This window comes from Chondrus crispus, genomic scaffold (genome assembly GCF_000350225.1).
Source record: "Chondrus crispus Stackhouse genomic scaffold, scaffold_31, whole genome shotgun sequence".
NCBI lineage: Eukaryota > Rhodophyta > Florideophyceae > Gigartinales > Gigartinaceae > Chondrus > Chondrus crispus.
In genome coordinates this window covers 410,002-482,090 of record NW_005179222.1, presented here as the reverse complement: position 1 = coordinate 482,090, position 72,089 = coordinate 410,002, and the positions used below count along the sequence as shown (strand labels likewise).

Sequence of the window (72,089 nt, the reverse complement as noted above, 5' to 3'; positions counted from 1 at the left end):
CGTATGAGCCACTTGAATCCGCCTCTGTTCAGATGGGAACCAAGGCTAGTGCAAAGGTTGCCGGCCGTGGTGACGTTCACTTGAAGTTAAATGTGAATGGCCGCATCGAACCGTGCAAGTTGACGGATGTACTGCACGTTCCGGACTTTGCGTTCTCTCTGCTCTCTGTCAGTCGAATGACTGAACTTGGATTAAAAGTTGGGTTCGAAAATGGAAAATGCATGATCAGACGAGGCTCAACTGTAGTGGCGACTGCGACATTGGTTGGAGAACTTTACGTTCTCGACATCGTCAGTGACATCGGATCTGCACATGCTGCCACCCTGCAAACGTGGCATGAGCGCTTTGCACATGTGCATTCTCAAGGTATTGCTTCGATGATTCGTGACAATGTGGTAAGTGGAGTCAAACTACTTGGTAATGAGGCTAACAAAATCAACAATACTGACAATGATTGCATCTCTGAAAAATGTTCTGCGTGCGTCTACGGCAAACCCACTCGATCTGTGATCCCAAAAGAGCGGTCCTCGAGGCGGGCATACTTCTGCCTAGACTTAGTTCCCTCTGATGTTTGTGGCCCCTTAGAGGTGCAGTCCATTGGTGGTGCCAAGTACTTCATTACCTTCATAGATGATCACTCAAACTGGTCAGTAGTGTACCCTATGCACCATAAATCAGAAGCATTTGAACGATACAAAATGTTTGCACAACTTGCTCAGACTCACACTGGTCGCAAGATCAAAGTGCTTCGCACCGATCGAGGTGGTGAGTATCTGTCCACGGAGTTTAAGTCTTTTCTGATTGCAAATGGTACTCAGCATCCAATGACGACCGCGTACACACCGGAGCAAAATGGCGTCGCCGAACGACTGAACAGAACTTTGGTAAACTTGGTGCGCTCCATGCTAGCGCACAAGAAAGTTACGAAGGGGTTCTGGGCAGAAGCACTTGCCAATGCAGTGTACGTTCGAAATCGAGTCACGTCACGTGCCATTCCCCCCAAGATGACCCCCCACCACTTATGGATGAAATCTGTGCCAAATGTTGGTCATTTGCGTGTTTTCGGTTCAAAGTGTTGGTATACATTACCAAAACACAACATCCAGAAACTTGACGCCCGTGCAAAGGAGGCAATGTTTCTGGGGTATGCTGAAAATACGAAAGCTTACAAGTTGTGGGATGGTGATTTGCACAAAGTGATCGTATCCAGAGATGTTACTTTTGACGAGTCCACGGGAGGCAAATCTGGTGAACCGATGGATACAAACGAGGAGGCTACAACTGATGATGACACAATCAACTTGAACATCGATGAGGAAGTTGCAGAAAATGATGCAGTGGCATCAGAAGCATCATCGCCGGATGAACAACAAGACTCTGATGAATCCTCCAACTCTTCCCCAACTGCAGGGGAGGACGAAACCACCGAAACAGTTGACCAACACGTAGTTGAGGAAGAAACTATTGATCCGCCAACTAATCTCCGTCGGTCCACTCGCGTTCGCAAAACGCCTGGGGCGTGGTAGGCAGCAGCTTGGTGACTGCTGGACTCCTTAGCCACGCCCATGTGATAACGAAAATCCCAAACTCGTACAACCAAGCCATGGATTCTCCAAAAGCTCGCTTCTGGCAGAAGGGCATCGACAAAGAACTTGCTTCACAACACAAAAACAAAACATGGACACTTGTTCCAAGATCTCAAGCATCAAACGTCCTGACGTCCAGGTGGGTTTCCGGAGTGAAGCAACTTCCTGACGAGTGCGGAAAATTGGTCGAAACTGCAAAGGGACGTCTTGTGGCACGAGGCTTTCAACAAGTAGAAGGCATCGATTACACTGAAACTTTCGCCCCTGTCATCAAGTTCACAACTATCCGTCTGCTGCTGGCACTGGTTGCGCACTTTGACCTTGAGCTGCATCAGATGGACGTGGTGACTGCCTTCCTCAACGGTGACCTTCACGAAGAAATCTACATGGAGCAACCTGAAGGATGCATCGACAAAGTCAAACCTGATTCGGTGTGTAAACTTTTGAAAGCAATCTATGGTCTTAAGCAAGCCCATGGCCAATGGCATAGTAAGATCGATGAGTTTCTGATCACTGAACTTGGTTTCAACACTACACGCAGCGACCCATGTCTTTACATTCGACGTCAAGGCAATGTCATCATGATTATCGCGTTGTACGTGGACGATCTGCTGCTAGCTGGAAGTGACTTGGAGGCCATATTATGGATGAAAAATGAACTCAACAAACGATTCGATATGAAAGACCTTGGTGAAGCGAAGACTTGTATTGGTCTAGAGATCGACCGTATACGTTCTAAACACGTCCTGACCGTCACGCAGTCGAAGTATGCCCAAGCAGTACTGAAACGGTTCAAAATGTCGGCATGCAATCCTGGCGTTACTCCGATGGAACAGTCTCGACATGTCACAATGCAAGTGGCCGAAACTGGCACTGATGACAACCCATGCTTTGAACCATATCGTCAGGCCATTGGATGTCTAATGTTCCTAATGGTCGGGACCCGCCCCGATATTGCGTTTGCCATTGGAAAGTTATCCCAACACTGTGCCGACCCTCACGAGTCGCACTGGTCAGGTGTGAAACGTGTTTTGAGATACTTGCGTGGGTCCCAGCATCTTGGAATAGTGTTTGGTAAAGATGATCTTGGTACGGAACTTCATGGGTATAGCGACGCAGATTGGGGTGGATGCCTTGAATCACGGAAATCAACAAGTGGGTACGTGTTCAAGCTTTGTGATGGGCCTATCAGTTGGGCTTCCCGGAAACAAACAGTAGTTGCAAAGTCTACTTGTGAGGCAGAATACATCGCACTCAGTGAAGCATGCAAAGAGGCCGCGTGGCTTCGACGCTTCCATGCCGATGTACTTGGTGCGAATTCGGATCCAACAATTGGCGTTGGATGTGACAACGCTGGTACGATTGCGTTTGCTCAGAACGAATCTACAAATCGTCGGAACAAGCACATTGATATTACGTATCATTTTGTTCGAGATGCGGTGCAGCGAAAACTGGTCACATTGTACCATTGTCCGACAACAGAAATGCCAGCCGATATGCTGACCAAACCACTTGGTCGCGTGCTGTTTGAAAAGTTCGTGGGCATGGTTGAGCTTTCCGAGTGCAAAGCTGCCCAAAGCATGTGATCGAGGGGAGGTATTGAAAATGTGCGACCACATGCTGTTATCTGAAAAGGTCAAAATCGAGTGACACGTGTACATGACTGCACGGTCCGGGCGCTCTTACCCATATCACGACATGACAGGTGTAAAATCCCAGATTTTGGGGTTCCGGGGACGAAAGTGGCCTCTCGGAGGGTCATGCAAATTTGCATAGTTTTGCCAAGTGGAACCTTGGCCCGTAGCACTATAGACTACACAGAAAATACTGCAATTCTATTGGCCCTCAGGTCTAATGCTGCAAATCTATTGGTCGAGCGTTGTCCACGTGTGCGTCATTGGCCTTATGATGTACTTTAAATGGCCTGTATATGCCATAATTACGTTGTTTTGGGGGTTTCAAGTGGTTTGCCATGGTTGTAATGGGTAATTGCATGGGGCCCCCGGGCGGGACACATGTATGCCGTGTACACATGTACACGTCGCCAGGTGGATTCGTGTACGTACACATGTATACGCATCCAGGTGTATGCACATGAGGGTTTACAGTTTTACAGTGTCAGACTGTTTGCGATCCTGCGCGTGTCGGAGTACAGTACATGTGAATCAAAAGTACAACAAGTACTTCTGGCGAGAGGAATACAGTTGTGCGATTATTCTGTGTACGCGTCACGCTGTATGCGAGTCTTGCGTGAGCACGCGCCGTTGCACTGTGCTCTCGTCATGGTGCGCCGTTGGATGCAAGTTCATGACAGTACTCGTGTGATTTACATGTATTCTCATGTGAGTTGTGTAGAAAGTCTGGATGCACATTGTTATAACTTGCCATAATTATCTGACAGTGCTTGGCGAAATTAGTAAGGTGAGAAACAAGGATACGTATGGCGATTGTGATATGAGAGACGTTTGCGTTGTTGGAAATAGACAAGTGCCAAGTTGTTCGTTGCACAACAATGAAGTCTGGCATGACTGGATGCAGATTAGTAAGGTGTGAAACAGTTGCATGCATAGGGCCATGGTTTACAGTCATTTGGAATGTGTAGAAATAGTTGTCAGCTAATAGTTACGAATCGATTTGTAAGGTGGAAATCGAACAGTATGGTCGGGCCACAAGAGGACCGCGCTTGGTCGCGCATAGTAGAGTATGGTTTACTGGGAGTCGGAGTAGAGCGATAGTGTAGCACTCGAAGTGTATAAGTATCGCAGGAAAACGGCTTCAAAGTAAACCTCGGCACCAACTCCTTCACTCACACACATCAACCTGCCTTCCTTCTTTCCCTTGCCCCTCCGAACCTCCCATTAGTTCAAAGCATGGGTTGTCATCAGTGCCAGTTTCGGCCACTTGCATTGTGACATGTCGAGACTGTTTCATCGGAGTAACGCAAGGGTTGCATGCCGACATTTTGAACCGTTTCAGTACTGCTTGGGCATACTTCGACTGCGTGACGGTCAGGACGTGTTTAGAACGTATACGGTCGATCTCTAGACCAATACAAGTCTTCGCTTCACCAAGGTCTTTCATATCGAATCGTTTGTTGAGTTCATTTTTCATCCATAATATGGCCTCCAAGTCACTTCCAGCTAGCAGCAGATCGTCCACGTACAACGCGATAATCATGATGACATTGCCTTGACGTCGAATGTAAAGACATGGGTCGCTGCGTGTAGTGTTGAAACCAAGTTCGGTGATCAGAAACTCATCGATCTTACTATGCCATTGGCCATGGGCTTGCTTAAGACCATAGATTGCTTTCAAAAGTTTACACACCGAATCAGATTTGACTTTGTCGATGCATCCTTCAGGTTGCTCCATGTAGATTTCTTCGTGAAGGTCACCGTTGAGGAAGGCAGTCACCACGTCCATCTGATGCAGCTCAAGGTCAAAGTGCGCAACCAGTGCCAGCAGCAGACGGATAGTTGTGAACTTGATGACAGGGGCAAAAGTTTCAGTGTAATCGATGCCTTCTACTTGTTGAAAGCCTCGTGCCACAAGACGTCCCTTTGCAGTTTCGACCAATTTTCCGCACTCGTCAGGAAGTTGCTTCACTCCGAAAACCCACCTGGACGTCAGGACGTTTGATGCTTGAGATCTAGGAACAAGCGTCCATGTTTTGTTTTTGTGTTGTGAAGCAAGTTCTTTGTCGATGCCCTTCTGCCAGAAGCGAGCTTTTGGAGAATCCATAGCTTGCTTGTACGAGTGTGGGATTTTCGTTATCACATGGGCGTGGCTAAGGAGTCCAGCAGTCACCAAAGCTGCTGCCCACCACGCCCCAGGCGTTTTGCGAATGCGCGTGGACCGACGGAGATTAGTTGGCGGATCAATCGTTTCTTCCTCAAGTACGTGTTGGTCAACTGTTTCGGTAGTTTCGTCCTCCTCTGCAGTTGGGGAAGAGTTGGAGGATTCATCAGAGTCTTGTTGTTCATCCGGCGATGATGCTTCTGATGCCACTGCATCATTTTCTGCAACTTCCTCATCGATGTTCAAGTTGATTGTGTCATCATCAGTTGTAGCCTCCTCGTTTGTATCCATCGGTTCACCAGATTTGCCTCCCGTGGACTCGTCAAAAGTAACATCTCTGGATACGATCACTTTGTGCAAATCACCATCCCACAACTTGTAAGCTTTCGTATTTTCAGCATACCCCAGAAACATTGCCTCCTTTGCACGGGCGTCAAGTTTCTGGATGTTGTGTTTTGGTAATGTATACCAACACTTTGAACCGAAAACACGCAAATGACCAACATTTGGCACAGATTTCATCCATAAGTGGTGGGGGGTCATCTTGGGGGGAATGGCACGTGACGTGACTCGATTTCGAACGTACACTGCATTGGCAAGTGCTTCTGCCCAGAACCCCTTCGTAACTTTCTTGTGCGCTAGCATGGAGCGCACCAAGTTTACCAAAGTTCTGTTCAGTCGCTCGGCGACGCCATTTTGCTCCGGTGTGTACGCGGTCGTCATTTGATGCTGAGTACCATTTGCAATCAGAAAAGACTTAAACTCCGTGGACAGATACTCACCACCTCGATCGGTGCGAAGCACTTTGATCTTGCGACCAGTGTGAGTCTGAGCAAGTTGTGCAAACATTTTGTATCGTTCAAATGCTTCTGATTTATGGTGCATAGGGTACACTACTGACCAGTTTGAGTGATCATCTATGAAGGTAATGAAGTACTTGGCACCACCAATGGACTGCACCTCTAAGGGGCCACAAACATCAGAGGGAACTAAGTCTAGGCAGAAGTATGCCCGCCTCGAGGACCGCTCTTTTGGGATCACAGATCGAGTGGGTTTGCCGTAGACGCACGCAGAACATTTTTCAGAGATGCAATCATTGTCAGTATTATTGATTTTGTTAGCCTCATTACCAAGTAGTTTGACTCCACTTACCACATTGTCACGAATCATCGAAGCAATACCTTGAGAATGCACATGTGCAAAGCGCTCATGCCACGTTTGCAGGGTGGCAGCATGTGCAGATCCGATGTCACTGACGATGTCGAGAACGTAAAGTTCTCCAACCAATGTCGCAGTCGCCACTACAGTTGAGCCTCGTCTGATCATGCATTTTCCATTTTCGAACCCAACTTTTAGTCCAAGTTCAGTCATTCGACTGACAGAGAGCAGAGAGAACGCAAAGTCCGGAACGTGCAATACATCCGTCAACTTGCACGGTTCGATGCGGCCATTCACATTTAACTTCAAGTGAACGTCACCACGGCCGGCAACCTTTGCACTAGCCTTGGTTCCCATCTGAACAGAGGCGGATTCAAGTGGCTCATACGTTGCAAACAGAGATCGGTCATATGTAATATGAGCTGTACAAGCTGAATCTACGAGCCACGAAGGCAACATCTCCATATCGTTCGTGTGCAAAGCTTTGGACATCAGACATGTGAAGTCGACGCTGTTTACAACCATGTCGGGATCAGGTTTCTCTGTGACAAATGCAGATTGTTTCCGCTGAGACATACGCGGTTTATATCCGCTAGGAGGAGCCGGGCGACGCCCATTCAAATCCTTTCCCCAGCAGCGGGTTGCCGTATGGCCTGTATGACCGCAGTTCGTGCATTTGTAATCGTTTATGTCCCGATTGTTCGGGGCACGATTAACCAGAGCCGATGTCTGTGAGGAGCTAGACTTCATGTTTGCTCGTTGCTCTTCCTGCAGCAGACGACTTTTCACAAAATCCAAACTGAATATCTTTTCCTCATTACCGAGAGCATCAAGTGCAACGATGAGAGCCTCGAAACGGGCAGGCAGACCGTTGAGCACTGCCATGGCCATCTCCTTGTCATCGATGTTTACGCTCATTGACTTGAGGATGGCTGCCAGCTGCTTGACACGATTGATGTATGCAAGCACCTTTTCACCGGAAAGCATCTTCACAGTGTAGAACTCACGACGTGCAGCTAGTTTGTTCAGCAAAGTGTGCCTCTCAAACACGTTGACAATAGCTTCCCACATCTCATGAGCAGTATCAACATCACGTACATGCTCAAGATGCTCATCTGATAGGGAGAGACCAATCAGTGCTTTAGCTTTACTGTCACCTCTGATCCACTTCTTACGCTCTTCCGCACGTTCCTCACTCGGAACTCTTCCCTCAACGATGTATTGGTCAACATCACGTAGAGCAAGCAGAAGTTGTATTTTCTGCTTCCACACGTAGAAGTTGGAGTCCGTCAGTTTGTCGATTCTGATGGATCCTCCTCCTCCTTGATCTTCTATTTTAGTGCAAATAAACTTCAAGTACTCGAAGATCCGTTCGGGGATCCCAAGCCGTTAACCGATAGTCAACACAATGGCAAGCCCACCCGTCTAAGAAATTCGATATGATTACTATGAAGTTGCACTAGGAGAAATTTGCGAACAGATATGTGAATTTATTTGGATGGAATCCCTAACTATTCTGTTCACAAACTACCTTTAAGTGTGCCGCACCGTTCTCGTGGCACTTCAGGTGCCCGTGAGACTCAAAGACGCGATTGCAAGGGATACAACGCGGAGTCTCCTTAGCGTTGGCAACTTGAATGCGATGATACGTAGACTGAATGTGGTCGTAAAAGGCCTTCGCACTATTGCCACTAACGCCGCACACTTTACAATACCGCTTATACCGCGGGCACACCTTACGATTCCTCTTGCGCTCACGCTTGAACTGCTTATCGGCGAGAACAGACGCTTTTCGAGCAGAAAGTCGATGCGTAGTTCTCTTTATTGGTGCGGGAACAGAGCGCGGAATACGAGGAATCCTATAAGGTGCGCAACTCGAGGACGGACCCGGAAGCGCGAGCCGAGGTGAAGGTTGATCCTCAGGCTCAAGCACCTCAACGGATACGACCTCCGATGTCCGAACCGTTCGACCGGTGACCAGCTTCCCAGGCGCAGAGCGCACCGGTACTAATTCCAGATCTAACACAACCCCGTAAGAACAGGTATTCACAATAAGGAATATGAAGATAATCGTCAGTAACAGATTTTGGAATTATTGCTCTTAAGAACCACCAAAACGTGCAAAGACAATCACTTAGATGTGTAGGAAATGGAAAGAAACTCAAAACTTACTTTGCATGAGAGAACGAAGAAAAACCAAATGCGAGATTGACGACGACGGCGGTAGCGGGAGCGGAAACGAAGACGAAGACCAAAGACAGAGACAGCAGCAAGAACCACAGCAAGAACAAAAGCCAAACCAAGAACGAAGACAACGAAGACAGCGGGGGCGATGGCCAAAACCAATTCGCACAAGAGAGCAAGAACGACAGCAGCAGCGAAAACCAAAACCAAGAACGACTGCAAGAACGAGAGCGACAACGACAGCGAGAAGACCAGCGGAAAGAACGACGAGAAACGGCAGCGAAAACGACAGCGACAACGACGCCAGAAACAACGGAACGAGAACGACAGACTCATGCAGTGAAACGACAGCGAGGGACTGGGCCCATAACCTAATGGTAGGTTCGGAGGGGCAAGGGAAAGAAGGAAGGCAGGTTGATGTGTGTGAGTGAAGGAGTTGGTGCCGAGGTTTACTTTGAAGCCGTTTTCCTGCGATACTTATACACTTCGAGTGCTACACTATCGCTCTACTCCGACTCCCAGTAAACCATACTCTACTATGCGCGACCAAGCGCAGTCCTCTTGTGGCCCGACCATACTGTTTGATTTCCACCTTACGAATCGATTCGTAACTATTAGCTGACAACTATTTCTACACATTCCAAATGACTGTAAACCATGGCCCTATGCATGCAACTGTTTCACACCTTACTAATCTGCATCCAGTCATGCCAGACTTCATTGTTGTGCAACGAACAACTTGGCACTTGTCTATTTCCAACAACGCAAACGTCTTTCATATCACAATCGCCATACGTATCCTTGTTTCTCACCTTACTAATTTCGCCAAGCACTGTCAGACAGTTATGGCAAGTTATAACAATGTGCATCCAGACTTTCTACACAACTCACATGAGAATACATGTAAATCACACGAGTACTGTCATGAACTTGCATCCAACGGCGCACCATGACGAGAGCACAGTGCAACGGCGCGTGCTCACGCAGACTCGCATACAGCGTGACGCGTACACAGAATAATCGCACAACTGTATTCCTCTCGCGAGAAGTACTTGTTGTACTTTTGATTCACATGTACTGTACTCGGACACGCGCAGGATCGCAAACAGTCTGACACTGTAAAACTGTAAACCCTCATGTGCATACACCTGGATGCGTGTATATGTGTACGTACACGAATTCACCTGGCGACGTGTACATGTGTACACGGCATACATGTGTCCCGCCCGCGGACCCCATGCAATTACCCATTACAACCATGGCAAACCACTTGAAACCCCCAAAACAACGTAATTATGGCATATACAGGCCATTTAAAGTACATCACAAGGCCAATGACACACACGTGGACACCGCTCGACCAATAGATTTGCAGCATTAGATCTGAGGGCCAATAGAATTGCAGTATTTCTTGTGTAGTCTATAGTGCTACGGGCCAAGGTTCCACTTGGCAAAACTATGCAAATTTGCATGACCCTCCGAGAGGCCACTTTCGTCCCCAGAACCCCAAAATCTGGGATTTTACACCTGTCATGTCGTGATATGGGTAAGAGCGCCCGGACCGTGCAGTCATGTACACGTGTCACTCGATTTTGACCTTTTCAGATAACAGCATGTGGTCGCACATTTTCAATAGGATGAAGTCAACCCCAAATGTTGGCCATTTGCGAGTATTTGGGTCAAAGTGTTGGTATACATTACCGAAATTAGAGCTCCGTAAGCTTGACTTGCGAGCGTGTGAAGCGATGTTTCTCGGTTATTCGCAATGCAGTAAAGCATACAAACTTTGGGACGGAGAGTTGAGTAAAGTTGTTGTTTCACGAGATGCCAAGTTTGATGAATCGACATGTGGGATGCATGACATTCCTGCACATGAAAAAGATTCAATCAGCTCTGACGTTGGCGTTGTATTGCTCGGTGGCGACAATGAGAATGAAGCCGATACCCCAAATACTAATGAGGTTGGGTCGGAAGAGGATGAAATTTCAGGGGAGGTTATTGAAAACGAGGACACTCACTCTGTAGGTGAGAATGATGAAGATGATGTATCACCTCCCGTCGAAACTCCGAATGTCACCCCTCCAACTCCGACTCCAGCTGTACGAAGATCGTCTCGAATCAGTAGACCTCCCGGATCATGGTGGAGGAGCAACTTTGCAGCTGCTCTTCTTTCACATGCGCATGTCGCTATTGAAGGTCCCAAGACTTTCAAACAAGCAACCCACGGTCCTAGAGCTGCATTCTGGCAAACCGGCATTGACAAAGAACTTGCATCACAGACTAAGAATCAGACCTGGAAACTTGTTCCTCGATCTGAGGCGTCAAACATCTTGACATCTCGATGGGTTTTCAATGTCAAGCAGCTGCCTGATGCAAATGGCAATATAGTTGAAAGTGCAAAAGCCAGACTTGTTGCCCGTGGATTCCAGCAAGTGCAGGGTCTTGACTATACTGAGACATATGCCCCTGTCATAAAGTTTACGACTATTCGTCTACTTCTTGCCTTAGTTGCTCATTACGACCTCGAACTTCATCAGATGGATGTCGTGACTGCGTTTTTGAACGGCGACTTGGATGAAGACATCTACATGGAGCAACCCGAAGGCTGCGTTGACAAAAGCAAAAGTGATCACGTGTGTAAACTTTTGAAAGCACTTTACGGTCTTAAACAAGCACCTCGTCAATGGCATACCAAAGTGGATGATTTCTTACTTTGTGAATTGGGATTTGAGACTTCACGTAGTGATCCGTGCCTCTACATTAAACGCATTGGTAACACTATCATGCTAATTGCACTTTATGTCGATGACTTGTTGCTCGCTGGTAGTGATATCCATGCCATCAAATGGATGAAGGGGGAGCTTAACAAACGGTTTGAGATGAAAGACCTTAGTGAGGCAAAAGTCTGCATTGGTCTTGAGATTCAAAGAGATCGCACTATCAAGACATTGAGTCTCACTCAAACTAAGTATGCATTAAATGTGCTTGACCGTTTTAAAATGTCGACTTGTAACCCTTCTCTGACTCCAATGTAACAAGGTCGCAAAACCACGAATTCTATCGAAAACGACTCCGAAACAAAGGCACCGTATCGTGAGGCAGTCGGTTGCCTTATGTACTTGATGGTTGGCACTCGTCCAGACTTGGCATACGCCATTGGAAAGCTTTCCCAACATTCTGCCAACCCATGTGAGTCACACTGGGCAGGTGTAAAACGAGTAATGCGATACGTGCAAGGGACTCGAAACTTAGGAATCGTGTTTGACAATAAATCCAAATCGCCGGAGTTGCTCCGTTTCAGTGATGCTGACTGAGCCGGTTGTTCAGACTCTCGCAAGTCGACCAGCGGATATGTTTTCAAGTTCTGTGGTGGAGCTATCAGTTGGAGTTCCCGGAAACAGACTGTGGTTGCGACTTCGACGTGTGAAGCTGAGTACATTGCACTATGTGAAGCGTGTAAGGAGGCGACCTGGTTGCGTCAAGTTGTTGCTGATGTCCTCGGACTTGATTCTGATCCCACGATCATGATGGGGTGTGACAATGCAGGGACGATTTCGTTTGCACAGAATGAATCGATCAACCGTCGCAACAAACATGTTGATGTAAAATACCACTACGTACGAGATGCTATTAAGAGAAACATTGTGTATTTGTCGCATTGTCCGACCACTTCGATGCCTGCCGATATCTTAACCAAAGCACTTGGGCGAATTCTATTCCAGAAGTTTGTAGAACTTCTGGAGCTTGCAGTGTCCAGTAAAAGCATGTGATCGACGGGGAGTGTTGAAAATCTTCAACCACATGCTAAGCTCCGAGCCTGACAGATATTACACGTTTACGTCGACGAAACCTAAAATGCTTGCAAGAGCATTCTCAGGATGTTTGGTCTTCAAAGTGGACACGTGTCATATTTGTACACGGTTGCACTTTCCTATTATTTCCGAGCATGTTTCCATTTTGGTGTTGACATGTGTAAGTTATGTACCTCGTGGCACTCTACAGTACATTCTGAACATGTTTCATTTTTCTCGATTTGACACGTGTGTGACACGTATGACATTTGTCCTACACGTGTGTGACACGTATGACGTATGTGCCACAGTGGTTATTAATCGTAGTGTAAAATCTGTAATCTACAGTACAGTACATTCAGATATTATTGACTCTCAAACGGTCCCAAATTATTAGCAAGAGAGAGTGCAAGAAGGAGAGTCATTTGATTATCAACGGAGAGTGGAAGTAGGAGAGTCACTTGATTATCAACCGAGAGTGCAACAGTAAGAGTCACTTGATTATCAACGAGTGCAAGAAGGAGAGTCACGTGACCAGCCCTAATGGCTCGTAGTGTATGTAGTTCGAAGAGTATAAGTAGCGCCAATAGTTGGCGACCAAGAGTAAAATGGCATCAACTTCTTTTCCCGTCAACCACCAGCAACCTTCAACCATCTTTCTTCAGTCTGCCCCGCTGACCTTTCTATAAGATTTGCCTCCCGTGGACTCGTCAAAAGTAACATCTCTGGATACGATCACTTTGTGCAAATCACCATCCCACAACTTGTAAGCTTTCGTATTTTCAGCATACCCCAGAAACATTGCCTCCTTTGCACGGGCGTCAAGTTTCTGGATGTTGTGTTTTGGTAATGTATACCAACACTTTGAACCGAAAACACGCAAATGACCAACATTTGGCACAGATTTCATCCATAAGTGGTGGGGGGTCATCTTGGGGGGAATGGCACGTGACGTGACTCGATTTCGAACGTACACTGCATTGGCAAGTGCTTCTGCCCAGAACCCCTTCGTAACTTTCTTGTGCGCTAGCATGGAGCGCACCAAGTTTACCAAAGTTCTGTTCAGTCGCTCGGCGACGCCATTTTGCTCCGGTGTGTATGCGGTCTTCATTTGATGCTGAGTACCATTTGCAATCAGAAAAGACTTAGACTCCGTGGACAGATACTCACCACCTCGATCGGTGCGAAGCACTTTGATCTTGCGACCAGTGTGAGTCTGAGCAAGTTGTGCAAACATTTTGTATCGTTCAAATGCTTCTGATTTATGGTGCATAGGGTACACTACTGACCAGTTTGAGTGATCATCTATGAAGGTAATGAAGTACTTGGCACCACCAATGGACTGCACCTCTAAGGGGCCACAAACATCAGAGTGAACTAAGTCTAGACAGAAGTATGCCCGCCTCGAGGACCGCTCTTTTGGGATCACAGATCGAGTGGCTTTGCCGTAGACGCACGCAGAACATTTTTCAGAGATGCAATCATTGTCAGTATTGTTGATTTTGTTAGCCTCATTACCAAGTAGTTTGACTCCACTTACCACATTGTCACGAATCATCGAAGCAATACCTTGAGAATGCACATGTGCAAAGCGCTCATGCCACGTTTGCAGGGTGGCAGCATGTGCAGATCCGATGTCACTGACGATGTCGAGAACGTAAAGTTCTCCAACCAATGTCGCAGTCGCCACTACAGTTGAGCCTCGTCTGATCATGCATTTTCCATTTTCGAACCCAACTTTTAGTCCAAGTTCAGTCATTCGACTGACAGAGAGCAGAGAGAACGCAAAGTCCGGAACGTGCAATACATCCGTCAACTTGCACGGTTCGATGCGGCCATTCACATTTAACTTCAAGTGAACGTCACCACGGCCGGCAACCTTTGCACTAGCCTTGGTTCCCATCTGAACAGAGGCGGATTCAAGTGGCTCATACGTTGCAAACAGAGATCGGTCATATGTAATATGAGCTGTACAAGCTGAATCTACGAGCCACGAAGGCGACATCTCCAGATCGTTCGTGTGCGAAGCTTTGGACATCAGACATGTGAAGTCGAAGCTGTTTACAACCATGTCCGGATCAGGTTTCTGTGTGACAAATGCAGATTGTTTCCGCTGAGACATACGCGGTTTATATAATGGTAGGTCAGCGGGGCGAAGGGGATTCGAAGGACGGTTGATGAGGTGAAGTTGAAGGATTGGGTACCGATTTACTTTGAGTCGCCAACTTCTGGCACTACTTATACACTTCTGCAATCTTCTAGAACTCTACTACCAAACACTACGACACACATACTACAAATGTATTGGCTCTAACACATGTGCCCGTCTTGCTACTCAGCCAAACTGGCGATGGCCCAACAAACAGAACAGAAAACGGCCTTACGAATTAGCACTGTCATGACGGAGAAATTAGTAAGGCAGTACAACAAAGCACAGCAAATCACAAATTCCCTTACTATTCCAAATCCAGCGTGGCACAAATTCGTAAGGCACGTTTACAGCTCACACGTTGCCTTACGAATTCAAATCAATCCTGCGAGGACTGTTTACAGCGCACACGTTGCCTTATGAATCTGAATCTCTCGTGAGGTCCTGTCCACTGTCAATTACAACAGTGCACATTTTGCCTTACGAATTCAAAACTCGCGCAACCATATCTTTGTGTCCTGCTGTACCCGTGCTGCACTCCATGGACGCCGTAAACCTTTGGCACGTGCCAGGCACCCGCCACCAAGGTTCTACACTTTGTCTGTAAGACTGCAGGCGTACTGTACGCGTCCGACAGTGTAATGAGGACATGTGTCCAGGTCATACACGTGTCGGGCGAAGAAAATGAAACATGCTCAGATTGTACTGTACACCGCAACCGTGTACATATTTCACACGTGTACAGGTTGAAAACCAAACTTGCTCCTGAAGTACTGTAGAGTGCAACCGTGTACAGAAATCACACGTGTACACGTTGAAAATCAAACTTGCTGAGTTCGTCACGCAGAGTTTTTGCTTTTACACGTGTCATACCTGTCGTCGTGTGTCATGCATATCAGCATGTGGTCGTAGAATTACAACACTCCCCCTCGATCACATGCTTTTACCAGATGTAGCTACTGCAAGCCCTAGAAGTTCTACAAACTTCTGGAGCAGAACTCGCCCAAGTGCTTTCGTCAGGATATCTGCAGGCATGGAAGTGGTCGGGCAATGCCACAAAGACACAATGTTTCTCGTAATAGCATCTCGTACATAGTGGTATTTCACATCAACATGTTTATTACGACGATTGATCGATTCATTCTGTGCGTACGAAATAGTCCCTGCATTGTCACACCCCATCATGATCGTGGGATCAGAATCAAGTCCAAGAACATCAGCAACCACTTGACGCAACCAAGTCGCCTCCTTACACGCTTCACATAGTGCAATGTACTCAGCTTCACACGTCGAAGTTGCAACCACAGTCTGTTTCCGGGAACTCCAACTGATCGCTCCACCGCAGAACTTGAAAACATATCCGCTGGTCGACTTGCGAGAGTCTGAACAACCGGCCCAGTCAGCATCACTGAAGCCGAACAACTCCGGCGATTTAGATTTATTGTCAAACACGATTCCTAAGTTTCGAGTCCCTTGCACGTATCGCATTACCCGTTTCACACCTGCCCAGTGTGACTCACATGGGTTAGCGGAATGTTGAGAAAGCTTTCCAATCGCATATGCCAAGTCTGGACGAGTGCCAACCATCAAGTACATCAGGGATCCCACTGCCTCACGATACGGTGCATTTGTTTCGGAGTCGTTTTCGGTTGAAATCGTGGTTGTGTGACCTTGTTCCATTGGAGTCAGAGAGGGGTTACACGTTGACATTCCAAAACGCTCAAGCACTTTTGATGCATACTTAGTTTGAGTGAGACTCAACGTCTTGGCGGTGCGATCCCTTTGAATTTCAAGACCAATGCAGACTTTTGCTTCACCAAGGTCTTTCATCTCAAACCGTTTGTTAAGCTCCCCCTTCATCCATTTGATGGCACCGATATCACTACCAGCGAGTAACAAGTCATCGACATAAAGTGCAATCAGCATGATAGTGTTACCGATGCGTTTAATGTAGAGACAAGGATCACTACGCGAAGTCTCGAATCCCAATTCACCAATTAAGAAATCATCCACTTTGGCATGCCATTGACGATGTGCTTGTTTAAGACCGTAAAGTGCTTTCAAAAGTTTGCACACGTGATCACTTTTGCTTTTGTCAATGCACCCTTCGGGTTGCTCCATGTAGATGTCTTCATCCAAGTCGCCGTTCAAAAACGCAGTCACGACATCCATCTGATGAAGTTCGAGGTCGTAATGAGCAACTAAGGCAAGAAGTAGACGAATAGTGGTAAACTTTATGACAGGGGCATATGTCTCAGTATAGTCAAGACCTTGCACTTGCTGGAATCCACGAGCAACAAGTCTGGCTTTTGCACTTTCAACTATATTGCCATTTGCATCAGGCAGTTGCTTGACATTGAAAACCCATCGAGATGTCAAGATGTTTGACGCCTCAGATCGAGGAACAAGTTTCCAAGTCCGATTCTTGGTCTGCGAGGCAAGTTCTTTGTCAATGCCGGTCTGCCAAAATGCAGCTCTAGGACCGTTGGTTGCCTGGTTGAAAGTCTTGGGACCTTCAATAGCGACATGCGCATGTGAAAGAATAGCAGCTGCAAAGTTGCTCCTCCACCATGATCCGGGAGGTCTGCTGACTCGAGTCGAGACGATCTTCGCACAGCTGGAGTCGGAGTTGGAGGGGTGGCATTCGGAGTTTCGACGGCAGTTGGTACATCATCTTCATCTTCATCATTCTCACATACAGAATGAGCGCCATCGTTTTCAAGAACCTCTTCCGAGACTTCATCCTCTTCAGAACCGATCTCATCCGTATTTGGGGTATCAGCTGTATTCTCATTGTCGCCATCGAGCAATACAACGTCAACATCAGAGTTGATTGAATCACTTTCGTGTGCAGGAATGTCATGCATCCCACATGTCGATTCATCAAACTTCACATCCCGTGACACAACAATTTTATTCAACTCTCCGTCCCAAAGTTTGTATGCCTTACTGCATTGCGAGTACCCAAGAAACATCGCTTCACGCGCTCGCAAGTCAAGCTTACGGAGCTCTAATTTCGGTAATGTATACCAACACTTTGACCCAAATACTCGCAAATGGCCAACATTTGGAGTGGAATTTATCCAAATGTGGTGCGGAGTTGTATTAACGGGCAAAGCGCGTGAAGTAACTCGATTGCGTACATATACCGAAGTGGCAAGAGCCTCGGCCCAGAATTGCTTACTGACCTGTTTATGAGAAAGCATTGAGCGGACAAGATCAATCAAAGTTCGATTTAAACGTTCAGCAACACCGTTTTGTTCAGGGGTGTACGCCGTTGTGAGTTGGTGCTGCGTACCGTTTAAATCTAAATGCGACTTGAATTCCGTCGACAAGTACTCTCCCCCTCGATCAGTGCGAAGCACCTTTACTTTGCGACCAGTGTGGGTTTGAGCCAACTTTTCATACAACTTGTATTTTGCAAACGCCTCAGATTTATTTCTCATCGTGTACACAACTACCCAGTTCGAGTGATCATCTACAAATGTAATGAAGTATCTCGAGCCACCAATGGACTGTACTTCGAGCGGACCGCAAACGTCAGAATGTACCAAGTCAAGACAGTTCTGTGCTCGAGACGATGATCGCTGTTTTGGGATTACTGATCGCGTTGCTTTGCCAAACACACACGCAGGACAAATGGGAGAGTGATTGTCAGACTTCGGATTCATTGCATTGATCACATCGCTTTGACGAACGTTGATGCCACTTACCACATTATTGTGAATCATTGATGCGATTCCTTGTAAATTAACATGGGCCATGCGTTCATGTAGCGTCTGCAGGGTAACTACGTGAGCAGAAAAGGTTTCATTCATGACGTCAAGTATGTACAAATCCCCAACTTGACTCGCTGTGGCAACTACCGTTGGTCCTGCAGTTACGCGGCATTTCTCATTTTCAAATGACACTTGCAAACCCTTTGAGACCATTTGGCTAACAGACAGTAGCGAGTATCCGAAATCAGGGACATGCAAAACGTTTGACAATTTGCAAGGATGGGGACTACCGTTGACGTTCAACATGAATTCTACCTCGCCGCGACCAGCGACATTAGCTCTAGCCTTCGTGCCCATCTCGACTGATCCAGATTGCATCTGTTCATACGTAACGAACAAAGAGCGATCAAACGTAATGTGAGCGCTGCAACCGGAATCGATAAGCCATGACCTTGCGTTTGCAGCCCTCTTGTGTGGAGTGGAAGTCGAAAGCAAGCAAGTAAAGTCACTCTCCGCAAAGGTAGTAGTGGAATTGTCACCTCGAGAAATGAATGCACTTGGCTTCAAGCCAGTGTTGCGTAATCGAAAGCCATCTGGCGGCGCAAGTCGGCGCCCATTCACGTCCTTACCCCAGCAACGCGCTGCAGTATGCCCATGTCTATTGCAATTCGTACATTTCATATCGCATCGAATAGGCATACGATTGACAAGTGCAGGTGCATGTGGTGATGAAGCAGAAGCGGTCTTCATGCTTTCTCGTTGTTCTTCTTGCAGCAGACGACTCTTTACAAACTCGAGTCCAAACACTTTATCTTCATTGCCAAGTGCGTCAAGAGCAACAATCAAGTTATCGAATCGTGGAGGCAAGCCATTCAACACAGCCATTGCAATTTCTTTATCGTCAATCTCAACACTCATTGACTGCAATCTGGCAGCAAGTTGCTTCACACGATTGATGAACACGAGCACTTTCTCGGATGGCAGCATGGATACAGTGTAAAAGTCGCGACGCGCGGCAAGTTTGTTGAGCAAAGTATGACGCTCAAACACATTCAGAATTGCTTCCCATGTCTCTTTCGCACTGCTACACCCTCGCACATGTTGCAAGTAGTCATCAGAAAGCGTGAGTCCGATGACTGCCTTTGCTTTTGCGTCACCACGGATCCACTTTCTCCGGTCATCTGAGGTCGCATTCTCCGGGATATCATCAAAAACGTATTGATCGACATCTCGGAGAGCAAGCAGTAGCTGGATTTTCTGCTTCCAGATGTAAAAGTTAGATGCGGTCAGCTTCTCGATTCTGACCGATCCAGAGCTTTGGTCATCCATTTCGCCGAATGGATGTACCCTTCCAGTATACAAGGTCTTCCGTTCTGGGATCCCAAGCCGTTAACCGATAGTCAACACAATGGCAAGCCCACCCGTATAGGAAGTTTGTAGCGATTACTCGGAAACGTTCTTGGTGCTTGTTCCCGGCGGAGTGGAACAAGCGTATTCTTCTTAAAATTGCCTTAGGGCGCTACCCCTGTATGTCGGCCAGTGCGGGTCTTTCGACTGTGAACTAAATCAAACGTGCCACGAGTAAGCACAACACTTTGCCTGTAGACGAACCAGGACTTTTGGTCACTACCGCGAACGGTCCCTGCAACCGAAATCGGCTTGTCCAAACTTGATACGGTACTACCCCAATGAGGTTTCCCACAACACAAGAATGAAACTGCCTTCGTCGTACTCGTGTGATTTGTTCACAATCACGCCTAGGGTCACCCTCTTCCGTGCGAACTTAATCAAGGTACGCGACCTTATACACGTATAGTGAGAGGTTCAGTGTTTAGGCACGTATTCTCTTCACCCAGGGGACCGAAGTCGTACCTATAGGGCTAATACCGAGAGCGTTACCCACACCGCCGACGCACCTCCCGAAGGCAGAGTGCGGATCGACTAGACCAGTACACTGTGATCCTCCCCGAGGATCAGTGTTTCGTCTCTCGACGATTCTTGGTCGGACCCTCGCTCAAGTCAGATTTCCAATGGCACAAGCCTTTCACCAAGAGCGAGGGTATCGGCAGCTACGATGATCACCGGCGTGATCGAAGGGCAGTCTTCTTGGATTGATATGGTACGTTGGCGACTAGGGACTACACCCACAGCTCACACAACGATTGCCAAGACCAAGCTGCAACAGACACGAAGAAGATCCACCAAGTTGAAACGACAGCAGGTAGACGGAGACGAACGACCAAGATGATAACGACAGCAAGTAGACGGCGATAGAACAAAACAAACGACGGCGGCGATGAAAACGGCGGTGGAAACGACAGCAGAAACCAAAACGAGAACGACAGCGGAGACCAAAACGAGAACGACAGCAGAAACAAACACGAAAACGGCAGCAGAAACTGAGAACAAGCACTCACACAGCGGAACAATAACGTTGAACTGGGCCCATAACCTAATGGTAGGTCAGCGGGGCGAAGGGGATTCGAAGGACGGTTGATGAGGTGAAGTTGAAGGATTGGGTACCGATTTACTTTGAGTCGCCAACTTCTGGCACTACTTATACACTTCTGCAATCTTCTAGAACTCTACTACCAAACACTACGACACACATACTACAAATGTATTGGCTCTAACACATGTGCCCGTCTTGCTACTCAGCCAAACTGGCGATGGCCCAACAAACAGAACAGAAAACGGCCTTACGAATTAGCACTGTCATGACGGAGAAATTAGTAAGGCAGTACAACAAAGCACAGCAAATCACAAATTCCCTTACTATTCCAAATCCAGCGTGGCACAAATTCGTAAGGCACGTTTACAGCTCACACGTTGCCTTACGAATTCAAATCAATCCTGCGAGGACTGTTTACAGCGCACACGTTGCCTTATGAATCTGAATCTCTCGTGAGGTCCTGTCCACTGTCAATTACAACAGTGCACATTTTGCCTTACGAATTCAAAACTCGCGCAACCATATCTTTGTGTCCTGCTGTACCCGTGCTGCACTCCATGGACGCCGTAAACCTTTGGCACGTGCCAGGCACCCGCCACCAAGGTTCTACACTTTGTCTGTAAGACTGCAGGCGTACTGTACGCGTCCGACAGTGTAATGAGGACATGTGTCCAGGTCATACACGTGTCGGGCGAAGAAAATGAAACATGCTCAGATTGTACTGTACACCGCAACCGTGTACATATTTCACACGTGTACAGGTTGAAAACCAAACTTGCTCCTGAAGTACTGTAGAGTGCAACCGTGTACAGAAATCACACGTGTACACGTTGAAAATCAAACTTGCTGAGTTCGTCACGCAGAGTTTTTGCTTTTACACGTGTCATACCTGTCGTCGTGTGTCATGCATATCAGCATGTGGTCGTAGAATTACAACATTATATCCGCTAGGAGGAGCCGGGCGACGCCCATTCAAATCCTTTACCCAGCAGCGGGTTGCCGTATGGCCTGTATGACCGCAGTTCGTGCATTTGTAATCGTTTATGTCCCGATTGTTCGGGGCACGATTAACCAGAGCCGATGTCTGTGAGGAGCTAGACTTCATGTTTGCTCGTTGCTCTTCCTGCAGGAGACGACTTTTCACAAAATCCAAACTGAATATCTTTTCCTCATTACCGAGAGCATCAAGTGCAACGATGAGAGCCTCGAAACGGGCAGGCAGACCGTTGAGCACTGCCATGGCCATCTCCTTGTCATCGATGTTTACGCTCATTGACTTGAGGATGGCTGCCAGCTGCTTGACACGATTGATGTATGCAAGCACCTTTTCACCGGAAAGCATCTTCACAGTGTAGAACTCACGACGTGCAGCTAGTTTGTTCAGCAAAGTGTGCCTCTCAAACACGTTGACAATAGCTTCCCACATCTCATGAGCAGTATCAACATCACGTACATGCTCAAGATGCTCATCTGATAGGGAGAGACCAATCAGTGCTTTAGCTTTACTGTCACCTCTGATCCACTTCTTACGCTCTTCCGCACGTTCCTCACTTGGAACTCTTCCCTCAACGATGTATTGGTCAACATCACGTAGAGCAAGCAGAAGTTGTATTTTCTGCTTCCACACGTAGAAGTTGGAGTCCGTCAGTTTGTCGATTCTGATGGATCCTCCTCCTCCTTGATCTTCCATTTTAGTGCAAATAAACTTCAAGTACTCGAAGATCCGTTCGGGGATCCCAAGCCGTTAACCGATAGTCAACACAATGGCAAGCCCACCCGTCTAAGAAATTCGATATGATTACTATGAAGTTGTACTAGGAGAAATTTGCGAACAGATATGTGAATTTATTTGGATGGAATCCCTAACTATTCTGTTCACAAACTACCTTTAAGTGTGCCGCACCGTTCTCGTGGCACTTCAGGTGCCCGTGAGACTCAAAGACGCGATTGCAAGGGATACAACGCGGAGTCTCCTTAGCGTTGGCAACTTGAATGCGATGAGACCTAGACTGAATGTGGTCGTAAAAGGCCTTCGCACTATTGCCACTAACGCCGCACACTTTACAATACCGCTTATACCGCGGGCACACCTTACGATTCCTCTTGCGCTCACGCTTAAACTCTTTATCCGCGACAACAGCCGCTTTCCGAGCAGAAAGTCGATGCGTAGTTCTCTTTATTGGTGCGGGAACAGAGCGCGGAATACGAGGAATCCTATAAGGTGCGCAACTCGAGGACGGACCCGGAAGCGCGAGCCGAGGTGAAGGTTGATCCTCAGGCTCAAGCACCTCAACGGATACGACCTCCGATGTCCGAACCGTTCGACCGGTGACCAGCTTCCCAGGCGCAGAGCGCACCGGTACTAATTCCAGATCTAACACAACCCCGTAAGAACAGGTATTCACAATAAGGAATATGAAGATAATCGTCAGTAACAGATTTTGGAATTATTGCTCTTAAGAACCACCAAAACGTGCAAAGACAATCACTTAGATGTGTAGGAAATGGAAAGAAACTCAAAACTTACTTTGCATGAGAGAACGAAGAAAAACCAAATGCGAGATTGACGACGACGGCGGTAGCGGGAGCGGAAACGAAGACGAAGACCAAAGACAGAGACAGCAGCAAGAACCACAGCAAGAACAAAAGCCAAACCAAGAACGAAGACAACGAAGACAGCGGGGGCGATGGCCAAAACCAATTCGCACAAGAGAGCAAGAACGACAGCAGCAGCGAAAACCAAAACCAAGAACGACTGCAAGAACGAGAGCGACAACGACAGCGAGAAGACCAGTGGAAAGAACGACGAGAAACGGCAGCGAAAACGACAGCGACAACGACGCCAGAAACAACGGAACGAGAACGACAGACTCATGCAGTGAAACGACAGCGAGGGACTGGGCCCATAACCTAATGGTAGGTTCGGAGGGGCAAGGGAAAGAAGGAAGGCAGGTTGATGTGTGTGAGTGAAGGAGTTGGTGCCGAGGTTTACTTTGAAGCCGTTTTCCTGCGATACTTATACACTTCGAGTGCTACACTATCGCTCTACTCCGACTCCCAGTAAACCATACTCTACTATGCGCGACCAAGCGCAGTCCTCTTGTGGCCCGACCATACTGTTCGATTTCCACCTTACGAATCGATTCGTAACTATTAGCTCACAACTATTTCTACACATTCCAAATGACTGTAAACCATGGCCCTATGCATGCAACTGTTTCACACCTTACTAATCTGCATCCAGTCATGCCAGACTTCATTGTTGTGCAACGAACAACTTGGCACTTGTCTATTTCCAACAACGCAAACGTCTTTCATATCACAATCGCCATACGTATCCTTGTTTCTCACCTTACTAATTTCGCCAAGCACTGTCAGACAGTTATGGCAAGTTATAACAATGTGCATCCAGACTTTCTACACAACTCACATGAGAATACATGTAAATCACACGAGTACTGTCATGAACTTGCATCCAACGGCGCACCATGACGAGAGCACAGTGCAACGGCGCCTGCTCACGCAGACTCGCATACAGCGTGACGCGTACACAGAATAATCGCACAACTGTATTCCTCTCGCGAGAAGTACTTGTTGTACTTTTGATTCACATGTACTGTACTCGGACACGCGCAGGATCGCAAACAGTCTGACACTGTAAAACTGTAAACCCTCATGTGCATACACCTGGATGCGTGTATATGTGTACGTACACGAATTCACCTGGCGACGTGTACATGTGTACACGGCATACATGTGTCCCGCCCGCGGACCCCATGCAATTACCCATTACAACCATGGCAAACCACTTGAAACCCCCAAAACAACGTAATTATGGCATATACAGGCCATTTAAAGTACATCACAAGGCCAATGACACACACGTGGACACCGCTCGACCAATAGATTTGCAGCATTAGACCTGAGGGCCAATAGAATTGCAGTATTTCCTGTGTAGTCTATAGTGCTACGGGCCAAGGTTCCACTTGGCAAAACTATGCAAATTTGCATGACCCTCCGAGAGGCCACTTTCGTCCCCAGAACCCCAAAATCTGGGATTTTACACCTGTCATGTCGTGATATGGGTAAGAGCGCCCGGACCGTGCAGTCATGTACACGTGTCACTCGATTTTGACCTTTTCAGATAACAGCATGTGGTCGCACATTTTCAATAGGATGAAGTCAACTCCAAATGTTGGCCATTTGCGAGTATTTGGGTCAAAGTGTTGGTATACATTACCCAAATTAGAGCTCCGTAAGCTTGACTTGCGAGCGCGTGAAGCGATGTTTCTCGGCTATTCGCAATGCAGTAAAGCATACAAACTTTGGGACGGAGAGTTGAGTAAAGTTGTTGTTTCACGAGATGCCAAGTTTGATGAATCGACATGTGGGATGCATGACATTCCTGCACATGAAAAAGATTCAATCAGCTCTGACGTTGGCGTTGTATTGCTCGGTGGCGACAATGAGAATGAAGCCGATACCCCAAATACTAATGAGGTTGGGTCGGAAGAGGATGAAATTTCAGGGGAGGTTATTGAAAACGAGGACACTCACTCTGTAGGTGAGAATGATGAAGATGATGTATCACCTCCCGTCGAAACTCCGAATGTCACCCCTCCAACTCCGACTCCAGCTGTACGAAGATCGTCTCGAATCAGTAGACCTCCCGGATCATGGTGGAGGAGCAACTTTGCAGCTGCTCTTCTTTCACATGCGCATGTCGCTATTGAAGGTCCCAAGACTTTCAAACAAGCAACCCACGGTCCTAGAGCTGCATTCTGGCAAACCGGCATTGACAAAGAACTTGCATCACAGACTAAGAATCAGACCTGGAAACTTGTTCCTCGATCTGAGGCGTCAAACATCTTGACATCTCGATGGGTTTTCAATGTCAAGCAGCTGCCTGATGCAAATGGCAATATAGTTGAAAGTGCAAAAGCCAGACTTGTTGCCCGTGGATTCCAGCAAGTGCAGGGTCTTGACTATACTGAGACATATGCCCCTGTCATAAAGTTTACGACTATTCGTCTACTTCTTGCCTTAGTTGCTCATTACGACCTCGAACTTCATCAGATGGATGTCGTGACTGCGTTTTTGAACGGCGACTTGGATGAAGACATCTACATGGAGCAACCCGAAGGCTGCGTTGACAAAAGCAAAAGTGATCACGTGTGTAAACTTTTGAAAGCACTTTACGGTCTTAAACAAGCACCTCGTCAATGGCATACCAAAGTGGATGATTTCTTACTTTGTGAATTGGGATTTGAGACTTCACGTAGTGATCCGTGCCTCTACATTAAACGCATTGGTAACACTATCATGCTAATTGCACTTTATGTCGATGACTTGTTGCTCGCTGGTAGTGATATCCATGCCATCAAATGGATGAAGGGGGAGCTTAACAAACGGTTTGAGATGAAAGACCTTAGTGAGGCAAAAGTCTGCATTGGTCTTGAGATTCAAAGAGATCGCACTATCAAGACATTGAGTCTCACTCAAACTAAGTATGCATTAAATGTGCTTGACCGTTTTAAAATGTCGACTTGTAACCCTTCTCTGACTCCAATGTAACAAGGTCGCAAAACCACGAATTCTATCGAAAACGACTCCGAAACAAAGGCACCGTATCGTGAGGCAGTCGGTTGCCTTATGTACTTGATGGTTGGCACTCGTCCAGACTTGGCATACGCCATTGGAAAGCTTTCCCAACATTCTGCCAACCCATGTGAGTCACACTGGGCAGGTGTAAAACGAGTAATGCGATACGTGCAAGGGACTCGAAACTTAGGAATCGTGTTTGACAATAAATCCAAATCGCCGGAGTTGCTCCGTTTCAGTGATGCTGACTGAGCCGGTTGTTCAGACTCTCGCAAGTCGACCAGCGGATATGTTTTCAAGTTCTGTGGTGGAGCTATCAGTTGGAGTTCCCGGAAACAGACTGTGGTTGCGACTTCGACGTGTGAAGCTGAGTACATTGCACTATGTGAAGCGTGTAAGGAGGCGACCTGGTTGCGTCAAGTTGTTGCTGATGTCCTCGGACTTGATTCTGATCCCACGATCATGATGGGGTGTGACAATGCAGGGACGATTTCGTTTGCACAGAATGAATCGATCAACCGTCGCAACAAACATGTTGATGTAAAATACCACTACGTACGAGATGCTATTAAGAGAAACATTGTGTATTTGTCGCATTGTCCGACCACTTCGATGCCTGCCGATATCTTAACCAAAGCACTTGGGCGAATTCTATTCCAGAAGTTTGTAGAACTTCTGGAGCTTGCAGTGTCCAGTAAAAGCATGTGATCGACGGGGAGTGTTGAAAATCTTCAACCACATGCTAAGCTCCGAGCCTGACAGATATTACACGTTTACGTCGACGAAACCTAAAATGCTTGCAAGAGCATTCTCAGGATGTTTGGTCTTCAAAGTGGACACGTTTCATATTTGTACACGGTTGCACTTTCCTATTATTTCCGAGCATGTTTCCATTTTGGTGTTGACATGTGTAAGTTATGTACCTCGTGGCACTCTACAGTACATTCTGAACATGTTTCATTTTTCTCGATTTGACACGTGTGTGACACGTATGACATTTGTCCTACACGTGTGTGACACGTATGACATTTGTCCTACACGTGTGTGACACGTATGACGTATGTGCCACAGTGGTTATTAATCGTAGTGTAAAATCTGTAATCTACAGTACAGTACATTCAGATATTATTGACTCTCAAACGGTCCCAAATTATTAGCAAGAGAGAGTGCAAGAAGGAGAGTCATTTGATTATCAACGGAGAGTGGAAGTAGGAGAGTCACTTGATTATCAACCGAGAGTGCAAGAAGGAGAGTCATTTGATTATCAACGGAGAGTGGAAGTAGGAGAGTCACTTGATTATCAACCGAGAGTGCAACAGTAAGAGTCACTTGATTATCAACGAGTGCAAGAAGGAGAGTCACGTGACCAGCCCTAATGGCTCGTAGTGTATGTAGTTCGAAGAGTATAAGTAGCGCCAATAGTTGGCGACCAAGAGTAAAATGGCATCAACTTCTTTTCCCGTCAACCACCAGCAACCTTCAACCATCTTTCTTCAGTCTGCCCCGCTGACCTTTCTATAAGATTTGCCTCCCGTGGACTCGTCAAAAGTAACATCTCTGGATACGATCACTTTGTGCAAATCACCATCCCACAACTTGTAAGCTTTCGTATTTTCAGCATACCCCAGAAACATTGCCTTCTTTGCACGGGCGTCAAGTTTCTGGATGTTGTGTTTTGGTAATGTATACCAACACTTTGAACCGAAAACACGCAAATGACCAACATTTGGCACAGATTTCATCCATAAGGGGTGGGGGGTCATCTTGGGGGGAATGGCACGTGACGTGACTCGATTTCGAACGTACACTGCATTGGCAAGTGCTTCTGCCCAGAACCCCTTCGTAACTTTCTTGTGCGCTAGCATGGAGCGCACCAAGTTTACCAAAGTTCTGTTCAGTCGCTCGGCGACGCCATTTTGCTCCGGTGTGTATGCGGTCTTCATTTGATGCTGAGTACCATTTGCAATCAGAAAAGACTTAGACTCCGTGGACAGATACTCACCACCTCGATCGGTGCGAAGCACTTTGATCTTGCGACCAGTGTGAGTCTGAGCAAGTTGTGCAAACATTTTGTATCGTTCAAATGCTTCTGATTTATGGTGCATAGGGTACACTACTGACCAGTTTGAGTGATCATCTATGAAGGTAATGAAGTACTTGGCACCACCAATGGACTGCACCTCTAAGGGGCCACAAACATCAGAGTGAACTAAGTCTAGACAGAAGTATGCCCGCCTCGAGGACCGCTCTTTTGGGATCACAGATCGAGTGGCTTTGCCGTAGACGCACGCAGAACATTTTTCAGAGATGCAATCATTGTCAGTATTGTTGATTTTGTTAGCCTCATTACCAAGTAGTTTGACTCCACTTACCACATTGTCACGAATCATCGAAGCAATACCTTGAGAATGCACATGTGCAAAGCGCTCATGCCACGTTTGCAGGGTGGCAGCATGTGCAGATCCGATGTCACTGACGATGTCGAGAACGTAAAGTTCTCCAACCAATGTCGCAGTCGCCACTACAGTTGAGCCTCGTCTGATCATGCATTTTCCATTTTCGAACCCAACTTTTAGTCCAAGTTCAGTCATTCGACTGACAGAGAGCAGAGAGAACGCAAAGTCCGGAACGTGCAATACATCCGTCAACTTGCACGGTTCGATGCGGCCATTCACATTTAACTTCAAGTGAACGTCACCACGGCCGGCAACCTTTGCACTAGCCTTGGTTCCCATCTGAACAGAGGCGGATTCAAGTGGCTCATACGTTGCAAACAAAGATCTATGTAATATGAGCTGTAAAAGCTGAATCTACGAGCCACGAAGGCAACATCTCCGTATCGTTCGTGTGCGAAGCTTTCGACATCAGACATGTGAAGTCGACGCTGTTTACAACCATGTCCGGATCAGGTTTCTGTGTGACAAATGCAGATTGTTTCCGCTGAGACATACGCGGTTTATATCCGCTAGGAGGAGCCGGGCGACGCCCATTCAAATCCTTTACCCAGCAGCGGGTTGCCGTATGGCCTGTATGACCGCAGTTCGTGCATTTGTAATCGTTTATGTCCCGATTGTTCGGGGCACGATTAACCAGAGCCGATGTCTGTGAGGAGCTAGACTTCATGTTTGCTCGTTGCTCTTCCTGCAGCAGACGACTTTTCACAAAGTCCAAACTGAATATCTTTTCCTCATTACCGAGAGCATCAAGTGCAACGATGAGAGCCTCGAAACGGGCAGGCAGACCGTTGAGCACTGCCATGGCCATCTCCTTGTGATCGATGTTTACGCTCATTGACTTGAGGATGGCTGCCAGCTGCTTGACACGATTGATGTATGCAAGCACCTTTTCACCGGAAAGCATCTTCACAGTGTAGAACTCACGACGTGCAGCTGGTTTGTTCAGCAAAGTGTGCCTCTCAAACACGTTGACAATAGCTTCCCACATCTCATGAGCAGTATCAACATCACGTACATGCTCAAGATGCTCATCTGATAGGGAGAGACCAATCAGTGCTTTAGCTTTACTGTCACCTCTGATCCACTTCTTACGCTCTTCCGCACGTTCCTCACTTGGAACTCTTCCCTCAACGATGTATTGGTCAACATCACGTAGAGCAAGCAGAAGTTGTATTTTCTGCTTCCACACGTAGAAGTTGGAGTCCGTCAGTTTGTCGATTTTGATGGATCCTCCTCCTCCTTGATCTTCCATTTTAGTGCAAATAAACTTCAAGTACTCGAAGATCCGTTCGGGGATCCCAAGCCGTTAACCGATAGTCAACACAATGGCAAGCCCACCCGTCTAAGAAATTCGATATGATTACTATGAAGTTGTACTAGGAGAAATTTGCGAACAGATATGTGAATTTATTTGGATGGAATCCCTAACTATTCTGTTCACAAACTACCTTTAAGTGTGCCGCACCGTTCTCGTGGCACTTCAGGTGCCCGTGAGACTCAAAGACGCGATTGCAAGGGATACAACGCGGAGTCTCCTTAGCGTTGGCAACTTGAATGCGATGAGACCTAGACTGAATGTGGTCGTAAAAGGCCTTCGCACTATTGCCACTAACGCCGCACACTTTACAATACCGCTTATACCGCGGGCACACCTTACGATTCCTCTTGCGCTCACGCTTAAACTCTTTATCCGCGAGAACAGCCGCTTTCGGAGCAGAAAGTCGATGCGTAGTTCTCTTTATTGGTGCAGGAACAGAGCGTGGAATACGAGGAATCCTATAAGGTGCGCAACTCGACGACGGACCCGGAAGCGCGAGCCGAGGTGAAGGTTGATCCTCAGGCTCAAGCACCTCAACGGATACGACCTCCGATGTCCGAACCGTTCGACCGGTGACCAGCTTCCCAGGCGCAGAGCGCACCGGTACTAATTCCAGATCTAACACAACCCCGTAAGAACAGGTATTCACAATAAGGAATATGAAGATAATCGTCAGTAACAGATTTTGGAATTATTGCTCTTAAGAACCACCAAAACGTGCAAAGACAATCACTTAGATGTGTAGGAAATGGAAAGAAACTCAAAACTTACTTTGCATGAGAGAACGAAGAAAAACCAAATGCGAGATTGACGCCGACGGCGGTAGCGGGAGCGGAAACGAAGACGAAGACGAAGACCAAAGACAGAGACAGCAGCAAAGAACGACAGCAAGAACAAAAGCCAAATCAAGAACGAAGACAACGAAGACAGCGGGGGCGATGACCAAAACCAATTCACACAAGAGAGCAAGAACGACAGCAGCAGCGAAAACCAAAACCAAGAACGACGGCAAGAACGAGAGCGACAACGACAGCGAGGAGACCAGCGGAAAGAACGACGAGAAACGGCAGCGAAAACGACAGCGACAACGACGGCAGAAACAACGGAACGAGAACGACAGACTCATGCAGTGAAACGACAGCAAGGGACTGGGCTCATAACCTAATTGTAGGTTCGGAGGGGCAAGGGAAAGAAGGAGGGCAGGTTGATGTGGGTGAGTGAAGGAGTTGGTGCCGAGGTTTACTTGGAGCCGTCTTTCGGCGATACTTACACACTTTGAGTGTTACACTATCCCATTACTTTGGCACCTGGTAAACCATACTCACCATATGCGCGACCAAACGCGGTCCTCTTCTGGCACGTCCACATTGTTCTATTTCCACCTTACGAATTGACTATTGACTATCAGTGCACAACAGTTTCTACACATTTCGAGTGACTGTAAACCATGGCCCTATGCATGCCATCGTTTCAGACCTTACTAATCTGCATCCAGACATGACAGAATATATTCTTGCACAATGAACAACTTGGCATCTCTCTATTTCCAACAACGCAAAGTCCTGTCATATCTCAGTCCCTATACATGCCCTTGTTTCGTACCTTACTAATTTCGGTACACACTGCCAGACAACTATGACGGGTAGCAACAATGTGCATCCAGACTTTCTACACATCTCACGTGATATCCGATGTGAATCACACCAGTACTGTCATCAACTTGCATCCAACGGCGCACCATGACGAGAGCACAGTACAACGTCGCATGCTGACGAGAGTGTATTACAACGGCGCATGCTGATGCAAGGGTCGCACACAGCGTGACGCGCACACTGAATACTCACGTAAGTACATGTCTCTTGTGAGAAATACTTGTTGTACTTTTAATTCACATGTACTGTGCTCGGACACGCGCCGGACCGTATGTAGGCGACGTGTACAAGTGTACGTACACGCAGCAACCTGGCGATGTGTACATGTGTACACCGCACACAAGTGTCCAGCAAAAAGGCTACACGTAATTACCCATTACAACCATGGTGAACAACTTGAAACCCCCGAAATGATGTAATTAAACCGTATACCGATCATTCAAGATATATCACCAGCATGACTGCATATAAGTGGACAATAACAGACCAATAGAATTGCAGCATTCGAACCGACACCCAATAGATTTGCAGTATTGCCTGTGTAGCCCTATAACGGTTTGGGCCAAATGCAAATTTTCGGCATTTATGCAAATTTGCATAACCCTCCAAAAGTCCACTTTCGTCCCCAGAACCCCAAAATCTGAGAATTTACACGTGTCATGTGGTGATATGGGGTGAGGGTCCGGACCGTCGAGTCATGTACAGGTGTCGCTCGATTTTGCACTTTCCAGAAAACAGCATGTGGTCGCACATTTTCAATACCCAGAACCCCAAAATCTGAGAATTTACAAGTGTCATGTGGTGATATGGGGTGAGGGTCCGAACCGGTGAGTCATGTACACGTGTCACTCGATTTTGCACTTTTCAGATAACAGCATGTGGTCGCACATTTTCAATACCTCCTCCCCTCGATCACATGCTTTGGGCAGCTTCGCACTCGGAAAGCCCAACCATGCCCACGAACTTTTCAAACAGCACGCGACCAAATGGTTTGGTCAGCATATCAGCTGGCATTTCTGTTGTGGGACAATGGAACAATGTGACCAGTTTTCGCTGCAACGCATCTCGAACAAAATGATACGTAATATCAATCTGCTTGTTCCAACGATTTGTAGATTCGTTCTGAGCAAACGCAATCGTACCAGCGTTGTCACATCTACCGCGAATTGTTGGATCCGAATTCGCACCAAGTACATCGGCATGGAAGTGTCGAAGCCACGCCGCCTCTTTGCATGCTTCACTGAGTGCGATGTATTCTGCCTCACAAGTAGACTTTGCAACTACTGTTTGTTTCCGGGAAGCCCAACTGATAGGCCCATCACAAAGCTTGAACACGTACCCACTCGTTGATTTTCGTGATTCAAGGCATCCACCCCAATCTGCGTCGCTATACCCATGAAGTTCCGTACCAAGATCATCTTTACCAAACACTATTCCAAGATGCTGAGACCCGCGCAAGTATCTCAAAACACGTTTCACACCTGTCCAATGCGACTCGTAGGGCTCGGCACAGTGTTGAGATAACTTTCCAATGGCAAACGCAATATCGAGGCGGGTCCCGACCATTAGGAACATTACACATCCAATGGCCTGACGATATGGTTCAAAGCATGGGTTGTCATCAGTGCCACTTTCAGCAACTTGCATTGTGACATGTCGACACTGTTCCATCGGAGTAATGCAAGGATTGCATGCCAACATTTTGAACTGTTTCAGTAGTGCTTGGGCATACTTCGACTGTGTGACGGTCAGGACGTGTTTAGAACGTATACGGTCGATTTCTAGACCAATACAAGTCTTCGCTTCGCCAAGGTCTTTCATATCGAATCGTTTGTTGAGTTCATTTTTCATCCATAATATGGCCTCCAAGTCACTTCCAGCTAGCAGCAGATCGTCCACTTACAACGCGATAATCATGATGACATTGCCTTGACGTCGAATGTAAAGATATGGGTCGCTGCGTGTAGTGTTGAAACCAAGTTCAGTGACCAGAAACTCATCGATCTTACTATGCCATTGGCGATGGGCTTGCTTAAGACCATAGATTGCTTTCAAAAGTTTACACACCGAATCAGGTTTGACTTTGTCGATGCATCCTTCAGGTTGCTCCATGTAGATTTCTTCGTGAAGTTCACCGTTGAGGAAGGCAGTCATCACGTCCATCTGATGCAGCTCAAGGTCAAAGTGCGCAACCAGTGCCAGCAGCAGACGGATAGTTGTGAACTTGATGACAGGGGCGAAAGTTTCATTGTAATCGATGCCTTCTACTTGTTGAAAGCCTCGTGCCACAAGACGTCCCTTTGCAGTTTCGACCAATTTTCCGGACTCGTCACGAAGTTGCTTCACTCCACAGGAAGGTCAAATTTATGATAAATTTAATAAAAGCAATGATGTGGCTATTTTTGGGGCCAAAAAATGCTGGATTTTTGGCAGCAATGAACGGTGGTCCGTGCGTCATTGGTTCCCGAGCAGCAATCTTTTGCCAAATTTGAAACCGTTCTCATTCAGCACGGGGATGAGGGGCGTGTCTGGTTCCGGGCAGTGACTGAACCAGAATGTTTTGCTGGAGTGCCAGAGTTTTAACGGAAACGTTTTTTTGATACCTCGATGTAGCAAAGTGATGTGCTATTTCGCTGCCTAAAAACGCAGCGCCTGGCCGTGATATCTTTAACCTTCATGTGATCAAACCAGAATAAGCTCATGCTTACCTGCGCTAGTACCAGACGCGTGCTTGGACCCTTTCACGTTTTACCAATCCATCGAATCCTCTCTCCCCATCTGTTTCCCTTTCCTTCCCGACTTTGCTCATCCTGTGTTCCTACTGAGGCGCCATGACCCCGCGAAGAAGGTCTGGGAAGAAACCCGCTGCGTCAGGCAATCAGCGAGGCCGCTCATCTGGAAAGTCTAACAGCCGAGCGCCTGGAGCCCAGGTTCCCGCGGAACGCCGGTCGTCTCCTCGTGTTGCGGCCACTGCTACTCCCGCGGCAGCTAGACAGGAAACCCGTCGGGTTTCAAGTAATACGGTCAGGACGCCCCTGTAGCATAAACACCCCCAGCGATAGGGGTGTATGCGCAGTTCGACCGAGACCCTTGTCGATCGGGAAGACGGGGGTGAAGCGGGACACCAGCTAACGGCACTGGGCAGCGGGCCCGGGTAGCGTGGTAGAGCGGAAACGGGGAGGACGCCGGTACGCGCGAGCAGTTCGACGCCTCGACGCCCCGGCGCGGTACTGGGTAACGATCCAGTACCGACGGGCGGAGGCGGAGCCGGCTCGTGGGCGTACCGCGCGCGTCCTCAACCCGCGCTCGGTGCCGCTTCTAAGGTAATTAGCGAGCGTTACCTTAGAATAAGCGGGAAGTCGGACCTTGACGGTCGGTGGGTGACAAGTCCGTGCTTGTCCTTCTCCACCGCCGCCGGTCCGCTCCATATTTAATATACAAAACAATCTATAACACTACAGTACCGAAGCACTGTAGTGGTCTACTGTAGTACCGATCGGACCGTACTGTAATACTGTGAGCCATCGTGGCTGACAGTACACGTGTATGCGCGTGCGGCCTGTACCCGAGGGGTACACGTGGCCACGCACGGTAGTACTGTAGAGCCCGAGGCTCTACAGTATTGGATCCGTTGTTGATCTAATCTAAAAAGCCCCAGGGGGGGTTATACTACACGGCCCCCCCCTTAAGCGGGGACGTTCGCGTCCACGGGTGCTTGTAGAGCGCGAGCCATGTCTAACGGCGTCCTCGATACGGTCCTTTCCGCTCCTTACCACGACTCCGCTCTCTGGGCGGTATTCTCGGCGTCTCGCCCCGTGCGCCTTCGCGCGCGCGCTGATTCCTCGCCCTTCTCCCCTGCAACCGGCGATCTCGCTCCCCTTTCGTCTCCGTCGCCCCCTCTTAACCGGGTGGTCGTGCGCACGCCCTCTGGGGTCGGCCTCAGCATCACCTTGTTACCCCTTCCGAGGGGGTCCGTTTTTCTTCCTCTGCCGGGGCGAGCACTCTTTCTTTTCGCTGCCCCCGAGCTCGCCTTCTCCCCCGTCTGCATACTCGGCTCACGCCCCGGCATCATCGATATGCCGTCTCCCACTACCCCTCAGGGCGGTATCACGCTTCCTCGGCCAGCTCCGGGCAGTGGGTCGGACGAGCTGGTCGTTTGCTCATCGGCTATAGACGACCGCACCCCCGTCGAAGGGGTGCCCTCACAGTCCCTTTCGGTCGCCCCCAACTCCTCCGCTCCGGCGCCCTGGTGGCCCCCGAGACCATTCCGAAAATCCCAGGTCCCCGAACGTCTACAGTAACCGAGGAGATCGGTCCCTTGCCGACCGTCGCTCCGCCCCCTGCGGCCCATCCGTCCTTGGTGACGGGGGGTCCGATGCCCCTTCGGCCTGCGCCGATCGATGGCGCGGGCGGCCCACCCGTCGGCGGATTCACGGTATGGCCGCGCGATGGTCCGTACCAGCCCGTCTTGGGCTCATACGGGGCTTCCGGAAGTTGTCGGTGCCCCGGTGCGCCGACTACTTCCTCTCGGCTCGGCCGGATCGCAGAGGAGGAGGTGTCCGACACCTCCACGCAGTGGCTGGGGGTGCCCCTAGAGCGGTCCATTCCGCTGCCGCTCGGTCGCCTGAACTACGCGTGGCGCCGCCACGCTCGGTCGGGCGTTACCGTTGGGGAGCTCCTGGCGAGGGCGCACTTGCGCCCCGATCTACGCCGGGTTCGCACAATCTACGAGGGTGGCCTCGCAGCAGAGGCGTCCATTGCCTTGGGTCGTCTCTTGTCTGAGGGCGACGGCGCCCCTTATCAAATTCCGGGCGAGATACCCAGTGACAGGACGTTTGTCTATAGTATCGAGGAGGCGGAATACGTTGACCGAATGTCGACGTATCTCTTCCATCGGGGCCCTCGAGATCCCCGTCGGTTGGTCCTCTCGGAGGTAGCGGGGCTGTACGTCAGCCCGCGTCCTCGTACTCACTCCTGGGCTCGCGCAGCTCTCCAAAAGTCCGCCTGTGCGCTTATGCGTATCCATCGTATTGCCTTAGCCCCCAACGATTGGTCGGCCTACCGCCATAATGAAGAGGACGACGGCCGAGTCTTCCCGTCCGCTGCCTTTTCCCCGGGGCCTATCGCGGGGCGATTTCCCGGAACTTCCTCCAAGCATAGGGGAGGCACTCCCATCGTTGGGGGTGCATCCGTTACTCCCCTACGCTTTGAAGCATTTCGGCTTCGCGGGTACTGACTCGAAGCATCCAGCCTACGAGGAGTTGGTCTACAATTACGAGGGTGAGTGGGCGTGGTCAACTTGCAACGCTTTCATGAGCGAGGTCGCCCTGCGCGGGCGCGTTTTCGTACAGCCCATCGGTGTGCTGTCCTTCCTTGGTCGGGTCGCGCCGTCGCTGCCCGACGTGGCGTTGCACCCCTTGGAGCGCGGCTCCCCGTCTGTCCCGTGGACCTACTCTTCGGTTCTCGACTTGATGCACCGCGCCGTTGCGGTGCCGGAACGCAATCGGCGGCCGTGGACTGACTACACAACCGGGGCCCAGAGCTTCTTCCTCGCCTACGATTTAAAAGGAGACGCCTTCGTGGCTCGTTCGGGCTCCAGTGCGGTGGGTCCCTCTCGTGGCAAAGGAGGTGTCGGGTCCACGGCGCGAGAGGCGCGGCGGAAGAGATATCGTGACCTCGATGGCGAATCCCCAGCCATCGCAGTGCGGGCTCATCCCGAAGTCGGTCACGATACGGCGGCGGGGACTACGTTGCCTCCGCTGCCTTCCCTAGGATCGGTTGGGTACCCTGGTACACCGCGATTCACTGTGCTTAGTCTCGACTTAGCTCGTCGCGAGATCACCGCCATCCCCAGGTTGTCCCGCGCCCTGGGGAGCTTAATTGACCGGACCTGGAATGTGGAGGGCCTACTTCGTATTGAAAATGTGCGACCACATGCTGTTATCTGAAAAGGTCAAAATCGAGTGACACGTGTACATGACTGCACGGTCCGGGCGCTCTTACCCATATCACGACATGACAGGTGTAAAATCCCAGATTTTGGGGTTCCGGGGACGAAAGTGGCCTCTCGGAGGGTCATGCAAATTTGCATAGTTTTGCCAAGTGGAACCTTGGCCCGTAGCACTATAGACTACACAGGAAATACTGCAATTCTATTGGCCCTCAGGTCTAATGCTGCAAATCTATTGGTCGAGCGTTGTCCACGTGTGCGTCGTTGGCCTTGTGATGTACTTTAAATGGCCTGTATATGCCATAATTACGTTGTTTTGGGGGTTTCAAGTGGTTTGTCATGGTTGTAATGGGTAATTGCATGGGGCCCCGGGCGGGACACATGTATGCCGTGTACACATGTACACGTCGCCAGGTGAATTCGTGTACGTACACATGTACACGCATCCAGGTGTATGCACATGAGGGTTTACAGTTTTACAGTGTCAGACTGTTTGCGATCCTGCGCGTGTCCGAGTACAGTACATGTGAATCAAAAGTACAACAAGTACTTGTCGCGAGAGGAATACAGTTGTGCGATTATTCTGTGTACGCGTCACGCTGTATTCGCATACAGCGAGTCTTGCGTGAGCACGCGCTGTTGCACTGTGCTCTCGTCATGGTGCGCCGTTGGATGCAAGTTCATGACAGTACTCGTGTGATTTACATGTATTCTCATGTGAGTTGTGTAGAAAGTCTGGATGCACATTGTTATAACTTGCCATAATTATCTGACAGTGCCTGGCGAAATTAGTAAGGTGAGAAACAAGGATACGTATGGCGATTGTGATATGAAAGACGTTTGCGTTGTTGGAAATACACAAGTGCCAAGTTGTTCGTTGCACAAAAATAAAGTCTGGCATGACTGGATGCAGATTAGTAAGGTGTGAAACAGTTGCATGCATAGGGCCATGGTTTACAGTCATTTGGAATGTGTAGAAATAGTTGTGAGCTAATAGTTACGAATCGATTCGTAAGGTGGAAATCGAACAGTATGGTCGGGCCACAAGAGGACTGCGCTTGGTCGCGCATAGTAGAGTATGGTTTACTGGGAGTCGGAGTAGAGCGATAGTGTAGCACTCGAAGTGTATAAGTATCGCAGGAAAACGGCTTCAAAGTAAACCTCGGCACCAACTCCTTCACTCACACACATCAACCTGCCTTCCTTCTTTCCCTTGCCCCTCCGAACCTACCATTAGGTTATGGGCCCAGTCCCTCGCTGTCGTTTCACTGCATGAGTCTGTCGTTCTCGTTCCGTTGTTTCTGGCGTCGTTGTCGCTGTCGTTTTCGCTGCCGTTTCTCGTCGTTCTTTCCGCTGGTCTTCTCGCTGTCGTTGTCGCTCTCGTTCTTGCAGTCGTTCTTGGTTTTGGTTTTCGCTGCTGCTGTCGTTCTTGCTCTCTTGTGCGAATTGGTTTTGGCCATCGCCCCCGCTGTCTTCGTTGTCTTCGTTCTTGGTTTGGCTTTTGTTCTTGCTGTGGTTCTTGCTGCTGTCTCTGTCTTTGGTCTTCGTCTTCGTTTCCGCTCCCGCTACCGCCGTCGTCGTCAATCTCGCATTTGGTTTTTCTTCGTTCTCTCATGCAAAGTAAGTTTTGAGTTTCTTTCCATTTCCTACACATCTAAGTGATTGTCTTTGCACGTTTTGGTGGTTCTTAAGAGCAATAATTCCAAAATCTGTTACTGACGATTATCTTCATATTCCTTATTGTGAATACCTGTTTTTACGGGGTTGTGTTAGATCTGGAATTAGTACCGGTGCGCTCTGCGCCTGGGAAGCTGGACACCGGTCGGACGGTTCGGACATCGGAGGTCGTATCCGTTGAGGTGCTTGAGCCTGAGGATCAACCTTCACCTCGGCTCGCGCTTCCGGGTCCGTCCTCGAGTTGCCCACCATATAGGATTCCTCATATTCCGCGCTCTGTTCCCGCACCAATAAAGAGAACTACGCATCGACTTTCTGCTCGGAAAGCGGCTGTTGTCGCGGATAAAGAGTTTAAGCGTGAGCGCAAGAGGAATCGTAAGGTGTGCCCGCGGTATAAGCGGTATTGTAAAGTGTGCGGCGTTAGTGGCAATAGTGCGAAGGCCTTTTACGACCACATTCAGTCTAGGTCTCATCGCATTCAAGTTGCCAACGCTAAGGAGACTCCGCGTTGTATCCCTTGCAATCGCGTCTTTGAGTCTCACGGGCACCTGAAGTGCCACGAGAACGGTGCCGCACACTTAAAGGTAGTTTGTGAACAGAATAGTTAGGGATTTCATCCAAATAAATTCACATATCTGTTCGCAAATTTCTCCTAGTACAACTTCATAGTAATCATATCGAACTTCTTAGACGGGTGGGCTTGCCATTGTGTTGACTATCGGTTAACGGCTTGGGATCCCCGAACGGATTTTCGAATACTTGAAGTTTATTTGCACTAAAATGGAAGATCAAGGAGGAGGAGGATCCATCAGAATCGACAAACTGACGGACTCCAACTTCTACGTGTGGAAGCAGAAAATACAACTTCTGCTTGCTCTACGTGATGTTGACCAATACATCGTTGAGGGAAGAGTTCCAAGTGAGGAACGCGCGGAAGAGCGTAAGAAGTGGATCAGAGGTGACAGTAAAGCTAAAGCACTGATTGGTCTCTCCCTATCAGATGAGCATCTTGAGCATGTACGTGATGTTGATACTGCTCATGAGATGTGGGAAGCTATTGTTAACGTGTTTGAGAGGCACACTTTGCTGAACAAACTAGCTGCACGTCGTGAGTTCTACACTGTGAAGATGCTTTCCGGTGAAAAGGTGCTTGCATACATCAATCGTGTCAAACAGCTGGCAGCCATCCTCAAGTCAATGAGCGTAAACATCGATGACAAGGAGATGGCCATGGCAGTGCTCAACGGTCTGCCTGCCCGTTTCGAGGCTCTCATCGTTGCACTTGATGCTCTCGGTAATGAGGAGAAGATATTCAGTTTGGACTTTGTGAAAAGTCGTCTGCTGCAGGAAGAGCAACGAGCAAACATGAAGTCTAGCTCCTCACAGACATCGGCTCTGGTTAATCGTGCCCCGAACAATCGGGACATAAACGATTACAAATGCACGAACTGCGGTCATACAGGCCATACGGCAACCCGCTGCTGGGGAAAGGATTTGAATGGGCGTCGCCCGGCTCCTCCTAGCGGATATAAACCGCGTATGTCTCAGCGGAAACAATCTGCATTTGTCACACACAAACCTGATCCCGACATGGTTGTAAACAGCGTCAACTTCACATGTCTGATGTCGAAAGCTTCGCACACGAACGATATGGAGATGTCGCCTTCGTGGCTCGTAGATTCAGCTTGTACAGCTCATATTACATATGACCGATCTTTGTTTGCAACGTATGAGCCACTTGAATCCGCCTCTGTTCAGATGGGAACCAAGGCTAGTGCAAAGGTTGCCGGCCGTGGTGACGTTCACTTGAAGTTAAATGTGAATGGCCGCATCGAACCGTGCAAGTTGACGGATGTATTGCACGTTCTGGACTTTGCGTTCTCTCTGCTCTCTGTCAGTCAAATGACTGAACTTGGACTAAAAGTTGGGTTCGAAAATGGAAAATGCATGATCAGACGAGGCTCAACTGTAGTGGCGACTGCGACATTGGTTGGAGAACTTTACGTTCTCGACATCGTCAGTGACATCGGATCTGTGTTGTAATTCTACAACCACATGCTGATATGCATGACACACGACGACAGTATGACACGTGTAAAAGCAAAAACACTCGGCGTGACGAGCTGAGCAAGTTTGATTTTCAACGTGTACACGTGTGATTTCTGTACACGGTTGCACTCTACAGTACTTCAGGAGCAAGTTTGGTTTTCAACCTGTACACGTGTGAAATATGTACACAGTTGCGGTGTACTGTACAATCTGAGCATGTTTCATTTTCTTCGCCCGACACGTGTATGACCTGGACACATGTCCTCATTACACTGTCGGACGCGTACAGTACGCCTGCAGTCTTACAGGCAAAGTGTAGAACCTTGGTGGCGGGTGCCTGGCACGTGCCAAAGGTTTACAGCGTCCATGGAGTGCAGCACGGCTACAGCAGGACACAAAGATACCGTTGCGCGAGTTTTGAATTCGTAAAGCAAAATGTGCACTGTTGTAATTGACAGTGGACAGGACCTCACGAGAGATTCACATTCATAAGGCAACGTGTGCGCTGTAAACAGTCCTTGCAGGATTGATTTGAATTCGTAAGGCAACGTGTGAGCTGTAAACGTGCCTTACGAATTTGTGCCACGCTGGATTTGGAATAGTAAGGGAATTTGTGCTTTGCTGTGCTTTGTTGTACTGCCTTACTAATTTCTCCGTCATGACAGTGCTAATTCGTAAGGCGGTTTTCTGTTCTGTTTGTTGGGCCATCGCCAGTTTGGCTGAGTAGCAAGACGGGCACATGTGTTAGAGCCAATACATTTGTAGTATGTGTGTCGTAGTGTTTGGTAGTAGAGTTCTAGAAGATTGCAGAAGTGTACAAGTAGTGCCAGAAGTTGGCGACTCAAAGTAAATCGATACCCAATCCTTCAACTTCACCTCATCAACCGTCCTTCGAATCCCCTTCGCCCCGCTGACCTACCATTAGGTTATGGGCCCAGTTCAACGTTATTGTTCCGCTGTGTGAGTGCTCGTTCTCAGTTTCTGCTGCCGTTTTCGTGTTTGTTTCTGCTGTCGTTCTCGTTTTGGTCCCCGCTGTCGTTCTCGTTTTGGTTTCTGCTGTCGTTCTCGTTTTGGTTTCTGCTGTCGTTTTCGCCGCCGTTTCATCGCCGCCGCCGTTCGTTTTGTTCTATCGCCGTCTACTTGCTGTCGTTATCATCTTGGTCGTTCGTCTCCGTCTACCCGCTGTCGTTTCAACTTGGTGGATCTTCTTCGTGTCTGTGGCAGCTTGGTCTTGGCAATCGTTGTGTGAGCTGTGGGTGTAGTCCCTAGTCGCCAACGTACCATATCAATCCAAGAAGACTGCCCTTCAATCACGCCGGTGATCGTCGTAGCTGCCGATACCCTCGCTCTTGGTGAAAAGCTTGTGCCATTGGAAATCTGACTTGAGCGAGGGTCCGACCAAGAATCGTCGAGAGACGAAACACTGATCCTCGGGGAGGATCACAGTGTACTGGTCTAGTCGATCCGCACTCTGCCTTCGGGAGGTGCGTCGGCGGTGTGGGTAACGCTCTCGGTATTAGCCCTATAGGTACGACTTCGGTCCCCTGGGTGAAGAGAATACGTGCCTAACCACTAAACCTCTCACTATACGTGTATAAGGTCGCGTACCTTGATTAAGTTCGCACGGAAGAGGGTGACCCTAGGCGTGATTGTGAACAAATCACACGAGTACGACGAAGGCAGTTTCATTCTTGTGTTGTGAGAAACCTCATTGGGGTAGTACCGTATCAAGTTTGGACAAGCCGATTTCGGTTGCAGGGACCGTTCGCGGTAGTGACCAAAAGTCCTGGTTCGTCTACAGGCAAAGTGTTGTGCTTACTCGTGGCACGTTTGATTTAGTTCACAGTCGAAAGACCCGCACTGGCCGACATACAGGGGTAGCGCCCTAAGGCATATTTAAGAAGAATACGCTTGTTGCACTCCGCCGGGAACAAGCACCAAGAACGTTTCCGAGTAATCGCTACAAACTTCTTATACGGGTGGGCTTGCCATTGTGTTGACTATCGGTTAACGGCTTGGGATCCCGGAACAGAAGACCTTGTATACTCGAAGGGTACATCCATTCGGCGAAATGGATGACCAAAGCTCTGGATCGGTCAGAATCGAGAAGCTGACCGCATCTAACTTTTACATCTGGAAGCAGAAAATCCAGCTACTGCTTGCTCTCCGAGATGTCGATCAATACGTTTTTGATGATATCCCTGAGAATGCGACGTCAGATGACCGGAGAAAATGGATCCGTGGTGACGCAAAAGCAAAGGCAGTCATCGGACTCACGCTGTCTGATGACTACTTGCAACATGTGCGAGGGTGTAGCAGTGCGAAAGAGACATGGGAAGCAATTCTGAATGTGTTTGAGCGTCATACTTTGCTCAACAAACTTGCCGCCCGTCGCGACTTTTACACTGTATCCATGCTCCCATCCGAGAAAGTGCTCGTGTTCATCAATCGTGTGAAGCAACTTGCTGCCAGATTGCAGTCAATGAGTGTTGAGATTGACGATAAAGAAATTGCAATGGCTGTGTTGAATGGCTTGCCTCCACGATTCGATAACTTGATTGTTGCTCTTGACGCACTTGGCAATGAAGATAAAGTGTTTGGACTCGAGTTTGTGAAGAGTCGTCTGCTGCAAGAAGAACAACGAGAGAGCATGAAGACCGCTTCTGCTTCATCACCACATGCACCTGCACTTGTCAATCGTATGCCTATTCGACGCGATATGAAATGTACGAATTGCAATAGACATGGGCATACTGCAGGGCGTTGCTGGGGCAAGGACGTGAATGGGCGCCGACCTGCACCGCCAGATGGGTTTCGGTCACGCAACACTGGCTTAAAGCCAAGTGCATTCGTTTCTCGAGATGACAATTCTACTGCTGCCTTTGCGGAGAGTGACTTTACTTGCTTGCTTTCGACTTCCACTCCAGAAAAGAGGGCTGCAAACGCAAGGTCATGGCTTGTCGATTCCGGTTGCAGCGCTCACATTACGTTTGATCGCTCTTTGTTCGTTACGTATGAACAGATGCAATCTGGATCAGTCGAGATGGGCACGAAGGCTAGAGCTAATGTCGCTGGGCGCGGAGAGGTCGAATTCATGTTGAACGTCAACGGTAGTCCCCATCCTTGCAAATTGTCAAACGTTTTGCATGTCCCTGATTTCGGATATTCGCTACTGTCTGTTAGCCAAATGGTTTCGAAGGGTTTGCAAGTGTCATTTGAAAATGAGAAATGCCGCGTTACTGCAGGACCAACTGTAGTTGCCACAGCGAGTCAAGTTGGGGATTTGTACATACTTGACGTCATGAATGAAACCTTTTCTGCTCACGTAGTTACCCTGCAGACGCTACATGAACGCATGGCCCATGTTAATGTACAAGGAATCGCATCAATGATTCACAATAATGTGGTAAATGGCATCAACGTTCGTCAAAGCGATGTCATCAGTGCAATGAATCTGAAGTCTGACAATCACTCTCCCATTTGTCCTGCGTGTGTGTTCGGCAAAGCAACGCGATCAGTAATCCCGAAACAGCGATCATCGTCTCGAGCACAGAACTGTCTTGACTTGGTACATTCTGACGTTTGCGGTCCGCTCGAAGTACAGTCCATTGGTGGTTCCAGATACTTCATTACATTTGTAGATGATCACTCGAACTGGGTAGTTGTGTACACGATGAGAAATAAATCTGAGGCGTTTGCAAAATACAAGTTGTATGAAAAGTTGGCTCAAACCCACACTGGTCGCAAAGTAAAGGTGCTTCGCACTGATCGAGGGGGAGAGTACTTGTCGACGGAATTCAAGTCGCATTTAGATTTAAACGGTACGCAGCACCAACTCACAACGGCGTACACCCCTGAACAAAACGGTGTTGCTGAACGTTTAAATCGAACTTTGATTGATCTTGTCCGCTCAATGCTTTCTCATAAACAGGTCAGTAAGCGATTCTGGGCCGAGGCTCTTGCCACTTCAGTATATGTACGTAATCGAGTTACTTCACGCGCTTTGCCCGTTAATACAACTCCGCACCACATTTGGATGAATTCCACTCCAAATGTTGGCCATACTGGAAGGTCAGCGGGGCAAAGGGAAATCGAAGGACGGTTGATGAGGTGAAGTTGAAGGATTGGGTACCGATTTACTTTGAGTCGCCAACTTCTGGCACTACTTATACACTTCTGCAATCTTCTAGAACTCTACTACCAAACACTACGACACACATACTACAAATGTATTGGCTCTAACACATGTACCCGTCTTGCTACTCAGCCAAACTGGCGATGGCCCAACAAACAGAACAGAAAACCGCCTTACGAATTAGCACTGTCATGACGGAGAAATTAGTAAGGCAGTACAACAAAGCACAGCAAAGCACAAATTCCCTTACTATTCCAAATCCAGCGTGGCACAAATTCGTAAGGCACGTTTACAGCTCACAAGTTGCCTTACGAATTCAAATCAATCCAGCAAGGATTGTTTACAGCGCACACGTTGCCTTATGAATGTGAATCTCTCGTGAGGTCCTGTCCACTGTCAATTACAACAGTGCACATTTTGCCTTACGAATTCAAAACTAGGGCAACGGTATCTTTGTGTCCTGCTGTACCCGTGCTGCACTCCATGCACGCTGTAAACCTTTGGCACGTGCCAAGCACCCGCCACCAAGGTTGTACACTTTGTCTGTAAGACTGCAGGCGTACTGTACGCGTCCGACAGTGTAATGAGGACATGTGTCCAGGTCATACACGTGTCGGGCGGAGAAAATGAAACATGCTCAGATTGTACAGTACACCGCAACCGTGTACATATTTCAGACGTGTACACGTTGAAAACCAAACTTGCTCTTGAAGTACTGTAGAGTGCAACCGTGTACAGAAATCACACGTGTACAAGTTGAAAATCAAACTTGCTCAGCTCGTCACGCCGAGTGTTTTCCATTTTACACGTGTCATACCTGTCGTTGTGTGTCATGCATATCAGCATGTGGTCGTAGAATTACAACACTCCCCCTCGATCACATGCTTTTACCAGAAGTAGCTACTGCAAGCCCTAGAATTTCTACAAACTTCTGGAACAGAACTCGCCCAAGTGCTTTCGTCAGGATATCTGGAGGCATGGAAGTGGTCGGGCAATGCGACAAAGAAATGACGTTTCTCTTAATTGAATCTCGTACATAGTGGTATTTCACATCAACATGTTTGTTACGACGGTTGACCGATTCATTCTGTGCATACGAAATAGTCCCTGCATTGTCACACCCCATCATAATCGTGGGATCAGAATGAAGTCCAAGGACATCAGCAACCACTTGACGCAACCAAGTCGCCTCCTTACACGCTTCACATAGTGCAATGTACTCAGCTTCACACGTCGAAGTTGCAACCACAGTCTGTTTCCGGGAACTCCAACTGATCGCTCCACCGCAGAACTTGAAAACATATCCGCTGGTCGACTTGCGAGAGTCTGAACAACCGGCCCAATCAGCATCACTGAAGCCGAACAACTCCGGCGATTTAGATTTATTGTCAAACATGATTCCTAAGTTTCGAGTCCCTTGCACGTATCGCATTACCCGTTTCACACCTACCCACTGTGACTCACATGGGTTGGCAGAATGTTGAGAAAGCTTTCCAATCGCATATGCCAAGTCTGGACGAGTGCCAACCGTCAAGTACATCAGAGATCCCACTGCCTCACGATACGGTGCATTTGTTTCGGAGTCGTTTTCGGTTGAAATCGTGGTTGTGTGACCTTGTTCCATTGGAGTCAGAGAGGGGTTACACGTTGACATTCGAAAACGCTCAAGCACTTTTGATGCATACTTAGTTTGAGTGAGACTCAAAGTCTTGGCGCGGCGATCCCTTTGAATTTCAAGACCAATGCAGACTTTTGCTTCACCAAGGTCTTTCATCTCAAACCGTTTATTAAGCTCCCCCTTCATCCATTTGATGGCATCGATATCACTACCGGCGAGTAACAAGTCATCGACATAAAGTGCAATCAGCATGATAGTGTTACGGATGCGTTTAATGTAGAGACAAGGATCACTACGCGAAGTCTCGAATCCCAATTCACCAATTAAGAAATCATCCACTTTGGCATGCCATTGACGATGTGCTTGTTTAAGACCGTAAAGTGCTTTCAAAAGTTTGCACACGTGGTCACTTTTGCTTTTGTCAATGCACCCTTCGGGTTGCTCCATGTAGATGTCTTCATCCAAGTCGCCGTTCAAAAACGCAGTCACGACATCCATCTGATGAAGTTCGAGGTCGTAATGAGCAACTAAGGCAAGAAGTAGACGAATAGTGGTAAACTTTATGACGGGGGCATATGTCTCAGTATAGTCAAGACCTTGCACTTGCTGGAATCCACGAGCAACAAGTCTGGCTTTTGCACTTTTAACTATATTGCCATTTGCATCAGGCAGTTGCTTGACATTGAAAACCCATCGAGATGTCAAGATGTTTGACGCCTCAGATCGAGGAACAAGTTTCCAAGTCCGATTCTTTGTCTGCGAGGCAAGTTCTTTGTCAATGCCGGTCTGCCAAAATGCAGCTCTAGGACCGTTGGTTGCCTGGTTGAAAGTCTTGGGACCTTCAATAGCGACATGCGCATGTGAAAGAAGAGCAGCTGCAACGTTGCTTCTCCACCATGATGCGGGAGGTCTGCTGACTCGAGACGATCTTCGCACAGCTGGAGTCGGAGTTGGAGGAGTGACATTCGGAGTTTCGACGGCAGTTGGTACATCATCTTCATCTTCATCATTCTCACTTACAGAATGAGCACCATCGTTTTCAAGAACCTCCTCCGAAACTTCATCCTCTTCAGAACCGACCTCATCCGTATTTGGGGTATCAGCTGTATTCCCATTGTCGCCACCGAGGAATACAACGTCAACATCAGAGTTGATTGAATCACTTTCGTGTGCAGGAATGTCATGCATACCACATGTCGATTCATCAAACTTGACATCCTGTGACACAACAATTTTATTCAACTCTCCGTCCCAAAGTTTGTATGCCTTACTGCATTTCGAGTACCCAAGAAACATCGCTTCACGCGCTCGCAAGTCCAGCTTACGGAGCTCTAATTTTGGTAATGTATACCAACACTTTGACCCAAATACTCGCAAATGGCCAACATTTGGAGTTGACTTCATCCAAATGTGGTGCGGAGTTGTATTAACGGGCAAAGCGCGTGAAGTAACTCGATTACGTACATATACTGAAGTGGCAAGAGCCTCGGCCCAGAATCGCTTACTGACCTGTTTATGAGAAATCATAGAGCGGACAAGATCAATCAAAGTTCGATTTAAACGTTCAGCAACACCGTTTTGTTCAGGGGTGTACGCCGTTGTGAGTTGGTGCTGCGTACCGTTTAAATATAAATGCGACTTGAATTCCGTCGACAAGTACTCTCCCCCTCGATCAGTGCGAAGCACCTTTACTTTGCGACCAGTGTGGGTTTGAGCCAACTTTTCATACAACTTGTATTTTGCAAACGCCTCAGATTTATTTCTCATCGTGTACACAACTACCCAGTTCGAGTGATCATCTACAAATGTAATGAAGTATCTCGAACCATCAATGGACTGTACTTCGAGCGGACCGCAAACGTCAGAATGTACCAAGTCGAGACAGTTCTGTGCTCGAGACGATGATCGCTGTTTTGGGATTACTGATCGCGTTGCTTTGCCAAACACACATGCAGGACAAATGGGAGAGTGATTGTCAGACTTCGGATTCATTGCACTGATCACATCGCTTTGACGAACGTTGATGCCACTTACCACATTATTGTGAATCATTGATGCGATTCCTTGTACATTAACATGGGCCATGCGTTCATGTAGCGTCTGCAAGGTAACTACGTGAGCAGAAAAAGGGGTTTCATTCATGACGTCAAGTATGTACAAATCGCCAACTTGACTCGCTGTGGCAACTACAGTTGGTCCTGCAGTAACGCGGCATTTCTTATTTTCAAATGACACTTGCAAACCCTTTGAAACCATTTGGCTAACAGACAGTAGCGAGTATCCGAAATCAGGGACATGCAAAACGTTTGACAATTTGCAAGGATGGGGACTACCGTTGGCGTTCAACATGAATTCTACCTCGCCGCGACCAGCGACATTAGCTCTAGGCATCGTGCCCATCTCGACTGATCCAGATTGCATCTGTTCATACGCAACGAACAAAGAGCGATCAAACGTAATGTGAGCGCTGCAACCGGAATCGACAAGCCATGACCTTGCGTTTGCAGCCCTCTTTTCTGGAGTGGAAGTCGAAAGCAAGCAAGTAAAGTCACTCTCCGCAAAGGCAGCAGTAGAATTGTCATCTCGAAAAACGAATGCACTTGGCTTTAAGCCAGTGTTGCGTGACCGAAACCCATCTGGCGGTGCAGGTCGGCGCCCATTCACGTCCTTGCCCCAGCAACGCCCTGCAGTATGCCCATGTCTATTGCAATTCGTACATTTCATATCGCGTCGAATAGGCATACGATTGACAAGTGCAGGTGCATGTGGTGATGAAGCAGAAGCCGTCTTCATGCTTTCTCGTTGCTCTTCTTGCAGCAGACGACTCTTCACAAACTCGAGTCCAAACACTTTATCTTCATTGCCAAGTGCGTCAAGAGCAACAATCAAGTTATCGAATCGTGGAGGCAAGCCATTCAACACAGCCATTGCAATTTCTTTATCGTCAATCTCAACACTCATTGACTGCAATCTGGCAGCAAGTTGCTTCACACGATTGATGAACACGAGCACTTTCTCGGATGGGAGCATGGATACAGTGTAAAAGTCGCGACGGGCGGCAAGTTTTTTGAGCAAAGTATGACGCTCAAACACATTCAGAATTGCTTCCCATGTCTCTTTCGCACTGCTACACCCTCGCACATGTTGCAAGTAGTCATCAGAAAGCGTGAGTCCGATGACTGCCTTTGCTTTTGCGTCACCACAGATCCATTTTCTCCGGTCATCTGAGGTCGCATTCTCCGGGATATCATCAAAAACGTATTGATCGACATCTCGGAGAGCAAGCAGTAGCTGGATTTTCTGCTTCCAGATGTAAAAGTTAGATGCGGTCAGCTTCTCGATTCTGACCGATCCAGAGCTTTGGTCATCCATTTCGCCGAATGGATGTACCCTTCGAGTATACAAGGTCTTCTGTTCCGGGATCCCAAGCCGTTAACCGATAGTCAACACAATGGCAAGCCCACCCGTATAAGAAGTTTGTAGCGATTACTCGGAAACGTTCTTGGTGCTTGTTCCCGGCGGAGTGCAACAAGCGTATTCTTCTTAAATATGCCTTAGGGCGCTACCCCTGTATGTCGGCCAGTGCGGGTCTTTCGACTGTGAACTAAATCAAACGTGCCACGAGTAAGCACAACACTTTGCCTGTAGACGAACCAGGACTTTTGGTCACTACCGCGAACGGTCCCTGCAACCGAAATCGGCTTGTCCAAACTTGATACGGTACTACCCCAATGAGGTTTCCCACAACACAAGAATGAAACTGCCTTCGTCGTACTCGTGTGATTTGTTCACAATCACGCCTAGGGTCACCCTCTTCCGTGCGAACTTAATCAAGGTACGCGACCTTATACACGTATAGTGAGAGGTTCAGTGTTTAGGCACGTATTCTCTTCACCCAGGGGACCGAAGTCGTACCTATAGGGCTAATACCGAGAGTGTTACCCACACCGCCGACGCACCTCCCGAAGGCAGAGTGCGGATCGACTAGACCAGTACACTGTGATCCTCCCCGAGGATCAGTGTTTCGTCTCTCGACGATTCTTGGTCGGACCCTCGCTCAAGTCAGATTTCCAATGGCACAAGCCTTTCACCAAGAGCGAGGGTATCGGCAGCTACGACGATCACCGGCGTGATCGAAGGGCAGTCTTCTTGGATTGATATGGTACGTTGGCGACTAGGGACTACACCCACAGCTCACACAACGATTGCCAAGACCAAGCTGCAACAGACAAGAAGAAGATCCACCAAGTTGAAACGACAGCAGGTAGACGGAGACGAACGACCAAGATGATAACGACAGCAAGTAGACGACGATAGAGCGAAACGAACGACGGCGGCGATGAAAACGGCGGCGGAAACGACAGCAGAAACCAAAACGAGAACGACAGCGGAGACCAAAACGAGAACGACAGCAGAAACAAACACGAAACGGCAGCAGAAACTGAGAAGGAGCACTCACACAGCGGAACAATAACGTTGAACTGGGCCCATAACCTACTGGAAGGTCAGCGGGGCAAAGGGAAATCGAAGGACGGTTGATGAGGTGAAGTTGAAGGATTGGGTATCGATTTACTTTGAGTCGCCAACTTCTGGCACTACTTATACACTCCTGCAATCTTCTAGAACTCTACTACCAAACACTACGACACACATACTACAAATGTATTGGCTCTAACACATGTGCCCGTCTTGCTACTCAGCCAAACTGGCGATGGCCCAACAAACAGAACAGAAAACCGCCTTACGAATTAGCACTGTCATGACGGAGAAATTAGTAAGGCAGTACAACAAAGCACAGCAAAGCACAAATTCCCTTACTATTCCAAATCCAGCGTGGCACAAATTTGTAAGGCACGTTTACAGCTCACAAGTTGCCTTACGAATTCAAATCAATCCTGCAAGGACTGTTTACAGCGCACACGTTGCCTTATGAATGTGAATCTCTCGTGAGGTCCTGTCCACTGTCAATTACAACAGTGCACATTTTGCCTTACGAATTCAAAACTAGGGCAACGGTATCTTTGTGTCCTGCTGTACCCGTGCTGCACTCCATGCACGCTGTAAACCTTTGGCACGTGCCAAGCACCCGCCACCAAGGTTGTACACTTTGTCTGTAAGACTGCAGGCGTACTGTACGCGTCCGACAGTGTAATGAGGACATGTGTCCAGGTCATACACGTGTCGGGCGGAGAAAATGAAACATGCTCAGATTGTACAGTACACCGCAACCGTGTACATATTTCAGACGTGTACACGTTGAAAACCAAACTTGCTCTTGAAGTACTGTAGAGTGCAACCGTGTACAGAAATCACACGTGTACAAGTTGAAAATCAAACTTGCTCAGCTCGTCACGCCGAGTGTTTTCCATTTTCCACGTGTCATACCTGTCGTTGTGTGTCATGCATATCAGCATGTGGTCGTAGAATTACAACAGGCCATTTGCAAGTATTTGGGTCAAAGTGTTGGTATACATTACCAAAATTAGAGCTCCGTAAGCTGGACTTGCGAGCGCGTGAAGCGATGTTTCTTGGGTACTCGCAATGCAGTAAGGCATACAAACTTTGGGACGGAGAGTTGAATAAAATTGTTGTGTCACGGGATGTCAAGTTTGATGAATCTGTTGTAATTCTACGACCACATGCTGATATACATGACACACAACGACAGGTATGACACGTGTAAAATGGAAAACACTCGGCGTGACGAGCTGAGCAAGTTTGATTTTCAACGTGTACACGTGTGATTTCTGTACACGGTTGCACTCTACTGTACTTCAGAAGCACGTTTGGTTTTCAACGTGTACACGTGTGAAATATGTACACGGTTGCGGTGTACTGTACAATCTGAGCATGTTTCATTTTCTCCGCCCGACACGTGTATGACCTGGACACATGTCCTCATTACACTGTCGGACGCGTACAGTACGCCTGCAGTCTTACAGACAAAGTGTAGAACGTTGGTGGCGGGTGCCTGGCACGTGCTAAAGGTTCACAGCGTCGATGGAGTGCAGCACGGGTACAGCAGGACACAAAGATACCGTTGCGCGAGTTTTGAATTCGTAAGGCAAAATGTGCACTGTTGTAATTGACAGTGGATAGGACCTCACGAGAGATTCAGATTCATAAGGCAACGCGTGCGCTGTAAACAGTCCTTGCAGGATTGATTTGAATTCGTAAGGCAACGTGTGAGCTGTAAACGTGCCTTACGAATTTGTGCCACGCTGGATTTGGAATAGTAAGGGAATTTGTGCTTTGCTGTGCTTTGTTGTACTGCCTTACTAATTTCTCCGTCATGACAGTGCTAATTCGTAAGGCGGTTTTCTGTTATGTTTGTTGGGCCATCGCCAGTTTGGCTGAGTAGCAAGACGGGCACATGTGTTAGAGCCAATACATTTGTAGTATGTGTGTCGTAGTGTTTGGTAGTAGAGTTCTAGAAGATTGCAGAAGTGTATAAGTAGTGCCAGAAGTCGGCGACTCAAAGTAAATCGGTACCCAATCCTTCAACTTCACCTCATCAACCGTCCTTCGACTTCCCCTTGCCCCGCTGACCTTCCAGTAGAATCGACATGTGGTATGCATGACATTCATGCACACGAAGGTGATTCAATCAACTCTGATTTTGACGTTGTACTGCTCGATGGCGACAATGGAAATACAGCTGATACCCCAAATACGGATGAGGTCGGTTCTGAAGAGGATGAAGTTTCGGAGGAGGTTCTTGAAAACGATGGTGCTCATTCTGTAAGTGAGAATGATGAAGATGAAGATGATGTACCAACTGCCGTCGAAACTCCGAATGTCACTCCTCCAACTCCGACTCCAGCTGTGCGAAGATCGTCTCGAGTCAGCAGACCTCCCGCATCATGGTGGAGGAGCAACTTTGCAGCTGCTCTTCTTTCACATGCGCATGTCGCTATTGAAGGTCCCAAGACTTTCAACCAGGCAACCAACGGTCCTAGAGCTGCATTTTGGCAGACCGGCATTGACAAAGAACTTGCCTCGCAGACTAAGAATCGGACTTGGAAACTTGTTCCTCGATCTGAGGCGTCAAACATCTTGACATCTCGATGGGTTTTCAATGTCAAGCAACTGCCTGATGCAAATGGCAATATAGTTAAAAGTGCAAAAGCCAGACTTGTTGCTCGTGGATTCCAGCAAGTGCAAGGTCTTGACTATACTGAGACATATGCCCCTGTCATAAAGTTTACCACTATTCGTCTACTTCTTGCTTTAGTTGCTCATTACGACCTCGAACTTCATCAGATGGATGTCGTGACTGCGTTTTTGAACGGCGACTTGGATGAAGACATCTACATGGAGCAACCCGAAGGGTGCATTGACAAAAGCAAAAGTGACCACGTGTGTAAACTTTTGAAAGCACTTTACGGTCTTAAACAAGCACATCGTCAATGGCATGCCAAAGTGGATGATTTCTTAATTGGTGAATTGGGATTCGAGACTTCGCGTAGTGATCCTTGTCTCTACATTAAACGCATCCGTAACACTATCATGCTGATTGCACTTTATGTCGATGACTTGTTACTCGCCCGTAGTGATATCGATGCCATCAAATGGATGAAGGGAGAGCTTAATAAACGGTTTGAGATGAAAGACCTTGGTGAAGCAAAAGTCTGCATTGGTCTTGAAATTCAAAGGGATCGCAGCGCCAAGACGTTGAGTCTCACTCAAACTAAGTATGCATCAAATGTGCTTGACCGTTTTAAAATGTCGACTTGTAACCCTTCTCTGACTCCAATGGAACAAGGTCACACAACCACGATTTCTACCGAAAACGACTCCGAAACAAACGCACCGTATCGTGAGGCAGTGGGATCCCTGATGTACTTGATGGTTGGCACTCGTCCAGACTTGGCATATGCGATTGGAAAGCTTTCTCAACATTCTGCCAACCCATGTGAGTCACACTGGGCAAGTGTGAAACGGGTAATGCGATACGTGCAAGGGACTCGAAACTTAGGAATCGTGTTTGACAATAAATCCAAATCGCCGGAGTTGCTTGGTTTCAGTGATGCTGACTGGGCCGGTTGTTCAGACTCTCGCAAGTCGACCAGCGGATATGTTTTCAAGTTCTGCGGTGGAGCGATCAGTTGGAGTTCCCGGAAACAGACTGTGGTTGCAACTTTGACGTGTGAAGCTGAGTACATTGCACTATGTGAAGCGTGTAAGGAGGCGACTTGGTTGCGTCAAGTGGTTGCTGATGTTCTTGGACTTGATTCTGATCCCACGATTGTGATGGGGTGTGACAATGCAGGGACTATTTCGTATGCACAGAATGAATCGGTCAACCGTCGTAACAAACATGTTGATGTGAAATACCACTATGTACGAGATGCAATTAAGAGAAACGTCATTTCTTTGTCACATTGCCCGACCACTTCCATGCCTGCAGATATCCTGACGAAAGCACTTGGGCGAGTTCTGTTCCAGAAGTTTGTAGAACTTCTAGGGCTTGCAGTAGCTACTTCTGGTAAAAGTATGTGATCGAGGGGGAGTGTTGTAATTCTACGACCACATGCTGATATGCATGACACACGACGACAGTATGACACGTGTAAAAGCAAAAACACTCGGCGTGACGAGCTGAGCAAGTTTGATTTTCAACGTGTACACGTGTGATTTCTGTACACGGTTGCACTCTACAGTACTTCAGGAGCAAGTTTGGTTTTCAACCTGTACACGTGTGAAATATGTACACAGTTGCGGTGTACTGTACAATCTGAGCATGTTTCATTTTCTTCGCCCGACACGTGTATGACCTGGACACATGTCCTCATTACACTGTCGGACGCGTACAGTACGCCTGCAGTCTTACAGGCAAAGTGTAGAACCTTGGTGGCGGGTGCCTGGCACGTGCCAAAGGTTTACAGCGTCCATGGAGTGCAGCACGGCTACAGCAGGACACAAAGATACCGTTGCGCGAGTTTTCAATTCGTAAAGCAAAATGTGCACTGTTGTAATTGACAGTGGATAGGACCTCACGAGAGATTCAGATTCATAAGGCAACGTGTGCGCTGTAAACAGTCCTTGCAGGATTGATTTGAATTCGTAAGGCAACTTGTGAGCTGTAAACGTGCCTTACGAATTTGTGCCACGCTGGATTTGGAATAGTAAGGGAATTTGTGCTTTGCTGTGCTTTGTTGTACTGCCTTACTAATTTCTCCGTCATGACAGTGCTAATTCGTAAGGCGGTTTTCTGTTCTGTTTGTTGGGCCATCGCCAGTTTGGCTGAGTAGCAAGACGGGCACATGTGTTAGAGCCAATACATTTGTAGTATGTGTGTCGTAGTGTTTGGTAGTAGAGTTCTAGAAGATTGCAGGAGTGTATAAGTAGTGCCAGAAGTTGGCGACTCAAAGTAAATCGATACCCAATCCTTCAACTTCACCTCATCAACGGTCCTTCGAATCCCCTTCGCCCCGCTGACCTACCATTAGGTTATGGGCCCAGTTCAACGTTATTGTTCCGCTGTGTGAGTGCTTGTTCTCAGTTTCTGCTGCCGTTTTCGTGTTTGTTTCTGCTGTCGTTCTCGTTTTGGTCCCCGCTGTCGTTCTCGTTTTGGTTTCTGCTGTCGTTCTCGTTTTGGTTTCTGCTGTCGTTTCCGCCGCCGTTTCATCGCCGCCGCCGTTCGTTTTGTTCTATCGCCGTCTACTTGCTGTCGTTATCATCTTGGTCGTTCGTCTCCGTCTACCCGCTGTCGTTTCAACTTGGTGGATCTTCTTCGTGTCTGTTGCAGCTTGGTCTTGGCAATCGTTGTGTGAGCTGTGGGTGTAGTCCCTAGTCGCCAACGTACCATATCAATCCAAGAAGACTGCCCTTCAATCACGCCGGTGATCGTCGTAGCTGCCGATACCCTCGCTCTTGGTGAAAAGCTTGTGCCATTGGAAATCTGACTTGAGCGAGGGTCCGACCAAGAATCGTCGAGAGACGAAACACTGATCCTCGGGGAGGATCACAGTGTACTGGTCTAGTCGATCCGCACTCTGCCTTCGGGAGGTGCGTCGGCGGTGTGGGTAACGCTCTCGGTATTAGCCCTATAGGTACGACTTCGGTCCCCTGGGTGAAGAGAATACGTGCCTAAACACTGAACCTCTCACTATACGTGTATAAGGTCGCGTACCTTGATTAAGTTCGCACGGAAGAGGGTGACCCTAGGCGTGATTGTGAACAAATCACACGAGTACGACGAAGGCAGTTTCATTCTTGTGTTGTGGGAAACCTCATTGGGGTAGTACCGTATCAAGTTTGGACAAGCCGATTTCGGTTGCAGGGACCGTTCGCGGTAGTGACCAAAAGTCCTGGTTCGTCTACAGGCAAAGTGTTGTGCTTACTCGTGATGTTAAAATCGAGGTCTGAAAAATCTGCCGCAAAAATTCGTTAACCACTAAGCCACAGGCGCTGGCTTCTTGGTGGCCCCTTGGGCGCGCTCACTATTTCAATACCCCCCCTCGACCAAGGGACGCCAAACACACGGCGCGGGTCACTGCACAACACACAGGCAGGTACGTTCCCAAGTGTGACACAAACAAACAAACAAACATTGCGCCGCCCAAGTGCACCTGATGAGAATCGAACTCACGAGTGGTAGCGTAAATCTGGGCCCATAACCTAAAGAAAGGTCAGCGGGGCAGAGGGAAGAAGGATGGTTGAAGGTTGCTGGTGGTTGACGGGAAAAGAAGTTTGTATGCTTTACTGCATTGCGAATAACCGAGAAACATCGCTTCACGCGCTCGCAAGTCAAGCTTACGGAGCTCTAATTTCGGTAATGTATACCAACACTTTGACCCAAATACTCTCAAATGGCCAACATTTGGAGTTGACTTCATCCAAATGTGATGGGGAGTCGTGTTAACTGGCAAAGCCCGTGAAGTAACTCGATTGCGTACATATACTGCAGTGGCAAGAGCCTCTGCCCAGAATCGTTTACTGACCTGTTTATGAGAAAGCATGGAACGGACAAGATCAATCAAGGTTCGATTTAAACGTTCAGCAACACCGTTTTGTTCAGGTGTGTAGGCAGTGGTGAGCTGGTGCTGGGTACCGTTGGAATCCAAATATGACTTGAATTCTGTCGACAAGTACTCTCCCCCTCGATCAGTGCGAAGCACCTTCACTTTGCGACCAGTGTGCGTTTGGGCAAACTGTTCATACAACTTGTATTTTGCAAAGGCCTCAGATTTATTTCGCATCGTGTACACAACTACCCAGTTCGAGTGATCATCTACAAATGTAATGAAGTATCTCGAACCACCAATGGACTGTACTTCGAGCGGACCGCAAACGTCAGAATGTACCAAGTCAAGACAGTTCTGTGCTCGAGACGATGATCGCTGTTTCGGGATTACTGATCGCGTTGCTTTGCCGAACACACACGCAGGACAAACGAGAGAGTGATTGTCAGACTTTCGATTCATTGCTCTGATGACATCGCTTTGACGAACGTTGATGCCACTTACCACATTATTGTGAATCATTGATGCGATTCCTTGTACGTTAACATGGGCCATTCGTTCATGTAGCGTCTGCAAGGTAACTACATGAGCAGAGAAAGTTTCATTCATGACATCAAGTATGAATAAATCCCCAACTTGACTAGCTGTGGCAACTAGAGTTGGTCCTGCAGTAACGATGCATTTGTCTTTTTCAAATGACACTTGCAAGCCCTTTGAAACGATTTGGCTAACAGACAGAAGCGAGTATCCGAAATCAGGGACATGCAAAACGTTGGACAATTTGCAAGGATGTGGACTACCATTGACGTTCAACATGAATTCTACCTCACCACGACCAGCGACATTGGCTCTAGCCTTCGTGCCCATCTCGACTGATCCAGATTGCATCTGTTCATAAGTAACGAACAAAGAGCGATCAAATGTAATGTGGGCACTGCAACCGGAATCCACAAGCCATGACCCTGCGTTCACTGCCTTCTTTTCGGGAGAAGAAGTCGAAAGCAGGCATGTAAAGTCGCTTTCAGCAAAGGCAGCTCGGCGACGCCATTTTGCTCCGGTGTGTACGCGGTCGTCATTGGATGCTGAGTACCATTTGCAATCAGAAAAGACTTAAACTCATTCACATCCTTGCCCCAGCAACGTGCTGCGGTGTGTCCATGTCGATTACAGTTCGTACATCTCATATCACGTCGAATAGGCATGTATCGTTCAAATGCTTCTGATTTATAGTGCATAGGGTACACTACTGACCAGTTTGAGTGATCATCTATGAAGGTAATGAAGTACTTGGCACCACCAATGGACTGCACCTCTAAGGGGCCACAAACATCAGAGTGAACTAAGTCTAGACAGAAGTATGCCCGCCTCGAGGACCGCTCTTTTGGGATCACAGATCGAGTGGCTTTGCCGTAGACGCACGCAGAACATTTTTCAGAGATGCAATCATTGTCAGTATTATTGATTTTGTTAGCCTCATTACCAAGTAGTTTGACTCCACTTACCACATTGTCACGAATCATCGAAGCAATACCTTGAGAATGCACATGTGCAAAGCGCTCATGCCACGTTTGCAAGGTGGCAGCATGTGCAGATCCGATGTCACTGACGATGTCGAGAACGTAAAGTTCTCCAACCAATGTCGCAGTCGCCACTACAGTTGAGCCTCGTCTGATCATGCATTTTCCATTTTCGAACCCAACTTTTAGTCCAAGTTCAGTCATTCGACTGACAGAGAGCAGAGAGAACGCAAAGTCCGGAACGTGCAATACATCCGTCAACTTGCACGGTTCGATGCGGCCATTCACATTTAACTTCAAGTGAACGTCACCACGGCCGGCAACCTTTGCACTAGCCTTGGTTCCCATCTGAACAGAGGCGGATTCAAGTGGCTCATACGTTGCAAACAGAGATCGGTCATATGTAATATGAGCTGTACAAGCTGAATCTACGAGCCACGAAGGCGACATCTCCATATCGTTCGTGTGCGAAGCTTTCGACATCAGACATGTGAAGTCGACGCTGTTTACAACCATGTCGGGATCAGGTTTCTGTGTGATAAATGCAGATTGTTTCCGCTGAGACATACGCGGTTTATATCCGCTAGGAGGAGCCGGGCGACGCCCATTCAAATCCTTTCCCCAGGAGCGGGTTGCCGAATGGCCTGTATGACCGCAGTTCGTGCATTTGTGATCGTTTATGTCCCGATTGTTCGGGGCACGATTAACCAGAGCCGATGTCTGTGAGGAGCTAGACTTCATGTTTGCTCGTTGCTCTTCCTGTAGCAGACGACTTTTCACAAAGTCCAAACTGAATATCTTTTCCTCATTACCGAGAGCATCAAGTGCAACGATGAGAGCCTCGAAACGGGCAGGCAGACCGTTGAGCACTGCCATGGCCATCTCCTTGTCATCGATGTTTACGCTCATTGACTTGAGGATGGCTGCCAGCTGCTTGACACGATTGATGTATGCAAGCACCTTTTCACCGGAAAGCATCTTCACAGTGTAGAACTCACGACGTGCAGCTAGTTTGTTCAGCAAAGTGTGCCTCTCAAACACGTTGACAATAACTTCCCACATCTCATGAGCAGTATCAACATCACGTACATGCTCAAGATGCTCATCTGATAGGGAGAGACCAATCAGTGCTTTAGCTTTACTGTCACCTCTGATCCACTTCTTACGCTCTTCCGCGCGTTCCTCACTTGGAACTCTTCCGTCAACGATGTATTGGTCAACATCACGTAGAGCAAGCAGAAGTTGTATTTTCTGCTTCCACACGTAGAAGTTGGAGTCCGTCAGTTTGTCGATTCTGATGGATCCTCCTCCTCCTTGATCTTCCATTTTAGTGCAAATAAACTTCAAGTATTTGAAAATCCGTTCGGGGATCCCAAGCCGTTAACCGATAGTCAACACAATGGCAAGCCCACCCGTCTAAGAAGTTCGATATGGTTACTATGAAGTTGCACTAGGAGAAATTTGCGAACAGATATGTGAATTTATTTGGATGAAATCCCTAACTATTCTGTTCACAAACTACCTTTAAGTGTGCGGCACCGTTCTCGTGGCACTTCAGGTGCCCGTGAGACTCAAAGACGCGATTGCAAGGGATACAACGCGGAGTCTCCTTAGCGTTGGCAACTTGAATGCGATGAGACCTAGACTGAATGTGGTCGTAAAAAGCCTTCGCACTATTGCCACTAACGCCGCACACTTTACAATACCGCTTATACCGCGGGCACACCTTACGATTCCTCTTGCGCTCACGCTTGAACTGCTTATCCGCGAGAGCAGCCGCTTTCCCAGCAGAAAGTCGATGCGTAGTTCTCTTTATTGGTGCGGGAACAGAGCGCGGAATACGAGGAATCCTATATGGTGCGCAAGTCGAGGACGGACCCGGAAGCGCGAGCCGAGGTGAAGGTTGATCCTCAGGCTCAAGCACCTCAACGGATACGACCTCCGATGTCCGAACCGTTCGACCGGTGACCAGCTTCCCAGGCGCAGAGCGCACTGGTACTAATTCCAGATCTAACACAACCCCGTAAAAACAGGTATTCACAATAAGGAATATGAAGATAATCGTCAGTAACAGATTTTGGAATTATTGCTCTTAAGAACCACCAAAACGTGCAAAGACAATCACTTAGATGTGTAGGAAATGGAAAGAAACTCAAAACTTACTTTGCATGAGAGAACGAAGAAAAACCAAATGCGAGGTTGACGACGACGGCGGTAGCGGGAGCGGAAACGAAGACGAAGACCAAAGACAGAGACAGCAGCAAGAACCACAGCAAGAACAAAAGCCAAACCAAGAACGAAGACAACGAAGACAGCGGGGGCGATGACCAAAACCAATTCACACAAGAGAGCAAGAACGACAGCAGCAGCGAAAACCAAAACCAAGAACGACGGCAAGAACGAGAGCGACAACGACAGCGAGAAGACCAGCGGAAAGAACGACGAGAAACGGCAGCGAAAACGACAGCGACAACGACGGCAGAAACAACGGAACGAGAACGACAGACTCATGCAGTGAAACGACAGCGAGGGACTGGGCCCATAACCTAAAGGTAGGTTCGGAGGGGCAAGGGAAAGAAGGAAGGCAGGTTGATGTGTGTGAGTGAAGGAGTTGGTGCCGAGGTTTACTTTGAAGCCGTTTTCCTGCGATACTTATACACTTCGAGTGCTACACTATCGCTCTACTCCGACTCCCAGTAAACCATACTCTACTATGCGCGACCAAGCGCGGTCCTCTTGTGGCCCGACCATACTGTTTGATTTCCACCTTACGAATCGATTCGTAACTATTAGCTCACAACTATTTCTACACATTCCAAATGACTGTAAACCATGGCCCTATGCATGCAACTGTTTCACACCTTACTAATCTGCATCCAGTCATGCCAGACTTCATTGTTGTGCAACGAACAACTTGGCACTTGTCTATTTCCAACAACGCAAACGTCTTTCATATCACAATCGCCATACGTATCCTTGTTTCTCACCTTACTAATTTCGCCAAGCACTGTCAGATAATTATGGCAAGTTATAACAATGTGCATCCAGACTTTCTACACAACTCACATGAGAATACATGTAAATCACACGAGTACTGTCATGAACTTGCATCCAACGGCGCACCATGACGAGAGCACAGTGCAACGGCGCGTGCTCACGCAAGACTCGCATACAGCGTGACGCGTACACAGAATAATCGCACAACTGTATTCCTCTCGCGAGAAGTACTTGTTGTACTTTTGATTCACATGTACTGTACTCGGACACGCGCAGGATCGCAAACAGTCTGACACTGTAAAACTGTAAACCCTCATGTGCATACACCTGGATGCGTGTACATGTGTACGTACACGAATCCACCTGGCGACGTGTACATGTGTACACGGCATACATGTGTCCCGCCCGGGGGCCCCATGCAATTACCCATTACAACCATGGCAAACCACTTGAAACCCCAAAACAACGTAATTATGGCATAAACAGGCCATTTAAAGTACATCACAAGGCCAATGACGCACACGTGGACAACGCTCGACCAATAGATTTGCAGCATTAGACCTGAGGGCCAATAGAATTGCAGTATTTCCTGTGTAGTCTATAGTGCTACGGGCCAAGGTTCCACTTGGCAAAACTATGCAAATTTGCATGACCCTCCGAGGGGCCACTTTCGTCCCCGGAACCCCAAAATCTGGGATTTTACACGTGTCATGTCGTGATATGGGTAAGAGCGCCCGGACCGTGCAGTCATGTACACGTGTCACTCGATTTTGACCTTTTCAGATAACAGCATGTGGTCGCACATTTTCAATAGAATACGCTTGTTCCACTCCGCCGGGAACAAGCACCAAGAACGTTTCCGAGTAATTGCTACAAACTTCTTTTACGGGTGGGCTTGCCATTGTGTTGACTATCGGTTAACGGCTTGGGATCCCGGAACAGAAGACCTTGTATACTCGAAGGGTACATCCATTCGGCGAAATGGATGACCAAAGCTCTGGATCGGTCAGAATCGAGAAGCTGACCGCATCTAACTTTTACATCTGGAAGCAGAAAATCCAGCTACTGCTTGCTCTCCGAGATGTCGATCAATACGTTTTTGATGATATCCCTGAGAATGCGACGTCAGATGACCGGAGAAAATGGATCCGTGGTGACGCAAAAGCAAAGGCAGTCATCGGACTCACGCTGTCTGATGACTACTTGCAACATGTGCGAGGGTGTAGCAGTGCGAAAGAGACATGGGAAGCAATTCTGAATGTGTTTGAGCGTCATACTTTGCTCAACAAACTTGCCGCCCGTCGCGACTTTTACACTGTATCCATGCTCCCATCCGAGAAAGTGCTCGTGTTCATCAATCGTGTGAAGCAACTTGCTGCCAGATTGCAGTCAATGAGTGTTGAGATTGACGATAAAGAAATTGCAATGGCTGTGTTGAATGGCTTGCCTCCACGATTCGATAACTTGATTGTTGCTCTTGACGCACTTGGTAATGAAGATAAAGTGTTTGGACTCGAGTTTGTGAAGAGTCGTCTGCTGCAAGAAGAACAACGAGAGAGCATGAAGACCGCTTCTGCTTCATCACCACATGCACCTGCACTTGTCAATCGTATGCCTATTCGACGCGATATGAAATGTACGAATTGCAATAGACATGGGCATACTGCAGGGCGTTGCTGGGGCAAGGACGTGAATGGGCGCCGACCTGCACCGCCAGATGGGTTTCGGTCACGCAACACTGGCTTAAAGCCAAGTGCATTCGTTTCTCGAGATGACAATTCTACTGCTGCCTTTGGGGAGAGTGACTTTACTTGCTTGCTTTCGACTTCCACTCCAGAAAAGAGGGCTGCAAACGCAAGGTCATGGCTTGTCGATTCCGGTTGCAGCGCTCACATTACGTTTGATCGCTCTTTGTTCGTTACGTATGAACAGATGCAATCTGGATCAGTCGAGATGGGCACGAAGGCTAGAGCTAATGTCGCTGGGCGCGGAGAGGTCGAATTCATGTTGAACGTCAACGGTAGTCCCCATCCTTGCAAATTGTCAAACGTTTTGCATGTCCCTGATTTCGGATATTCGCTACTGTCTGTTAGCCAAATGGTTTCGAAGGGTTTGCAAGTGTCATTTGAAAATGAGAAATGCCGCGTTACTGCAGGACCAACTGTAGTTGCCACAGCGAGTCAAGTTGGGGATTTGTACATACTTGACGTCATGAATGAAACCTTTTCTGCTCACGTAGTTACCCTGCAGACGCTACATGAACGCATGGCCCATGTTAATGTACAAGGAATCGCATCAATGATTCACAATAATGTGGTAAATGGCATCAACGTTCGTCAAAGCGATGTCATCAGTGCAATGAATCCGAAGTCTGACAATCACTCTCCCATTTGTCCTGCGTGTGTGTTTGGCAAAGCAACGCGATCAGTAATCCCGAAACAGCGATCATCGTCTCGAGCACAGAACTGTCTTGACTTGGTACATTCTGACGTTTGCGGTCCGCTCGAAGTACAGTCCATTGGTGGTTCCAGATACTTCATTACATTTGTAGATGATCACTCGAACTGGGTAGTTGTGTACACGATGAGAAATAAATCTGAGGCGTTTGCAAAATACAAGTTGTATGAAAAGTTGGCTCAAACCCACACTGGTCGCAAAGTAAAGGTGCTTCGCACTGATCGAGGGGGAGAGTACTTGTCGACGGAATTCAAGTCGCATTTAGATTTAAACGGTACGCAGCACCAACTCACAACGGCGTACACCCCTGAACAAAACGGTGTTGCTGAACGTTTAAATCGAACTTTGATTGATCTTGTCCGCTCAATGCTTTCTCATAAACAGGTCAGTAAGCGATTCTGGGCCGAGGCTCTTGCCACTTCGGTATATGTACGTAATCGAGTTACTTCACGCGCTTTGCCCGTTAATACAACTCCGCACCACATTTGGATGAATTCCACTCCAAATGTTGGCCATTTGCGAGTATTTGGGTCAAAGTGTTGGTATACATTACCAAAATTAGAGCTCCGTAAGCTGGACTTGCGAGCGCGTGAAGCGATGTTTCTTGGGTACTCGCAATGCAGTAAGGCATACAAACTTTGGGACGGAGAGTTGAATAAAATTGTTGTGTCACGGGATGTCAAGTTTGATGAATCGACATGTGGTATGCATGACATTCATGCACACGAAGGTGATTCAATCAACTCTGATGTTGACGTTGTACTGCTCGATGGCGACAATGGAAATACAGCTGATACCCCAAATACGGATGAGGTCGGTTCTGAAGAGGATGAAGTTTCGGAGGAGGTTCTTGAAAACGATGGTGCTCATTCTGTAAGTGAGAATGATGAAGATGAAGATGATGTACCAACTGCCGTCGAAACTCCGAATGTCACTCCTCCGACTCCAGCTGTGCGAAGATCGTCTCGAGTCAGCAGACCTCCCGCATCATGGTGGAGGAGCAACTTTGCAGCTGCTCTTCTTTCACATGCGCATGTCGCTATTGAAGGTCCCAAGACTTTCAACCAGGCAACCAACGGTCCTAGAGCTGCATTTTGGCAGACCGGCATTGACAAAGAACTTGCCTCGCAGACTAAGAATCGGACTTGGAAACTTGTTCCTCGATCTGAGGCGTCAAACATCTTGACATCTCGATGGGTTTTCAATGTCAAGCAACTGCCTGATGCAAATGGCAATATAGTTAAAAGTGCAAAAGCCAGACTTGTTGCTCGTGGATTCCAGCAAGTGCAAGGTCTTGACTATACTGAGACATATGCCCCTGTCATAAAGTTTACCACTATTCGTCTACTTCTTGCTTTAGTTGCTCATTACGACCTCGAACTTCATCAGATGGATGTCGTGACTGCGTTTTTGAACGGCGACTTGGATGAAGACATCTACATGGAGCAACCCGAAGGGTGCATTGACAAAAGCAAAAGTGACCACGTGTGTAAACTTTTGAAAGCACTTTACGGTCTTAAACAAGCACATCGTCAATGGCATGCCAAAGTGGATGATTTCTTAATTGGTGAATTGGGATTCGAGACTTCGCGTAGTGATCCTTGTCTCTACATTAAACGCATCCGTAACACTATCATGCTGATTGCACTTTATGTCGATGACTTGTTACTCGCCCGTAGTGATATCGATGCCATCAAATGGATGAAGGGAGAGCTTAATAAACGGTTTGAGATGAAAGACCTTGGTGAAGCAAAAGTCTGCATTGGTCTTGAAATTCAAAGGGATCGCAGCGCCAAGACGTTGAGTCTCACTCAAACTAAGTATGCATCAAATGTGCTTGACCGTTTTAAAATGTCGACTTGTAACCCTTCTCTGACTCCAATGGAACAAGGTCACACAACCACGATTTCTACCGAAAACGACTCCGAAACAAACGCACCGTATCGTGAGGCAGTGGGATCCCTGATGTACTTGATGGTTGGCACTCGTCCAGACTTGGCATATGCGATTGGAAAGCTTTCTCAACATTCTGCCAACCCATGTGAGTCACACTGGGCAAGTGTGAAACGGGTAATGCGATACGTGCAAGGGACTCGAAACTTAGGAATCGTGTTTGACAATAAATCCAAATCGCCGGAGTTGCTTGGTTTCAGTGATGCTGACTGGGCCGGTTGTTCAGACTCTCGCAAGTCGACCAGCGGATATGTTTTCAAGTTCTGCGGTGGAGCGATCAGTTGGAGTTCCCGGAAACAGACTGTGGTTGCAACTTCGACGTGTGAAGCTGAGTACATTGCACTATGTGAAGCGTGTAAGGAGGCGACTTGGTTGCGTCAAGTGGTTGCTGATGTTCTTGGACTTGATTCTGATCCCACGATTGTGATGGGGTGTGACAATGCAGGGACTATTTCGTATGCACAGAATGAATCGGTCAACCGTCGTAACAAACATGTTGATGTGAAATACCACTATGTACGAGATGCAATTAAGAGAAACGTCATTTCTTTGTCACATTGCCCGACCACTTCCATGCCTGCAGATATCCTGACGAAAGCACTTGGGCGAGTTCTGTTCCAGAAGTTTGTAGAACTTCTAGGGCTTGCAGTAGCTACTTCTGGTAAAAGTATGTGATCGAGGGGGAGTGTTGTAATTCTACGACCACATGCTGATATGCATGACACACGACGACAGTATGACACGTGTAAAAGCAAAAACACTCGGCGTGACGAGCTGAGCAAGTTTGATTTTCAACGTGTACACGTGTGATTTCTGTACACGGTTGCACTCTACAGTACTTCAGGAGCAAGTTTGGTTTTCAACCTGTACACGTGTGAAATATGTACACAGTTGCGGTGTACTGTACAATCTGAGCATGTTTCATTTTCTTCGCCCGACACGTGTATGACCTGGACACATGTCCTCATTACACTGTCGGACGCGTACAGTACGCCTGCAGTCTTACAGGCAAAGTGTAGAACCTTGGTGGCGGGTGCCTGGCACGTGCCAAAGGTTTACAGCGTCCATGGAGTGCAGCACGGCTACAGCAGGACACAAAGATACCGTTGCGCGAGTTTTCAATTCGTAAAGCAAAATGTGCACTGTTGTAATTGACAGTGGATAGAACCTCACGAGAGATTCAGATTCATAAGGCAACGTGTGCGCTGTAAACAGTCCTTGCAGGATTGATTTGAATTCGTAAGGCAACTTGTGAGCTGTAAACGTGCCTTACGAATTTGTGCCACGCTGGATTTGGAATAGTAAGGGAATTTGTGCTTTGCTGTGCTTTGTTGTACTGCCTTACTAATTTCTCCGTCATGACAGTGCTAATTCGTAAGGCGGTTTTCTGTTCTGTTTGTTGGGCCATCGCCAGTTTGGCTGAGTAGCAAGACGGGCACATGTGTTAGAGCCAATACATTTGTAGTATGTGTGTCGTACTGTTTGGTAGTAGAGTTCTAGAAGATTGCAGAAGTGTATAAGTAGTGCCAGAAGTTGGCGACTCAAAGTAAATCGGTACCCAATCCTTCAACTTCACCTCATCAACCGTCCTTCGAATCCCCTTCGCCCCGTTGACCTACCATTAATCTGCACATGCTGCCACCCTGCAAACGTGGCATGAGCGCTTTGCACATGTGCATTCTCAAGGTATTGCTTCGATGATTCGTGACAATGTGGTAAGTGGAGTCAAACTACTTGGTAATGAGGCTAACAAAATCAACAATACTGACAATGATTGCATCTCTGAAAAATGTTCTGCGTGCGTCTACGGTAAAGCCACTCGATCTGTGATCCCAAAAGAGCGGTCCTCGAGGCGGGCATACTTCTGTCTAGACTTAGTTCACTCTGATGTTTGTGGCCCCTTAGAGGTGCAGTCCATTGGTGGTGCCAAGTACTTCATTACCTTCATAGATGATCACTCAAACTGGTCAGTAGTGTACCCTATGCACTATAAATCAGAAGCATTTGAACGATACAAAACGTTTGCACAACTTGCTCAGACACACACTGGTCGCAAGATCAAAGTGCTTCGCACCGATCGAGGTGGTGAGTATCTGTCCACGGAGTTTAAGTCTTTTCTGATTGCAAATGGTACTCAGCATCAAATGACGACCGCGTACACACCGGAGCAAAATGGCGTCGCCGAACGACTGAACAGAACTTTGGTAAACTTGGGGCGCTCCATGCTAGCGCACAAGAAAGTTACAAAGGGGTTCTGGGCAGAAGCACTTGCCAATGCAGTGTACGTTCGAAATCGAGTCACGTCACGTGCCATTCCCCCCAAGATGACCCCTACCACTTATGGATGAAATGTGTGCCAAATGTTGGTCATTTGCGTGTTTTCGGTTCAAAGTGTTGGTATACATTACCAAAACACAACATCCAGAAACTTGACGCCCGTGCAAAGGAGGCAATGTTTCTAGGGTATGCTGAAAATACGAAAGCTTACAAGTTGTGGGATGGTGATTTGCACAAAGTGATCGTATCCAGAGATGTTACTTTTGACGAGTCCACGGGAGGCAAATCTGGTGAACCGATGGATACAAACGAGGAGGCTACAACTGATGATGACACAATCAACTTGAACATCGATGAGGAAGTTGCAGAAAATGATGCAGTGGCATCAGAAGCATCATCGCCGGATGAACAACAAGACTCTGATGAATCCTCGAACTCCTCCCCAACTGCAGGGGAGGACGAAACTACCGAAACAGTTGAGCAACACGTAGTTGAGGAAGAAACTATTGATCCGCCACCTAATCTCCGTCGGTCCACTCGCATTGGCAAAACGCCTGGGGCGTGGTGGGCAGCAGCTTTGGTGACTGCTGGGCTCCTTAGCCACGCCCATGTGATAACGGAAATCCCAAACTCGTACAACCAAGCTATGGATTCTCCAAAAGCTCGCTTCTGGCAGAAGGGCATCGACAAAGAACTTGCTTCACAACACAAAAACAAAACATGGACACTTGTTCCAAGATCTCAAGCATCAAACGTCCTGACGTCCAGGTGGGTTTTCGGAGTGAAGCAACTTCCTGACGAGTCCGGAAAATTGGTCGAAACTGCAAAGGGACGTCTTGTGGCACGAGGCTTTCAACAAGTAGAAGGCATCGATTACACTGAAACTTTCGCCCCTGTCATCAAGTTCACAACTATCCGTCTGCTGCTGGCACTGGTTGCGCACTTTGACCTTGAGCTGCATCAGATGGACGTGGTGACTGCCTTCCTCAACGGTGACCTTCACGAAGAAATCTACATGGAGCAACCTGAAGGATGCATCGACAAAGTCAAACCTGATTCGGTGTGTAAACTTTTGAAAGCAATCTATGGTCTTAAGCAAGCCCATCGCCAATGGCATAGTAAGATCGATGAGTTTCTGATCACTGAACTTGGTTTCAACACTACACGCAGCGACCCATGTCTTTACATTCGACGTCAAGGCAATGTCATCATGATTATCGCGTTGTACGTGGACGATCTGCAGCTAGCTGGAAGTGACTTGGAGGCCATATTATGGATGAAAAATGAACTTAACAAACGATTCGATATGAAAGACCTTGGCGAAGCGAAGACTGGTATTGGTCTAGAGATCGACCGTATACGTTCTAAACACGTCCTGACCGTCACGCAGTCGAAGTATGCCCAAGCAGTACTGAAACGGTTCAAAATGTCGGCATGCAATCCTTGCGTTACTCCGATGGAACAGTCTCGACATGTCACAATGCAAGTGGCCGAAACTGGCACTGATGACAACCCATGCTTTGAACCATATCGTCAGGCCATTAGATGTCTAATGTTCCTAATGGTCGGGACCCGCCCCGATATTGCGTATGCCATTGGAAAGTTATCTCAACACTATGCCGACCCTCACGAGTCGCACTGGTCAGGTGTGAACCGTGTTTTGAGATACTTTCGTGGGTCCCAGCATCTTGGAATAGTGTTTGGTAAAGATGATCTTGGTACGGTACTTCATGGGTATAGCGACGCAGATTGGGGTGGATGCCTTGAATCACGAAAATCAACGAGTGGGTACGTGTTCAAGCTTTGTGATGGGCCTATCAGTTGGGCTTTCCGGAAACAAACAGTAGTTGCAAAGTCTACTTGTGAGGCAGAATACATCGCACTCAGTGAAGCATGCAAAGAGGCCGCGTGGCTTCGACGCTTCCATGCTGATGTACTTGGTGCGAATTCGGATCCAACAATTCGCGTTGGATGTGACAACGCTGGTACGATTGCGTTTGCTCAGAACGAATCTACAAATCGTCGGAACAAGCACATTGATATTACGTATCATTTTGTTCGAGATGCGGTGCAGCGAAAACTGGTCACATTGTACCATTGTCCGACAACAGAAATGCCAGCCGATATGCTGACCAAACCACTTGGTCGCGTGCTGTTTGAAAAGTTCGTGGGCATGGTTGGGCTTTCCGAGTGCAAAGCTGCCCAAAGCATGTGATCGAGGGGAGGTATTGAAAATGTGCGACCACATGCTGTTATCTGAAAAGGTCAAAATCGAGTGACACGTGTACATGACTGCACGGTCCGGGCGCTCTTACCCATATCACGACATGACACGTGTAAAATCCCAGATTTTGGGGTTCCGGGGACGAAAGTGGCCTCTCGGAGGGTCATGCAAATTTGCATAGTTTTGCCAAGTGGAACCTTGGCCCGTAGCACTATAGACTACACAGGAAATACTGCAATTCTATTGGCCCTCAGGTCTAATGCTGCAAATCTATTGGTCGAGCGTTGTCCACGTGTGCGTCGTTGGCCTTGTGATGTACTTTAAATGGCCTGTATATGCCATAATTACGTTGTTTTGGGGGTTTCAAGTGGTTTGTCATGGTTGTAATGGGTAATTGCATGGGG

General features: G+C 47.9%; 2 protein-coding genes across 2 annotated transcripts; one reads left to right on the top strand and one right to left on the bottom strand.

Moving 5' to 3' along the window:
* Positions 1 to 27,931: 27,931 nt before the first annotated feature.
* Positions 27,932 to 30,146, bottom strand: CHC_T00005743001 (hypothetical protein). Its single transcript, XM_005717630.1, has 2 exons — positions 29,442 to 30,146; positions 27,932 to 29,233 (listed from the first exon to the last, which is right to left on the bottom strand). The coding sequence occupies exons 1-2, from the start codon at positions 30,144 to 30,146 to the stop codon at positions 27,932 to 27,934; spliced, it is 2,007 nt and encodes a 668-aa protein (XP_005717687.1).
* Positions 30,147 to 43,611: 13,465 nt separating this feature from the next.
* CHC_T00005742001 (hypothetical protein) lies at positions 43,612 to 45,654 on the top strand. Its single transcript, XM_005717629.1, has 3 exons — positions 43,612 to 44,319; positions 44,380 to 44,961; positions 45,001 to 45,654. Exons 1-3 carry the CDS (start codon positions 43,612 to 43,614, stop codon positions 45,652 to 45,654), a joined length of 1,944 nt encoding a protein of 647 aa, XP_005717686.1.
* Positions 45,655 to 72,089: the final 26,435 nt, after the last annotated feature.

Excerpts from the sequence above, each read along its gene's own strand:
- CHC_T00005743001 (XM_005717630.1), bottom strand. The coding sequence starts at position 30,146 with ATGGAAGATCAAGGAGGAGGAGGATCCATCAAAATCGACAAACTGACG. Across the intron at positions 29,234-29,441 it reads ATACGGCAACCCGCTGCTGG|CTCATATTACATAGATCTTT; the intron begins GTAAAGGATTTG and ends CAGCTTTTACAG.
- CHC_T00005742001 (XM_005717629.1), top strand. The coding sequence starts at position 43,612 with ATGGATGACCAAAGCTCTGGATCGGTCAGAATCGAGAAGCTGACCGCA. Across the intron at positions 44,320-44,379 it reads GGCGTTGCTGGGGCAAGGAC|CCAAGTGCATTCGTTTCTCG; the intron begins GTGAATGGGCGC and ends ACTGGCTTAAAG. Across the intron at positions 44,962-45,000 it reads ATGTGGTAAATGGCATCAAC|TCTGACAATCACTCTCCCAT; the intron begins GTTCGTCAAAGC and ends ATGAATCTGAAG.